This window comes from Cornus florida, unplaced genomic scaffold (assembly GCF_030987335.1).
Source record: "Cornus florida cultivar Cherokee Brave unplaced genomic scaffold, ASM3098733v1 CherokeeBrave_3.0.0_Hap2_Chr06, whole genome shotgun sequence".
In the NCBI taxonomy this organism is placed as follows: domain Eukaryota; kingdom Viridiplantae; phylum Streptophyta; class Magnoliopsida; order Cornales; family Cornaceae; genus Cornus; species Cornus florida.
The window spans coordinates 51,214,879-51,286,967 of NW_026775576.1; the positions used below are offsets into that span (position 1 = coordinate 51,214,879).

At 36.7% G+C, this 72,089-nt stretch overlaps 1 protein-coding gene and 2 pseudogenes across 1 annotated transcript; all 3 read left to right on the forward strand.

The window, feature by feature from the left end:
* The first annotated feature begins 12,054 nt into the window (after positions 1-12,054).
* On the forward strand, positions 12,055-12,153 carry LOC132315197 (small nucleolar RNA R71; annotated as a pseudogene).
* A 27,235-nt stretch (positions 12,154-39,388) lies between these two features.
* On the forward strand, positions 39,389-40,533 carry LOC132314858 (thaumatin-like protein 1; annotated as a pseudogene).
* A 24,397-nt stretch (positions 40,534-64,930) lies between these two features.
* Positions 64,931-65,629, forward strand: LOC132314091 (thaumatin-like protein 1). The gene has a single exon (XM_059813000.1). It carries the CDS (start codon positions 64,931-64,933, stop codon positions 65,627-65,629), a length of 699 nt encoding a protein of 232 aa, XP_059668983.1.
* Positions 65,630-72,089: the final 6,460 nt, after the last annotated feature.

Sequence of the window (72,089 nt, forward strand, 5' to 3'; positions counted from 1 at the left end):
CTAATAAGTGTGGCAACTATGACCAACTATCTTGCTTGGTTTTAGAGGAAAGAAAAAAGAAAAAGAAAAAAAGTAAAGCTAAACCTCTGTTTTTTGGGGGGACTGATGGTATCATTTTACATGACTGTGACGAACAAGTTCTATCAAATCAAAGGCGACATTCTGGGTTTTGGATGCAGTTCGTTCTCGATCTCGGAAGATGGAGCGAGAAATACACGAAGTATTGTAACTTATATATATATATATATATATATATATATATATATATATATATATATATACTACGTTTTATATATATGTACTACAACATATGTATATATATGAATATAAGGGTAGGGTTGGCATTTTCAATTTACAGCATATGCACGTGACTATTTTACGGCCAAAGTTTACTAGAACAGTGTCACCTGACTTTTTTTTGCAAAAAGTGTGATAGTTTAGGGGGTTTCTGTTAAAAAAAATAGTTCAGGGAGGTTTCTTGAGAGAGAGAGTAAAATTCGGGGTTTTTTTTTGCACATTACCCTTTTTTTATTTTATTATTTGATTGAATATTAAATCTCTCATTTTGATAAACATGTCATTAAATGGGTAATAAACAGGTCGGGATAGTATCTAGGGTTCCTAACACGATTATTAAATTAGTCGAGTTTGAGTTTATTATTGAGTAAAATACATTTATATTGACACGATACGATTATAACTCACGAACACGAATTGTCACCCCTACCAAAATATCATCTCTGAGAGAGAGAGAGAGAGAGAGAGGGGGGCACATATTTCATTACATTGCGGAAAGACTATTAAATAATTAAGGGATTTTAATAGTATAATTAATTTAGTTAAATTCTACAGAAATGCATTTATTTGCACAAATGTAAAATTGATTTAGAATGTGAACAAGACATTGAATCTTATACATTGACTTTTGAAAACATCGGTAGCATCTATTAAAATGTTACAAGACATTGGATTTTCTAAATTGATTTTTGTTTTGAAAACATTTATACCATCATCAATCCAACTAGGGTGAAATTGTCCTAAAATTTTGTTTTGAACCAAATTTTTTGGGATTTGAAATTGGGAAAGGAAAAGGAATGATATTGGATTTTAAATGAAATTTGAATTGTGTGTTTGGAATGAGCTGAAATTTATTTACCATTATATTCTTCTTAATTTTAATTTTAATTTTAATCTTACATTTAACTAAAAAGAAATGGCAATTTGGTAAAGTTACAAACCTATAATTAATCTCATTTGCAAATTCCACCATTTTTCATGGAATTTGAAGAAGGTATAATCTAGGGGTGGCAAAGGGCGAGTTGGGTCGGGTTTGGGTTGGGTTGAAAATAGACTGGTCAACATGGGTCCAGACCCATATTCATCTCATTAAGAACGGGTTAAAAATGGGCAGGTTGAAAATGTATAGGGTCAACCCATTATGACCCGTTGACCTATTAATTATTATTTTTTATTTTTAAATATATATATTTTTATTTAAACTTGATGGGAACATTTCTGGTGTCTCTACCGGTGTTGTAGAACTAGCTGGAACAGGAGCAGGCCCACCGGACGCCGGAGTATGTCTGACGCTCATTCTCTCTTAAAACCCCACCAACCTACTCTCTGCATTTACTTCTGATAATTAGATTTTTGAAAACCAATTCCAATGTTAGATGGATGATAATGATTTTGGAGAGAGATGTAATAAATTTCAAAAAAATCTGATGCTCATTCTCTCTTAAAACCCCACCGACCTGCTCTCTGCAATATTTATTTCTCATAATTAGATTTTTTAAAACCAAATTCAATGTGATTAGATGGATGATAATGATTTTGGAGAGAAATTTTTCACACACACACACACAAATTTACAATTTGTGAAGATTTTTATCTGCAAGATGTAGTAAGGAGTTTCAGACAAAGACATTTATCTCCAAAATGAATTGGATCATCACATAGCTTACGGCCAACTAAAAATATGGTTTTGGAGAAAGGAGCATTGGTACGTACCATGGGCGCTATCCCCCCCTTTTTTTTTAATTTTTAATTTTTTTAATTAATTTTTAAAATTTTTTTTCATAAGGTTTTAATTTTCTTTTTTATTTTTATTTTTATTTTTAAAATTATTTTTAATTTTTAATTTTTTAAAATTATTTTTTAATTATTTATTTTTTTTAGAAGAAATTTCTAGAGAGAGAGAGAAAGGGGATTGATGAGAGACAAATTTAAAGAGAGAAGATTGTGAGTGAGAAAATTTTAGAGAGAGAAATGAGTTAAGTACAATATAGAATAAATGTGCATTGTGTGCTTATTATGTGATGAATGAAATATAGGTTGAATATGGTGTTGAATATGGTTAAATTATTCAACCCATCTTGACCCTCAAATTAAGTAGTTAAAAATTACCCAACCCATCTTGACCCTCAATTAAATATGGTTCACCCATAACCATTAAAAAGAGGGCGGATATGGGCGGGTTGATGGTTTCCGACCAATTTTGCCATCCCTACTGAAATCTAAGTTTATGGTTTCAAAACCCATAAATCCAATTCCATTTTAAATTCTTTTGATTCCAAATATTAGGAATTCCATTTTGAAATCCAAATCCTAGCATTCTAAACGTACACAATATAAAAATTAGATTTCATAGTAGATTTAAGAAAAGACTTTTTGAATTTTTTAAGGGTGTGTTTGGCTTTATGGAATTGGAGCATTGGAATTGAAATTAGTGAAATTTGAAAAAACTAATAACTAAGAAAATAGAACCAAAATTTTCTCAAATTTCACCAATTTCAATTCCATTTAGCTGAACACATGGTTTGGCTCGGTCGCACTACCATAAAGTTTGGAGAGTGTGAATTTTAAGGCGAGGGCCAAGAGTTTTACATTTATAGAAGCTACTACTACCTTTCACTAAAAATATATCTAGGGCGAGTAGGGATCGTCCCAAGGGATTATGATGATCGAGCAATGTCGTGGAATTGTTATTAGGGCTAGTAGGTCGAGTGATCAAACAATTGGTTGGTTGGTTTGATTAAAGAGCAACTAAATTAAACTAAGTAATAGCAAATAATGCAATTAAGAGTAAGTAAGAGAGAGAGATCTTAGGTTTAGAGATCACCACCAAGCAATACATTTCTATATCATTGACAAGTGATTAAAGAGGGCAAATGGTGTGTTGCAATATTGGTGTGTGTGTGTTTGGTTGATTCAACAAGCAAGGATGACTAGTTAAGCATGTATTGTCTAAACATCATGTGAAAGGCACAATAAATCAAAACAAGTCATTAATCCTTTCATTAAGCTCACAATCCAAATTCAACACAAGGATAAAGACATATGCTACTTGCATTCAAAAGCTTGGATCATCAAACAACAAACATAGATTGTCCTCATATTTAACACTACACTACACTACAACTACACTACATCTACACTACTAGCACGAAAATAAACTAGGGGAGAGGCACAATCCATCAAGAGATAAGTATGAACCATCAAGAGAATCACAAAAGTATTCCTTTAAGCACTATATTTTGATAATCTCCAAATCTATAACATCAATACACATAAACATGCATCAATAACACAAAATCTAGAGACAAGCACATGAACATCTATTCTAGCATACATAGACATATGGATAGAATGAAATGATCAATTGGAAGCATTAAACCACATAAATCATTGAATAAATAAGATCTATATATATCAAAGTGTCAAAACATCAATTACAACATCAATCCTTCAATAATACACAAGATTAAGATATAAAAAGCATGCTTGGGGCTAATTCTAGCCCCAAGAGGATGTCTAGCCACTCATGGTGATGTTGCTCCAACCCTCAAGGGCTAACTCCATGGTTGAAATCTGTTCCTTGTTGATGAAGAACTCCAATGGTATCTCTAGCCTCCTCCTCCTCTAAGCTTCCTCTCAAGAGATTAAACCCTAGAATAGTCTATATGCTCAAAAAGTGCATCATATTCCTTTTCTAGGTAGGTCAAGTGGTACATAAAATGAGCTGGGGTCGTGCAGAGAATATTCTCTAATGATTGGATAGAGGACAGATTGCACAAGTTGAAATTTTAACTTTTTCGCACTGGAGGAAGTTCGATCGATCGAACCTTAGACTTGGATCGATCGAACTGGCTGAGCTTTTTGGGAAAAGACAAATCCGAGATATTTTGGAGAGATATTTATAGGAAAAAGACAAAAGTGGTTAGTGGGTGGTACAGCTGTGGATAGGATCAATCATTTGAATAAGGACAAAAGTGTTGGATAGATCGAAGGGTGGTGTTGGATCGATCGAACTTTTGGACTTTATGCTTTTGGGTTTAGGCTTAGATCTATCTTGAAGTGTTGAGATTGATCATTGTTCGATCGATCGAACCTTGAACTTAGATCGATCGAACTTTGCTGCTTCCCACCATTGGCTTCATTTGCTTCCCTCTTTCTCCACTTTGTTTCTTTATTTGTTTAATCCCAGAATTGCTTCAATTAAGCTCTTATTTGGCTGAGTTAGCTTATTTTCGGGATAAGTGCTTGAAAAAGGAAATAATATGAAATCAATCTAAAACGGTAAAGTAAGATAGATAAAGGTACTAGAATGCCTAAGCATAAGGGGTTTAAATACGCACTTTTCAGCGTTCATCACACCCCCAAACTTAAATATTGCTAGTCCCTAGCAATGAACTAGAAAGTAAAGGAATAAAATGAATAACTTATACAACTATAACTAGAAAGCAATGAAATGATAGCGCCACTTTCGTAGGGAATACGATTGCACTTAGCATATGCAACAAGCCTTTTAAACCCCTAGGTTACCCCTAATGGACGAGTGAAGTCTCGCGAGGGTTTCCAGAAATGGTACCCACAAACATTAAGCTCATTATTTCAAAAAAGGCACTAATATTGCAAACAAGCATTGGGAGAAAACTACCTTAAGTATGCAATTTTTCAACCCTTTCCAAGCAATCTCCCAAAATCTCAACATCAAGCAAGCAAATATGGTCTTCCACACATCAAGAAAATGATCATGCAAATCAAAACAACTCTAGGATCCTTTTGAGTGGACCGGCATCAAATGTGTTGCTATCTTAGCCAATTAAAGAATTAATCACACCCTCATCCTCAAATTAGCACACAAATCTAGTACCGATCATCAAGACAAAAAGTGAACCTTTTATTAAAGCTTATTGTTCTAGGTGCGCTTATTTTTTTCACTCTTTATTTTTTATTTTTATTATTATTTTTTTATATATATATTGAGGATCAAAGATGGAAGTATGGTGCAATGTGTTGATCTATTAAGTTTTCTAGTGATTCATGAGATCGAGCGTTAGGTCAATGACTCCCAAACTAGACGGCTTTAGGGCATTAGGCATTCAAATACCCCTACGGACTTACAAGCTCAAATCAACTAGGTTACAAATCAAGATAACAACCATCTAATCATTTTCCACTTCACACCTTTTGGGAGAAGTCCTCACTTTTTATTGCTTTTGTTTTTTTTTTTTTTGGAATTCAATTATTAACCAAGAGTTTGGGCCCTCCACCTTTCAACGCGAGAAATTCAGTGTGTGATAAGGCTAGAATCCCGACTACTTAGTGAAAAGGGGTTGTTATCCACCTTCATCAAGAATGAAATCTTTCAATGCACTACTAGCTCAATTGGGATATAACCAATTCAATAATCAACAAAGCATGTACCCCACAAATGAATGTTAGTGTGCGCCTGTGCTAGTGTAGAATCCTAGAGTGAATCTTAAAACAATCACAAAATCAAGATGATGTGGACCACAAGTGCAAGCATGATATCAATTTTTCGAAAAATTTACTCTTAAATGGCATCCCTAAGGCATTCAAGGAGTATTGAACTCTCAAGTTAAGCAATTTTTAAATTTTAAGTGATATAGCCCTCAAAAGATCAAAATCATAGCTAGATATGGACCAATCATAGAAATATCCCTTAAATACACAAGTCATGCTCAAAATTTGAATTTAAAATTAACACTGTAAAGCACCAGTCCCCCAAACTTAAATTGCACAATGTCCTCAATGTGCAAAGAGAACAAATGAAAGAGTATACCAGTGCAACTAAGCAAGAATGATCGGGACTGAAGTATCCGAAGTGGGTGGTATGACCCCCCTAAACTTGGGATGAACTGTGGTACTGAAAATTGGCACTTAGATAAACTCATCAGATAACAAAATGAGATAATCAGTGCACAGTGGTCATTCAAGTGTAAATAGGATAAACAGATAAAGAAATGAGAGAGGTGTAAGGGTGTTCCTGAAAATTGGGTAGCACTCTCTCACTGAAGTCACTGTGATGTACCTCATACAGATATGAGAATATAATCATATGACATCCATAGCAAAAATAGATATATATAAAACAGGTAAAGTGCAGGTACAACAAAAATATCAAAGCCGACAGACCGGCTGTAAAAATAATAATGTACAGTGATAATAATAAAGTATCAAAAGGAGAGAGGGATCATAAGATAGAAAGGACTGGGAGCTCAGGAGGATGAGGTAGGACGGGCAGGTCTGGCTCCGCGGATGTCTCTAGATAGATCTCTAAACATGGTCTCGACATCCGTGCGGAAGGCAGCAAAATCAGCTCTGTGGGCTGTGAGATCGGCTCGGATGGCAACAACAGTATCCTCAAGCGTCTGTAGACGTACTCCAAAGCCGAGGGTCATATCTAGAGTCTCAGACATAGATGAATCAGAAGAAAGCTCCCGAGTTTGCTCATGAATAGGTGACCTGGCCGGAGAGTCCTGCTCTGCGTCGTCTACAGGGCGCTCTAAGTCTATGTCTAAATGCTCGGCAACTGGATCGACTAGTGCGTCGTCCGCTACGGGATGTGCTGTTGCTGCCTTTGCCGGTGCCGGTGCCGGTGCCTCTGCCTGGGCCTATGCCTGTGCCTCATCTAGCTCTAACTCTGCTGTAGTCAGTACCGCGTGGTCCTGCAGCCTGGTAATAATGGAGCGGTAGCTCTTGTTCCAGTCCTTCCTGAGGAAGTGACAAGAACCTCTCTCAAGGTGCTCCCGAGGATGGATGGGGTAGCGCTGATCGATGAGGATCTAGGTGATGAGGTAGCTGAAAGGAAGAGACTTAGCCCATCCGGGCGTCTCCTTGCTGATGTACTCGTCATACAGCTTCCTCATCACGCTCTAGATGAACGCGAGAATGGACACCTAGTGCTTGGTGTAGAAAGTGTAAAGGGCTGTCAGATAATCACCCCTCCTCTGAATCTTGTGCCCCGCCATGTATATATTCCAATAGAGAACGGAATCAGTAAACCATAGGTCGTCGGGAAGGAATGTCCGAGTGGCGAAGGTCTCGCCACTGGCATGGTGACCTGTGAGGAAAACTTCCATGTCGGCATATGAAGGCCTGAATAGCCTCGGATATGTGTCCAAAAGCTCTGGAGGACATCTGTGTGGACAGCGGCAAGAGCGGGCTAAAGACTCCACTGTGATGGTGATCGGATGGCCATCGACAGAAGTGACCATCTCGGCTGTGGTACGCGGCGATGGTTGGAGGTTCTGGTAGAACAACCAAACCAGCCGTGGGTAGACCGGCTCTGTGACCAGGGCAAGAATAGCCGCTAGGCCCCTCTGAATAATATCATGGTAGGCGGATCGGGTAAGCACCGATTGAGAGAAGAAGGCCGTGTCGAACTCTGACTTATGGTCGAGCGTCATGCGTGCATATCGAGGCGTGGGCCTATCACGCCCCAGATGAGCTGGCTGAGCAGGCTGAGCGGGTATATGTGGATGCTTAGCTCCAGTCCGCGGTGGAAATGGTGATGGAGTGAAAGCAGGATAAGCCACAGAGGTGGATGGTATGTGGTCATCCTTAGGCTCATGAGATGGTAACTAAGGTGGGGTAGCTTGTGCTGGCTCCCGCTGTGCATAAGAGGGCTCTGCTGGTTCCTCTGTCCGTGGCCTCATATGTCGGGTGGGCCCGTATTACCTATTGGCAACGGTTTTCCTCTTAACCATGGCCTGTAAAAAGAAAAAGAAAAACTTGCAATGGGAGTTAGTACCAGAATAAGAAATTTTAAAGCATGAAATAGAATCATGTATGTCAAGTAAAATAGACAAAACAAATATGATATGAATCTATGCAAGTGGTAGAATATGAAACATACTAAACAATGTAAGTATGAAATGCATCCAATGTGGAATATCACAGGCATTGGGCATATATATGATAGCATGAACATAAGATATGATGAATGAAGTGTGTGTGTGAGATCTGTGAAGTTTGATTGATCATAAAAAGAAGTTAGATCGATCACAAAAGTTGGATCGATCGAAAGTAAGTGACATCGATCTCACTACTTCGATCGATCGATCTCTCAAGATCGATCGGAGATACTAGTTCGATCGATCGAACTGTGCGACGTTGAAAACTCAAAGGTCACAGATCTGTGACTTTAGAAGCATGGGGCCCACACGAACGTGTTTGTGGGCCCAACAACACATCAAATCAACAAATCCCCATCACTGATCAAGGCCCAAACTCCCAAAATGAGATCAAAATCCGAAAATATGCAAAGTATATACCCGAAGCAACACACATATATATATATGGAAATACAGTGCTTCAAAGCTTAAAAAATGGTGGATTTAATCATCTAAGCATCCTAAATCAAATATATAGAACATGTATGCATTAAATCAAATCAATTTAAAGTAGATCTCGGTTCTTACCTCAACCGAAGAGAAAATTGGAGATGAAGAGGGAGAGATGAAACTGAGATGAGAGAGAGTGATTCGGGAAGCTTGATGACACCGGAGGGCTTGCCGAAGAAGGGGAAGATGATGGTGCACAGTGACGGCGACGAGAGGGGCTAGGGTTTGAGAGAGGGTGAGATCGATCTAAATGATCGATCTTGAGAACCATCGATTCTATTTTTAAAAATATTCTCGACAGAGTTCGATTCATCAAAGTTCGATCGATCACAGTTGAGTTCGATCGATCGAACTCAACTGTGATCGATCGAACTTTGATGAACTTTCTTCAAAGTATTTTTGGACTTTTGAAATTTTTAAAAATTACAAAATGAAAATTAAAAATTGGGATTAAAATTAAAAATTGGAAAATAAAATAAAATATTTTTGGTTTTTTTTTTTTGAAAAATAAAATAAAATAAAATGAAAATAAAATAGAACGAAAATAAAATAAAAATGAAAATATTTTTGGATTTTTGAAAATTTGAAAAGTCAAAATAAAGTCACAATAATGAAATGAAGACTGAGATCGATCGAAACAAGAGTTCGATCGATCAGACAGAGAGCAAAAATGTGCAGGTTTTTGGCTCAAAAAATTGGCTAAGTGTTGGAACACGAGATCGATCGAACTTAGAAGTTGGATCGATCGAAGAACTTCTTGATCGATCAGATAGAGAGGTGAAATATGCAGGTTGATGCAGGCTCAAAATTTTTCTAAGTGTCGAGTCATGAGATCGATCGAACTTGGAAGTTGGATCGATCGAAGACCTCTTGATCGATCTAAGAGTTAGTTCAAACGATGGGACAGAGAGGTGATTTGGATGCAGGTTTCTGCAGGTCGAAAAATTTTCTAAGTGTTGGATGCAGAGAGAAGTTCGATCGATCGAACTTAAGTTTGAGATTGATCAAACTATGCAGAATGCTCAATAATGTCATGAAAGCTTATGCAATCCTCACCAAAGTTCCTTGAAATGCATATGAACCAAAAACAAGTATCTAAACTTCGCAAGAAATGAAATGAAAGATAGAAATGGGAGAGGAATAGGGTTTTGACACCCTACGAATGCTTTTGCTAGTCTTTAACATCTCTAGCAAGACATTGGGCTCTTTTAGCCCGGATCAAAGATCTTATAATGTATCCCCTCCTTGTTGGGGTGATAGATTCTTTGAACTCCTCCCAACAAATAGTTCTTTGAAGAACTTGTTGGATTAAGCTCAAAGGAAATCTTTGGTCCCTTGTCTATTCAATCACAACCTTTGGGCTTCCATGCCCTTTCAAAGCAAGAGTTTGAAACAAGACTTTTAGAATGCAAGGTTGAAAATGATCCTTTAGAAGTTTTGGTTTTACACAAAAGCTCATTTCGTTGACATTGAAAATCATGACATTCATCTACAACATTAACTTCTCCTTCATATTTGTCAAATGAATTGGGTGTGGGATTAAAGATATTCAACTTCACCTTTATGTAACCAAATGGGATCTTCATTATCCCCATTCTACAATTGATGTTGGCATTAGCGGTTGCCAAGAAAGGACGACCAAGGATAACGGGAATTTGGCTCTTAGGATTGGGAACCGGTTCCGTGTCTATGACAACGAAATCAGTGGGAAAGAAGAATTTATCAATCTTTATCAAAACATCCTCAATTATACCCCTAGGCTTCTTAATGGATCGATCGGCAAGTTGCAAAACTACCGACGTCGGTTTTAATTCACCTAGGCCCAATTTGACATAAACCGAATATGGAAGAAGGTTAACACTTCCTCCTAAGTCAAGAAGTGCTCGATTAATGATATGATCACTAATAATGCATGATGTAGTGGGTGAACCGGGGTCCTTAAACTTTGGAAGAGTGTTATGTTGGAAAATTGAGCTTATTTGCTCGGTCAAAACCACTTTTCTTGGTATTTGGCTCTTGGTCTTCCACTTTTGGGTGCACAAGTCTTTCAAGAATTTGACATAAGCCGGAATTTGCTTGATTGCATCCAATAGTAGAAGATTAATTTTCACTTGCCTAAACATTTCCATGATTTCATTTATTTTTGCCTTTTGCTTGTCTTTTGAAATAGATCATTTTAAGGCATCCGGAAATGGAACCTTTTGTTCAAACACTTTTTCAAAATTTTCTTTTGAACTCTCTTCAACACAAGAAGTTTTCAAATCATTTTTCAACAAAACTTTTTCAATATTTTTTTTTCAAAATCTCTTTTTCAAACACATCTTTCAAGACTTTCTCATTTATAAGATCATGTATATGCAATGAAGGAGGAATGGGATGTGAAACAGGACGGGTGACAGCTTGAGGTTGCACCGGTTCACTCTCTTTATTGGACATTCTAACTTGATTGTCCACAATCCTATCACTCCGTAAGGTAGTCACCGCATTAACATGTTCGATGGTGTGGTCTTCCGATGAGGAATGGGTTTCCACAACACATTGTTGCTTAGGTGGGGCATTTATAGGCATCTTTCCCTTCTCTCTTGCATTGAGAGTGCTTGCTATTTGCCCTACTTGGGTTTCTAGCTTCACAATAGATTGAGAGTGAGAATGAAGCAATTGAGTATTAGCCTCTAAAGTGCCCAAAGCATTCAAAACTTTCTCTTCAAATGCGGGACTTCTAGTATTACCTTGGGAATAAGATTGGTTAGGAAAATGAGAATTAGCAAATTGATTCCCTTGTGATTGATAAGGTCTATAACCTTGGGATCCTTGGTTTTGAAGTAGAGGTGGAATGTACTTCCCTTGAAAACTGCCTTGGGAAGGGTTTGAGCCCTTTCCTTGGTTTTTCCAAGAGAAATTCGGATGATTCCTCCAACTTTGATTATAATGAGTATCATAAGGATTGTTCTCTTGGTTCACAAAAGCCGCATTGACTTGTTCATTAGGTTCACTTTGCACTTGTCTGTGAGGACAATGAGAAGTAGAATGAAGAACACTAGAACAAGTCATACATGTTTCATTTGATGCACGATGAGAATGGTTAGGGAAGGAAGATACTTGGTTCGCCAAGTTTTGGTTAATCAAAAATTGATCAAACCTTTGAGATAAAGACTTTATTTCGGCGGCTATTTCATTTGAATGGTCGACTTGATGTAAGCTAACACTCTTTCTACCTTGTGAATTTCTACAATTCTTGGATAATAGTGTTCTATGCAAAGAATTTTCACTCATGCTCTCATAGAGATGCTACACGTCATCCTCATGCCTATCAATGTATGAGCCACCCATGGAAACATCAACCATACCCTTATAGTTGTCCGATAAGCTCTCAAAGAAGTATTGAACTAATTGCCATTTGGGCATGTCATGATGTGGACACTTCCTAAGCAATTCATTGAAGCGTTCCCATGCTTCATGAAACGTTTCTCCATCCCCATGTGAAAATTCTCGAATTGAGGTTCTCATAGCATTGGTCTGAGAAACTGGATAGTACTTCTTTAAGAACTCTTGTTGCATTTCTGCCCAAGAAGTGATTGAAAAAGGCCTAAGATTTTTAAACTAATACTTTGCTTTATCTTTTAAGGTGAATGGAAAAAGTTTGAGTCTTAAAACCTCTTCCGGCATGTCTGTATATTTTACGGTGGAACATATTTCAAGAAACTCATCCAAATGCTTGTAAGGTTCTTCACTTGGAAGTTCATGATAGTTAGGAAGCATTTGAATGGTTTGTGACTTAATTTCATAATGATGTGCTCTAAATGGAGGCAATTGGATGCATGTAGGTGAATTATGACCGGTTTGCCTCTTTACAAGGGTCGTGATACCAAGTCAAGCTTGAAGAGTTGTGTGAGAATTTAGGAGGTGGCCAAGTTTTACAATTATAGAAAGCCACTACTACCTTTCTCTATATAAAATATAGATAGGGTGAGTAGGGATCGTCCCAAGGGATTATACGTGTTGGAATTTCAACTTCGACTCTAGCGTACCAAATGATTGCAAAAGAGAGTTGGGTTGGTTGATTAAGCTAAATTGAATTCAACTAAATAAAATAATATGAAGTAAACAAGAGAGAGAGAGAGGTCTTGGGGTGTAGAGATCACCACCAAGCAATACTTTTTTATACCACTAACAAGTGATCAATTGAGGGTAATGAATGTGTTGCAACAATGTTGTTTGTGTAAAAGACATTCAATTGGTAAGGGTGACTTAACAAGTGCAAATTGTCTCAATCAACATGTGTGAGGCCACAATACATCTATTGGTAGAGGAATATATTGTCTAAACATCATGTGAAGATAACAAAATAACAATTCAAGTCATTGAACCTTTCATTAAGCTCATAGTCCAAGCAATCCATAAGGATGACTTAGTTAAACATGTATTATCTAAACATCATGTGAGAGGTACAAAATATATATTGGGAGAGGAATAAATTGTCTAAACACATGTGAAAGATACAACATATCATAACTAGTCATTAATCCTTCATTAAGCTCAAAATTCACATACAACACAATATTAGAGGAATATGCTATTTGGACTCACAAGCATGGAACATCAAACATCAAGAGTAGATTGTCCTCCCATCTAACATTACACTACCACTACACTAAATCTACACTACTAGCATGAAAATAAAGCTATCTAGACTAAGGGAGAGGCACAAACCATCAAGAATAGGCATAAACCATCAAATGAACCAAAATAGCATTCATTAAGCATATCATTTTAATAATCTCTAGATCTATAGCATCAATACATATAGACATGCATCAAAAAACACTAAATCTAGAGATAAGCACATGAATATCCTACTCTAGCATACATAGACATATGGATAGAATAGAATAGTCAATTGGAAGCATTAAACCATACAAACCATGAAATAATCAAGATTTATATATACATGAATATCAAGATGTATCATACAACACTAATCCCTCAATAATACACAAGATTAGAGTATAGAAAACATGCTTGGGGCTAACTCTAGCCCCAAGAGGATGTCTAGCCACTCATGGTAGTGATGATCCAACCCTCAAGGGCTAACTCCATGGCTGCTCCTTGTTGGTGAAAGTCTCCTCCAATGGTGCTCTAGCTTCCCTCCTTCCTCCTCTCCAAGAATAGCCTCTAAGATGATTTTTTAATGTGTGACAAGCGACTCTCCCTCAAAAAGTGTATCATATTCCTTATATAGGTAGGTCAAATACACCCCATGATGAGCTGTGGTCGTGCAAGGCATATTCTCCAATGATTGGGTGAAGGACGGAATAAATGAGCTGGACTTTAACTTTTTCTCGCTGGAGGAAGTTTGATCGATCGAACTTTAACTTGGATCGATCGAAAATGTGTTCGATCGATCGAACTGCATCTTGGATCGATCGAAGTGGTCTGACTCCTCCGGATAAGGACAAGGCTGAGATATTTATGGGGAAAAGGACAAAAGTGGTTGGTAGGCGTACAGCTGTGGATAAGATCAATCATTTGAATAGGACAAAATAGGGTTCGATCGATCGAAGGTGATGTTCGATCGATTGAACTTGGAATTTCAGCAAAGGCCAAGGTTGGATCTATCGAGAAGTACTGTGATCGATCATAGATGTTCGATCGATCGAACTCTAAGTTGGATCGATCGAACTTTTCAGCTGCACAACTTGATTCCTTTTTGCTCATTTCTTTCTCCACTTTGCTCCCTCCTTTGGTTTATCTCAGGATTGCTTCAATTAAGCTCTTATTTGGCTGAGTTAGCTCAATTTTGGGATTAGTGCCTGAAAATATAAATAACACGTAATAAGTCTAAAACGGTAAAGTAAGATAGATAAAGGTACTAGAATGCTTAAGCTTAACGGGTTTAAATGCGTACTTTTCAGTACTCATCACACCCCCAAACTTAAATATTGCTAGTCCCTAGCAATGAACTAAGAAGTAAAGGAATGAAATAAATAACTATACAAGTATAAACTGGAAAGCAAGTAAAATGATAACACCATTTTCGTAGGGAACACGGTTGCATTTAGCACATGCAACAAGCCTTTTAAACCCCTAGGTTACCCTTAGTGGACGAGTAAAGTCTCGTGAGGGTTTCCAGAAATGGTACCCACAAACATTAAGCTCATTCTTTCAAAAGAGGCACCAATATTGCAAACAAGCATTGGGAGAAAACTAACTCAAGTATGTAATTTTTCAACCGTTTCTAAGCAATCTCCCAAAATTTCAATATCAAGCAAGCAAGTATGGTCCTCCACATATCAAGAAAATGATCATGAAAATCGAAACAAGTCTAGAATCCATGTGAGAGGTCCGGCATCAAGTGTGTTGCTATCTTAGCCAACTAGAGAAGTAATCACATCCTTACCCTCAAACTAGCACACAAATCTAGTACCGATCATCAAGATAAGAGAGTGGACCTTTTATTAAAGTTTTATTGTTCTAGGTGCGCTTATTCTTTTCACTCCTTTTTTTTTATTTTTTTTATTTTTTATTGAGGATCAAAGATGGAAATATTGTGCAATGTGTTGATCTCTTAAGCTTTCTAGAAGATTCATGTAGCGAGCTTAGGTCAATGACTCCCAAACCAGATGGCTTTAGGGCATTAGGTGTTAAGACACCCCAACGGACTTACAAACTCAAATCAACTAGGCTACAAATCAAGACAACAACCATCTAATCATTTCCCACTTCTCACCTTTTGGGAGAAGTCCTCACTTTTATTGCTTTTTCCAACTTCTTCTTCTTCTTCTTCTTTTTTTTTTTTATTATTTTTATTTTTTTTATTTTTGAAATAATCAATTATTAACCTAGAGTTTGGGCCCTCCACCTTTCGGCGCGAGAAGTTCACTGCTTAATGAGGCAAGAATCCCGGCTACTCAATGAAAATGGGTTGTTATCCACCTTTATCAAGAATGAAAGCTTTCAATGCACTACTAGCCCAATTGGGATATAACCAATTCAATAATCAACAAAGCATGTACCCCACAAATGAATGCTAGTGTGCATCAGTGCTAGTGTAGAATCCTAGAATGAATCTCAAAACAATCACAAATTCAGGATGATGTGGACCACAAATGCAAGCAAGATATCAATCTTTTGAAAAATTTACTCCCAAATGGCATCCTCAAGGCATACAAGGAGTATTGGACTCTCAAGTTAAGCAATTTTTAAATTTTAAGCAATATAGTCCTCAAAAGATCAAAATTATAGCTAACATCAATCTCAAATCTCAATCATGCATTTAAAGCTCAAATCTTAAGTAGAATGCAACAAGACACCTTACCCCCAAACTTAAACCGCACATTGTCCTCAATGTGCAATGAGAACAATGGAAAAAAAAAGTGGAAAGAGTATACCGTGGTGGTGTAGACATGAAGCCCGGTCATGATCCAATTCGAAAGACGTCTCCCCCAAACTTGGAAACAACAACCTACTTGAATAACTACGTTAGCAAACTCACATCAAATATCAAATAGGATAAGAATAATTAAATCAAGCATTTTAAGGCAATGTAACACATGATGCAAGAGAGATATAACATCAAGCCCTAACTAAAGCATAAAGTATGCATGACTACACATAAGGGCACAATGATGAATCTTTTTATATTTTTCATTTAATGAAAGCAAGTATATACAAAATGCAAGAAAAACAAAGAATAAAATGCATGAACAAAATATAAAAAGAAAATTAAATAAGGCAAAATGTAATGAAAGAATATGTTCAATGTAAGAAATGAAAAACAATATGTGTAATGCAAGAAATGAAAAGGAACATGTACAATGCAAAAAAAATGGAAAGAATATGTAGAATGCAAGTATATACAAAATTTTCTTACTTTTTGTTTTTCATTTTTTTTTTTTTTTAATATATATGTGAAAACATGCAAAGAAAAATGAAAAATGTAAAAAATATGCAAAATGGGTGCTAAGTTTAACGTCTCTAGCAAGACGGAATGCTTCTTTGAAAAATCGTCTCATTTTTTTATTTTTTATTTTTTAGACAAAACAAATATGTACACAAATAAAAATAAAAAGGCAAGTAAATAAAAATGTAAGAAAATAAGGAATGCAAAGATTTTTTTTTTTTTTTTTGATAAGTTAGAAGAATTAAAAATTAAAGTTAAACAAAATATTTTTGGATTTTTGGAAATAAGATAAAAGGAAATAAAATAAAATAAAAGAAAAATGTTTTTGGGATTTGATTTTTTTTTTTTTTAATTTTAAATATTTGAAATAAAAATAAAAATAAAGCTTGGAAATAAAAGTAAAAATGAAAATAAAATAAAAATCTTTTTGGAATTTTTGAAAATAAAATAAAATTAACAAAAATATTTTTGTGTTTTTAACAAATTTTCAAAAACTTCTTTTTTTTTTTTTTTTTAGTCAAGAGAGAGAGGTAACTAAATGAAATAAAATAAAATAATAAAAAAAATAAAATAAAATAAAAATAGAAATAGGAAAAAGACAAAAAGTGAAAGGGTTAAAGGGGTAAAGTTGTGATCGATCGAAGTTGAAGTTCGATCACAAAAAGTGAAAAGGTCAAAGGGGTAAAGTTGTGATCGATCGAAGATGAAGTTCGATCGATCGAACATAGCTGTGATCGATCCGAGATGAAATTCGATCGATCGAACATGTAAAATTTTGGAGATCCCGAGAGCATGCATTTTCAGAATTGAAACATGTCCAAAATTTTTCTAAGTGTTGAAGCTCATGATTGATCAAACCACATGTTGGATCGATTGAAAGGTAGTTCGATCGATCGAAATGGTTTACGATCGATCGAACTTTTGAAAATTTGAAGATCCCGAGAGCATGCATTTTCAAAATTGATGAAAGCTCAAAATTTTTTCTAAGTGTTGGGACTCAAGTGGAGTTCGATCGATCGAATCCATAGTTGGATTGATCGAAGAACAATTCGATAGATCGAAGGTGATCTTGTGATCGATCGAACTGGCACCAAATGCCTAATTTTGAACTGAAAGTGCAGAAAATCCTATGCTAAGCCCCAATGATAGTAACAAGAATGAAAATTTGAAAAATAGATGGAAGAATGTACACAAGAATGAAAAATAAAAAGAAATGAGGGAGGAATAGAGTTGTGAAACTCTACGAATACTAGTGTTTAATGTCTCTAGCAAGACGTTAGGTCAACGCACTAATCAAATGAATCAAAAGCTGGATATGAAACATCCTTATTGATCATCTTTTCACTTTTCTCATTTAACGTCCCACTTATGACAATGAAATCATCCTCCAAAAGAATGACTTGAAAAGAAATAAAAGAGATGATATTGTTCCTTTCATCCACGGTCTTGAACACACAATCAATCATGGTTAGGCTTGCCTCTTTGTTGTGTTCTTAAAACACATTCAAATGATCATCCATATTGATAATTGGTGAGGCATTGTCTTTCAAAGACTCATTTGGATTAATAAGAAACACCCTCTCTTCATCCCTCTTCTCCTCCTCATAAATTACCATTTCCTCACCTTCTAAGTAAGCTAAGGAGTCCATTAGAGAGTTTATTTCATTTTTAGAGCTTTTAAAGTCAAAACCACAATTTTTATATATTTCCAAAAGACACTCCTCAAGAGGGTCATTAGAGATAATAGAAGGAAGACCCTCTTCAACAAGTTCCTCCTCCTTCTCTCCTACCTCAAGTGTGGTTAACATCTCCTCACTCTCTAGAGTAGCCATCTCCGAGATAAAATTATAATCAAAACAAGGAAAGTCCTCATTAATCATGTTATGTTCTATTGGATTAGCCACTAATTCACTTGCCACTTCCTCCTCTATACAAGATAGAGTGCTAGGCATTAGCTCACTTGTTTCATTCTCTTCACTCTTATCATCCTCATCTATATACATTGAAGTTCTTGCCATTTTTTCATTTGCCTCTTCCTCCTCCTCTTGACGAGAAAGAGTATTTGTAATTTGCTCAACTTGAGCTTCTAAGTTGGCTAAAGTTTGAGAATGAGAATTAATAAGTGAAGTGTGTGAAATATGCACATCAAGTAAAGCTAACAATTTTTCTTCAAATCCGGGTGAGTACTTAGAAGGTGGTGGAATTGAATCATCATAAAATGGTGGTGGAGGGCAATAGTCATAAGAAGGATTAAATGAGTGATCAAGTCCATAATAAGATGATGCATGAAATGAATTAGACTCAATCTCATAAGGATTAAAATGTAATGGAGGAGCATAAGGTGAAGGGATGTAATTCCCCCCCAAACTTGGATTAAACAATTCCTCCATTCACAAATAAAACCCAAATGCAAGAAAAAATTGGCCTCAACAAGGGCCTATGCTTGGATAAAAATTTAGCAATAAAATGAGCCTCAACAAGGGCTATCACACGCATACAAAGAAGTGAAACAATTAAAATACAAGAGTTCCAAGAATTGCTCACAACGATCCTTTAGCACTTCAACTCCAAATTTAGCTTTTAAGCTCCAATGATTGCTTTAAGTTCCAAAGTTCGCATTCCTTGTAGTCAAGTACCTAATTGAACAAATAATAATGAGAATCAAGAGAAAAGAATATACAATGGAAAATAAAATAAAAATAGAAGCAATCTAATGAACACTATTGTCTAGTTTAATTCCAACAAAATCGTTAATCCCCGGCAACGGCGCCAAACACTGACCGGTTTGCCTCTTTACAAGGGTCGCGATACCAAGTCAAGCTTAAAGAGTTGTGTGAGAATTTAGGAGGTGGCCAAGTTTTACATTTATAGAAAGCCACTACTACCTTTCTCTATATAAAATATAGATAGGGTGAGTAGGGATCGTCCCAAGGGATTATACGTGTTGGAATTTCAACTTCGACTCTAGCGTACCAAATGATTGCAAAAGAGAGTTGGGTTGGTTGATTAAGCTAAATTGAATTCAACTAAATAAAATAATATGAAGTAAACAAGAGAGAGAGAGAGGTCTTGGGGTGTAGAGACCACCACCAAGCAATACTTTTCTATACCACTAACAAGTGATCAATTGAGGGTAATGAATGTGTTGTAACAATGTTGTGTGTGTAAAATACATTCAATTGGTAAGGGTGACTCAACAAGTGCAAATTGTCTCAATCAACATGTGTGAGGCCACAATACATCTATTGGTAGAGGAATATATTGTCTAAATATCATGTGAAGATAACAAAATAACAATTCAAGTCATTGAACCTTTCATTAAGCTCATAGTCCAAGCAATCCATAAGGATGACTTAGTTAAACATGTATTATCTAAACATCATGTGAGAGGTACAAAATATCTATTGGGAGAGGAATAAATTGTCTAAACACATGTGAAAGATACAACATATCATAACTAGTCATTAATCCTTCATTAAGCTCAAAATTCACATACAACACAATATTAGAGGAATATGCCATTTGGACTCACAAGCATGGAACATCAAATATCAAGAGTAGATTGTCCTCCCATCTAACATTACACTACCACTACACTAAATCTACACTACTAGCATGAAAATAAAGCTATCTAGACTAAGGGAGAGGCACAGACCATCAAGAATAGGCATAAACCATCAAATGAACCAAAATAGCATTCATTAAGCATATCATCTTGATAATCTCTAGATCTATAGCATCAATACACATAGACATGCATCAAAAAACACTAAATCTAGAGATAAGCACATGAATATCCTACTCTAGCATACATAGACATATGGATAGAATAGAATAGTCAATTGGAAGCATTAAACCATACAAACCATGAAATAATCAAGATTTATATATACATGAATATCAAGATGTATCATACAACACTAATCCCTCAATAATACACAAGATTAGAGTATAGAAAGCATGCTTGGGGCTAACTCTAGCCCCAAGAGAATGTCTAGCCACTCATGGTAGTGATGATCCAACCCTCAAGGGCTAACTCCATGGCTGCTCCTTGTTGGTGAAGGTCTCCTCCAATGGTGCTCTAGCTTCCCTCCTTCCTCCTATCCAAGAATAGCCTCTAAGATGATTTTTTAATGTGTGACAAGAGACTCTTCCTCAAAAAGTGTATCATATTCCTTATATGGGTAGGTCAAATACACCCCATGATGAGCTGTGGTCGTGCAAGGCATATTCTCCAATGATTGGGTGAAGGACGGAATAAATGAGCTGGACTTTAACTTTTTCTCGCTAGAGGAAGTTCGATCGATCGTACCTTAACTTAGATCGATCGAAAATGTGTTCGATCGATCGAACTGCATCTTGGATCGATCGAAGTGATCTGACTCCTCCGGATAAGGACAAGGCTGAGATGTTTTGAAGATATTTATGGGGAAAAGGACAAAAGTGGTTGGTAGGCGTACAGCTGTGGATAAGATCAATCATTTGAATAGGACAAAATAAGGTTCGATCGATCGAACTTGGAATTTCAGCAAAGGCCAAGGTTGGATCTATCGAGAAGTACTGTGATCGATCATAGATGTTCGATCGATCGAACTCTAAGTTGGATCGATCGAACTTTTCAGCTGCACAACTTGATTCCTTTTTGCTCATTTCTTTCTCCACTTTGCTCCCTCCTTTGGTTTATCTCAGGATTGCTTCAACTAAGCTCTTATTTGGCTGAGTTAGCTCAATTTTGGGATTAGTGCCTGAAAATATAAATGACACGTAATAAGTCTAAAACGGCAAAGTAAGATAGATAAAGGTACTAGAATGCTTAAGCTTAACGGGTTTAAATGTGCACTTTTCAGTGCTCATCACATTATACTCATTAGGCACATAATGGTCTCTTAAAATAAGAGGTGGATTAGCTACTTGAGGTGCAACATGAACACCTTGGTTTTCAATTCCTTGATTGTTGATGGGAGGTTGTGGAGCCTACATTAGCCTTGGCATTCCATATGGAACTTGGCCTTGTTGTTGTAGTGGTTGGTGAATGAATGGCCTAGGCATACCTAATGGTACTTGTATGTTCTCGTTGTGCACATTGGGATGAAGGATACCTTGTTGGTCTATGTGACCAAGGTTCTCAACATGATTATCATTATAATCATCCATTGATAGATTGGCTCTATTTGAACTTCCTCTTCCCCTAGGATTTCTAATGATAGATTCAAGATGCAAATCAAGAGGAACAAGAGTTGGTTTCAATGAACGACGCCCATGCATGCACAATACAAAACACAAAGAAACACAAAGAATGACAAACACTATGCCTTCACAACAATGCAATTAGACTTCTTCCACAAACACTTAATTCATACTCCCATGCTTTAACAACAATGATGCAAGATAATTAAAAATAAGCCTCCACGCGGGCCGACGATTTAACTAAGGGATTGAGTAAAGAAAGTCTCACAAAGGTCCTTTAGCACTTTAACTCCAAATTTAAAGCTTAGCTTAGCAAATTTTTAGAATTTTTAGCTTTTTACTTTCTTTGCTTGCTTGAATTGAAAGCTCGATGGTTCCTTTGCTTGCTTCTTCTCTAACAATGCACCTAGTTAAGTAAGAACAACACAATAAGTAACCAAAAAGAAAAATAGAAGTAAAGTAAAGACACGATCAAAAGAGTACTAATCCTAATCAATTCCACAACTCCGACGTTGCCTAATCTAATCAATCAATCCCCGGCAACGGCGCCAAAAACTTGGTTTGGCTCGGTCGCACTACCATAACGTTTGGAGAGTGTGAATTTTAAGGTGAGGGCCAAGAGTTTTACATTTATAGAAACCACTACTACCTTTCATTAAAAATATAGTTAGGGCGAGTAGGGATCGCCCCAAGGGATTATGAGGATCGAGCAATGTCGTGGAATTGTTATTAGGGCTAGTAGGTCGAGTGATCAAACAATTGGTTGGTTGGTTGATTAAAGAGCAACTAAATTAAACTAAGTAATAGCAAAGAATGCAATTAAGAGTAAGTAAGAGAGAGGGATCTTGGGGTTTAGAGATCACCTCCAAGCAATACATTTCTATATCATTGACAAGTGATTAAAGAGGGCAAATGGTGTGTTGCAATATTGGTGTGTGTGTGTTTGGTTGATTCAACAAGCAAGGATGACTAGTTAAACATGTATTGTCTAAATATTATGTGAAAGGCACAATATATCTAAGTAATGAAGCATATATTGTCTAAACAATATGTGAAAAGGCACAATAAATCAAAACAAGTCATTAATCCTTTCATTAAGCTCACAATCCAAATTCAACACAAGGATAGAGACATATGCTACTTGTATTCAAAAGCTTAGATCATCAAACAACAAGCATAGATTGTCCTCCCATTTAACACTACACTACACTACGTCTACACTACTAGCATGAAAATAAACTAGGGGAGAGGCACAATCCATCAAGAGATAAGTATGAACCATCAAGAGAATCACAAAAGCATTCCTTTAAGCACTATGTTTTGACAATCTCCAAATCTATAGCATCAATACACATAGACATGCATCAATAACACAAAATCTAGAGACAAACACATGAACATCTATTCTAGCATACATAGACATATGGATAGAATGAAATGATAAATTTGAAGCATTAAACCAAATAAATCATTGAATAAACAAGATCTATATATATCAAAGTGTCAAAACATCAATTACAACACTAATCCCTCAATAATACATAAGATTAACATATAGAAAACATGTTTGGGGCTAACTGTAGCCCCAGGAGGATGTCTAGCCACTCATGATGATGTTGCTACAACCCTCAAGGGCTAACTCTATGGTTGAAATCTGCTCCTTGTTGATGAAGAACTCCAATGGTGTCTCTAGCCTCCTCCTCCTCTAAGTTTCCTCTCAAGAGATTAAACCCTAGAATAGTCTATATGCTCAAAAAATGCACCATATTCCTTTTTTAGGTAGGTCAAGTGGTACACAAAATGAGCTGGGGTTGTGCAGAGAATATTCTCTAATGATTGGATAGAGGACAGATTGCACAAGCTGGAATTTTAACTTTTTCGCACTGGAGGAAGTTCGATCGATAGAACCTTGGACTTGGATCGATCGAGCTGGCTGACCTTTTTGGGAAAAGACAAATCCGAGATATTTTAGAGAGATATTTATGGGAAAAGGACAAAAGTGGTTAGTGGGTAGTACAGCTGTGGATAGGATCAATTATTTGAATAAGGACAAAAGTGTTGGATCGATCGAAGGGTGGCGTTGGATCGATCGAACTTTTGGACTTTATGCTTTTGGGTCTAGGCTTGGATCCATCTTGAAGTGTTGAGATCGATTATTGTTCGGTCGATCGAACCTTGAACTTGGATCCATCGAACTTTGCTGCTTCCCACATTTTGCTTCACTTGCTTCCCCTTTCTCCACTTTGCTCCTTTATTTGTTTAATCCCAGAATTGCTTCAATTAAGCTCTTATTTGGTTGAGTTAGCTTATTTTCCGGATAAGTGCCTGAAAAAGGAAATAATATGAAATCAATCTAAAATGGTAAAGTAAGATAGATAAAGGTACTAGAATGCCTAAGCTTAAGGGGTTTAAATACGCACTTTTTAGCGCTCGTCAACACACTCTAATGTTGTGTTTGGTGTGCAAGAATGGAATGAAAATGGGAGTGGAATGGAATGAGAATTATCATTCTATTGTTTGGTTGCAAATATGAAATTTAGACTAATGTAAAATTTAGAAAATAGTAAATTTCAAATTGAATTCTCCAAAATACCTCTGTCAGTGACAAATAATTTTAATTGACTAAATAACATTAAAAAATGGTGGCAATGTTTGATGGTGATGGATGTGGAAAGTAGTAGTGCTGTAGGTGGTGGTGTTGGAAGACGGTGGTGGTGGAAGGTAACAGGGTGTTGGTGCAAAGTAGTGCTACTGGCGGTGGTGATAATGGTAGAAGGTGACAGTGGTGTAGGTGATGATGGTGGAAGGCAGTGGCATGGTAGTAGTGGAAGACGACAGTGGTGGTGGTGGAAGACAATAAAGATGTAGGTGATGGTGGAAGGTGGCAACGGTGGAAGGCATGTTTAATTGAAAGTTCTGTAAATTTTGGCTTAAATCTTATTTCTGTTAGGGAAGTTTGATAAATTTTTATTTATTTATTATTATTATTTTTAAAGTGACAAAATCTTTTGTCCTTTTTTCCCGTATTATTTTGGCTTAAAGCTTCTTTAAATTTATTTATTTACAAATTGACAAAATTTTGGCTAGATATATATTTGTATGAATATAATTAATAGTAAAAATATAAATTTTAGGCTTGAAATGGTCTTGTGGTAATGTTACGAAGGCGGTGAAAGTGGTGGAAGTTGATATTGGTAGCTACAATGGAGGTGGCGGAGGTATGTTGGTTGAATGTGGCAACAATGGTGGTGGTGGTTTTTGGACTTGGATTATGAGGAATTTTTGGGAACTTGATTTTTTAAAAAATATTATTTAGGAATAGAATAACCATTCCATAGGTTTAGTAGTGGAATTGATTTTCAGTTTTCAATCCAATATAATGGTCATTCCCACGTTAAATTTAGTATGGCCGGCTCTGTTTGGTTAGATAGAAATAATAAGAAAAAAAAAAAAAAAAAAAGGAAGATGATTTTCTAGTATGTATTTGGTTATGATAAAAATATATCGAAGAAAATTGTAGGAAAATATCATGTTATAGTTTAGATACCTAAATTGTCCTTATTTGATAAAAATGGTAAAATAATTAGTAGTATGTATATATATATATATATATATATATATATATATATATATATGATGGAGTTTTCAATTATAATTTAGACCTTGTAAACTATTACTGAGTATTTATTTAATTCATATTGAAAGCAACTAAAAATGAAAGTATGTTGTTGAACTAAAATTCTTTGAAAATGAGTAAAAAAAATACGATAAAATTATTGTGTAAAATAATGCAATGAAGTTGTTAGGTAAAATGGGAACACAAAATAAAAATATGTTGAATTTTTCTCGTATTTTATCCGGGAAACGTTTTGAGGAAAATAGAAGGTTACGAGAATCTTTTCTTAAGGATCTGCTTGGTTACTTCTCTTCAGGGAGGGGGTTGAGACAAGGTTGCCCTTTATCCCCTCTTTTCTTTACTCTTATAACAGATTATTTTTCAACTCTGATGCAAGAAAAAATTGTTGCTGGTTAATTGAAGGTGTGTAACATGGTGCAAAAGACTGGATTGACAGTTTCTCATACCTTATATGCTGATGATCTATTCATTGTTGTTAAGGCTGATATTTTCACTGCTAAAGCTATTGATGAGGTGTTTAAAAATTTTCATGATGTGTTTGGTTTGGTTGTTAATAAAGATAAGAGTGCTGTGATTTTTTCTAAGGCTGTTAGGAACAAAAAGAGACTTATTCATGTTTTGCAAATGAAAGTAGAGTCTTTTCCTATTAAATATTTAGGGATTCCCTTGGTGAATAGGGGTTTGAAGAGTGCTGATTGTAGGGGTTTATTTGAAAAAGTTCCTGCGAGACTAGATCATTGGAATACAATTAACCTCTTTCTTGCAGGAAGAATTGAACTTCTCAAATCTAGTTTGTATTCATTCTTGTACCATTGGATTTTTGGCTTCAAAATTCCTTGGGGGTGTATTATTACACTTGAGAGAGGAAGTTCAAACATTTTTTGTGGAGTGGGAAACTTGATGTAAAGAAGATGTCACAATTAAAATGGAGTTAAGTCATTTTACCTTATGCAGAAGGAGGTTTCAATTTGCACAGATTAATAGATGTTAGTTATGCAGCTAAAATTGTTATCTGCTGGGATTTTGTGAAGAATAAGGAAGCCTTGTGGGTTCAGTGGATGCATGCTAGATACTGTTAGGAAACGTGCAAGTTTTAAAAACTTTTCGAGGGATTTTGATTCATAGATCTTGATTCATTACATAGAGACAAGTTTTACGCAAAAATAAAAATATGATGTATCATTCAATTAACAGATTGAATACTTACATCAAAGGTTTGAGTAAACCTTTAAAACTCTCCTCTAAAGTGAATGTTCTCACTTATTGTAGATCCCTTAGCAAGATGCCTTCTTCTTGGTAATTGTTTTACCTTTATGAATCACTCATAAGCCTCCATGAATGACCTTGGAAAACTAGGCTTGTGGGAGCCTTCATTAGATGAGAACATAAACCCTAATTTTCTAGAGAGAGAAAATAAATTCCTTTTTCCTTCTCATTAAAAATCACCCCCTAAAATATACATAGACCATGTATATTTATAGGTAACATAAAAATAAAGAAAAGGAAACAACAAATCCTTCTCCATCTCTAATTCATATGTCTCAAATCTAATATGATTCCAATATCAAGTTGGGCTATGAGTGAGAATCCATTGGGCCTATTATTTTATTGGCTACAATGAATTAATAATTGGCCCGGTCCATAGACCCAATTCAATTAATTCATAAATTAATTTCTACTCCACTAAAAGAAATTAATTGAACTCCAATTAAATAATAAATAACCTCTAAGTCAATATTGCACTTTGACCCCTCTATGCATAATTAGTTATCGGATAAATAAAGCCATCAATCCGACTACTTAATTAATATATCTATTTTGGTACCTCTGATTATTTCTGCCTCGATCACAATAAAACATTTGTTTGACAAAAATAATAATTTAAATAAATATATATATAATAAATCATTTTGTCTAAAACCACACGAAGGCTTTCGAATTTACTTTGTGATCAACCATAATCAATACAAAATAAATACAAGTAGCAATGATGCAAATATTGAAAATATAACTCTCTAACTATTAATTACATAACTACCCAAAGTGTCGGTCTAAGGATCCCGAAGAATCCGCCGAACAAATCAAAGTAATTATTAATTAATAAAAGAGTCTATACTTTTCTCATGCTTAAGAGTCAAATGCCATGACGGTGATAGGGAGTAATTACATACGACGGCTCTCACAATATATCTCAACCTAACGCGAATCCAGTTCAAGTCTTAATTAATTATGAGTCCATCCATAATTACCGACTATGAACAATTTATAATTACTATTTATATATCATGCATTGATTGCCATCACATACATATATATAAATATTTCTTGTAATTACATGGACACTATCAATTTCATAGTGAATCGAAACATAATACATTGAATTCACCAATTATATAAATCATAAATATTTTAGATATGTCAGGAACATATGTCACTATAATCCAGATAGGAATTTGCTATGCCAGGGTATATAAATCCCAACAGCTCCCACTTGCCCTCATAGCCAATTCAAATTGCACCTAACTCCAATGTTATCCAGATGATGATCAAAATTATTGATCAATGACACCTTTGATAATGGATCAACAAAGTTGTGTTCCAATGCAATGTTCTAACTACAAGTGCATTTTCTTGCCGGACAATATCATGTAGAACATGATACTTCCTCTCAGTGTATCTTGTTCCTCTATGGAACCTTGGGTCATTGGTTTCGACTACTTCTGCACTATTGTCATAACATAGCTCAATAGGCAGGCTAGTATACTCCACAACCTCTAAATCAGTGAGATCAAACTAATAGGCTTCCTTTGCCGCCTTTAAGGCTGCAATATATTCCACCTACAGGTTTGAGTCAGCAGTTGAAATCTGCTTAACAATCTACCAACTGATTTCCCTTCCACTAAGTGAACATACACTAAGTCATGAACCTCATATTATCTACTTCTGATTGAAAATCAGAACTAGCATACCTGACTAGGACCATATCATCACATTCATAAATGAGTATGATATCATTGATTCTCCTTAGGTACTTAATGATATTTTTCACAACAGACCAGTTGTCAAGTCCAGTATTGGACTGATCTTTACTGACTATCCCTACTATGTAGCGGACGTCCTGTTTGGTATAGACCATGGCATATATGAGACTCTCATATGCCAAAGCATATAGTTACAGTCTCATTTGCTCAATCTCCTCTGCTAGTCATGGAAACCTACTTAATAAAGAGAGCAATCCATATCAATTAAGCAAGAACTCATTCTTTAAGTTATGCATACCAAACCTGGTCAAAACTTTATCAATGTAAGATTATTAAGATAAGCATATTTTCCTTTTAACCCGATCTTGCAAAAGCTTGATCCTAGGAATATAGCTTACATCTTGAAAATCCTTCATTTAAAAGTAATTGAACAACTACCTTTTTATTGATGACAAAACTTTCACGTCATTATAAATGAGTAGGATGTCATCAATATATAGAATTAAGAAAAATAATGACATTCCCTTGTACACTCATGATTTATTCACTAAAAAATCTTCTGGTATCTTTTTGTAGATTAACTTACCTTCTATAGGTATCACCCTACTAGAAAGTTCTACAAGATCCCAGAATTTATTAGAATACATAGATTCCAACTCTGATTTCATAGTAACTCGCCAAAATGATCTGTATCCATATCGGTTCACGCTTCCGTGTAGCTTACCGGGTCCAACTCATGTTTAACAGGGATGTCCATAATGGTCTCACCTAAAAACATGATTCTATCGGATTGGATGATAATCCTCCCACTACATCAATGTACTGATGCAGAAATCGATGATGCTAACGCATTAATAGGGAATTCATATATTATTCTCAATCTTTATTATAATAAGTGTGTTCATATGTGGTACATCCGGTACTCATACCATATTCTCTAACACTATGCTACTAGGTATATGATTCATAATATGATTCTCCTATAGATAAACAGCGAGTGTAAACAATCAACTTTTATCATTGAGATCATAAAATAATCCGTCCTAGTGACCTTTAGAGTAGCTATCAAATCTATCATGCGTATGATCTGTTTCCAACTTACTTGTCCATATCAAGCGCACATGTGCAAGACTACCCCATATGTGCATGTGATTCAAACTCAGATTTAGTTAAAAACACAGCTCAACGGTATCCTTGAGACAGACTAAGATGGAATGCAGTTCATAATGCGCATCGATGTCATTAACGCTAAACTCTTAAATGAAAGATAATATAGCATAACTAATCATAGATCTAACCATGTTAAGTGGAATTCTGTTATTCCTATTTGACACCTAAATGCATTTAGCGTCAATTGCAGAAAACTGGTACACAACACCCTCATTGACCATATAGTCTTTGCAGTATCCCAAGAAATACTCATATCCTCGATCAGATCGAAGTGTCTTGATAAGTTTACCTAATCTGTATTCCACATCAGTCTTAACCTTCTCAGAAAATACCAAGAGTTTAAGACTTGTGTTGCATCAGATAAACTTATCCAAAACGTGAGTAATCTTGCTTGGATGTTCATAAGACCACACGTGTCAGTGTGTACCGACTCCAATTGTCCTTTATGTCTATTTCATCTGGCTGATTAAGCCCTAAGAGTTATCTATCCTTCAAAACAGGGTTCACAAGTTTGGTTTAGGCTCCCCTGCCTCACTAGGTAATTAACCTTCTTTGACCAATCTTTGAATCTTATTTTGATTGATAACAACCCAAAAATAGACATTAAAAATACAATGAGTCAGGAATAACAATTTTTCTCTTAACATTCAATCTAGAAGATGCAACATTAGTTTTTACATCCTGCAAATCTTAAGAGTTTATGATTATAGTATATTAACCATCTTTTAATGCACCAGAAGCAATCGCATATCTATTCAATTTCATAAAACTAGTTTTACAAAATAACAACACAGTTTTTATAAACCAAAAGTGAAATAAGAATGAGATTGCGTTTCACTTCTATGCATAAAGATAGTTCTCTAATACTAATATCCTCATACTCTCTAATTTCAGATGTAATACTCCCACTGACTTAACTACAACCTTGGCATCAGGTCAAAAGATAAATATATATCCGTATCATCAAGGCTTCTGGATTCTTGAAATCCTTACAATAAATTGCAAACATGTTTAGTGGCTCCAGAATCTATCCATCAGGAATTAATAGACGCAACCACATAACATGGCTCAATGATTAAATATATATTTTCCTATGCCATGTCATTGCTTAGACAGTTTGTCCTTTAGTGTCTTAGTTAGCGACAAAAGAAACAGTTTTCTTTGCCCTCAACATACACTGCCTTATTCCCTTTAACCTTTTGGATACCCATGTTTTGTGCTAGCCTAGTCCTATTATCATCCTTCTTCTTTGCTTTGCCCGTCCACTTGGGCCTAGAAGAAGATGGTATAGACTAGGTTAGATTGATAGGAACGCCATACTTTTGATTATCCCTTCATCTGTTACCAATTCTATAAGAATATCAGCGAGTGTGAACTCAAACTAATTCCTTATTTAGTTTACTCTAACAGAGTCGAACGAGTTTGGTAACAAGGCAATAATCATGTCAACTTGAAACTTACCACCCAAGTCAGCCCTATTGATCTCCAGCTAATTTTAAATAACAAACAATCATTTTCCAAAATTTGATTTCATACTGGAGTTCCTTAGGCTATCTTAATGCTATTCAAGTCTGTTATCGTACTTTGGCATACTCTCTATCTAATCTCACCAAAACATCTTATTAAATTTTAACATGATGCTTGAAGAAAATAAAATAATGTAAATGTTAGCTTTGGAGCGTATTCGAGGTAAACTCTAGAATATTGCACCAAGTCATCTCATTTGCCTTATTTCACTTATACAAAGCATTAATGTTCTCTTGGGTATCTTAAAGTAAAAGGATTAGGTTTAGAAGTAGTAAATACATTTGTACCCTTACATTGTGAATAAAATATCTAAGTTCCTTTCTCAGTCAATATTAATAAGATCCAGTTACATTGAATATGTAAGCAAGCAGATAAACTGGATTAGACATAATTAATCTGAATATAAATGCATTCATACAATATGCAAGGTGAATTATTAATAATGTCATACATATTTAAAATTAAAATGAGCTTGTTAACCACATAATACAATAAATCTCAATCGAACAAGAGATCGTTATCATTATTGGTGAACAATCCCTTTTAATTAATGCGGGTCCCTCAACTCTGTAGCATAATAAATCAACCAATCAATATGTCAATAACTTATCCTGTTGGAGGAGTTCATTATTACTATTATTGAGATTCATTTGCTATTAGGCGAGCACTTCCATTAAAATAATAATATGTGGGTTCCTTAACCACTGCATGAAAAATCGAATAACCAATACGCCAATAATTTATTCGGTTGGCGAAGTTCATTATTGCTATTGGCAGGCAAATCCCATCATTTTCATATCTCTTAAGACAATGCCTTGTCTATCTATATGAAATGATTTCCGATTATGTTTAGCCTTTCTAAAATCACCTAGTATAGACCACTCCGTTAGGGAGCTAACACTATTGATTTTAGATTGAGTGTATAACGTTATTAATGCTCTAATGAAAAATAAAACATTAAATATCTTGTCATTATAATCTAGACTCTTTAAATCATACGTAGGGCCTTATTTTTAAAGATCTAATTACAATGAACATTTAATATTATTATTTTTATGAGATAACCATTCTTGTAATATTAAGACTCTTCAAATCATGCGTGGGGCCTTATTTTTGAAAACCTAATTACAATGGTGTTAATAACGAAGGCCATGGGACAATGTATAAAAATCCCCGCTCCCACTCAATTTTTAATCATCCATAATTAGGGTTTTCATTTTATTCATTTACATGATATAATGCATGCAAAACGTCTTAATTTTAATCCAATTAAATTTAGAAAATATTTGGACTTTAAACAATTCACTAATATTTAATTTGAAGCACACTTTAAAAATAATTTACAAAAAATAATTTTGCGTTTCCCAATAAGTGCCCTCAAATTAATTAGTAATCAGATCCAATTAATTTTCATAACTTAATTAATATAAATCAAGCCATTTAAATAAATATCATAGATCCAATGCATGAATAATAATTAATTAACAATTATATATTCCATGCATTTCATACATCGCATAAATAAATAAATGACAGATAAAAACAATTTAAATGACCAATGGATTCAGCTTTTAACATTTAAATACTATTCTTGTTGTACGGGCGTCCACCAACGGCTTGTCAACACCTGTAGAGAGCTGGTACGCGCTAGGAGAAGCAAAACAGCACTTGGAACGCGCCCGGAGGGCCCCACATGCGCTCACAAGCGCCTGGGGCATGCACCAGGTGAAGGCACGCGCCCCCATGCGCTTGCACGCGCCTGGAAGGCACTGCAGCGCATGGCACGCGCATGGACGCTCTTCCACGCGCCTAAACGCGCGCGTGGAAGATGCTTGCTTTACCTGACGCGTGTTCCTCACGCGCCAGGTAGTTGACCTTTTCAACTTGACTGGCGCGTGCTCCTCACGCACCAGTAATTCCTTCAGCTTCAATTTGGCTGATTGCACCACAGTTGCACTACATAGGATTATTTCTCTTATGTTGATTACAATCATTGGCTTCTATATGTGGTTGCACCTACTTATGGTGGATCGCGAAGCACTGAATCATCTAACATTCCTTCCGGCACTGCCCTTGCCGCCGGCGACGCTCCATCGCCGAAAAATTGCCGATAATTTTAAAAAATAATTTTAAAAATTCCAGAAAATTAAATTAAGCCCAAAAAATTCCAGAAAAAATCCGAAAAATTCTGGAAAAATTCTAGAAAATTACTGAAGCATAATTTAACCCTCTTGGACCTTCTTGAATCTTCATAGCAACCTTTGATGAATATTACATGGCTTTAAAAATATTTACAATTTGAAATACAATGGAAAAATTAAATTACATCATTGAACTTTCAAACGGCTAAATCAAAGCCTTAATTACAGTCATCCAAAGATAAAATTACATTCAATTAACCTATAAGCTTCATCCATGGCCCAAACACACATCATCATCCATTCACAATTATACATACATCATCATGTATCAATATATTAAATCATAAATCAATATATATATATAATTTGGATCCATGATGATGATTTTGATAAAAACATGATCTCTAATAATGAATCAAACCATGCTCTGATACCACTGTTAGGAAACGTGCAAGTTTTAAAAACTTTTCGAGGGATTTTGATTCATAGATTTTGATTCATTACATAGAGACAAGTTTTACGCAAAAATAAAAATATGATGTATCATTCAATTAACAGATTGAATACTTACATCAAAGGTCTGAGTAAACCTTTAAAACTCTCCTCTAAAGTGAATGTTCTCACTTATTGTAGATCCCTTAGCAAGATGCCTTCTTCTTGGTAATTGTTTTGCCTTTAGGAATCACTCATAAGCCTCCATGAATGACCTTAGAAAATTAGGCTTGTGGGAGCCTCCATTAGATGAGAACATAAACCCTAATTTTCTAGAGAGAGAAAATAAATTCCTTTTTCCTTCTCATTAAAAATCACCCCCTAAAATATACATAGACCATGTATATTTATAGGTAACATAAAAATAAAGAAAAGGAAACAACAAATCCTTCTCCATCTCTAATTCATATGTCTCAAATCTAATATGATTCCAATATCAAGTTGGGCTATGAGTGAGAATCCATTGGGCCTATTATTTTATTGGCTACAATGAATTAATAATTGGCCCGGTCCATGGACCCAATTCAATTAATTCATAAATTAATTTCTACTCCACTAAAAGAAATTAATTGAACTCCAATTAAATAATAAATAACCTCTAAGTCAATATTGCACTTTGACCCCTCTATGCATAATTAGTTATCAGATAAATAAAGCCATCAATCCGACTACTTAATTAATATATCTATTTTGGTACCTCTGATTATTTCTGCCTCGATCACAATAAAACATTTGTTTGACAAAAATAATAATTTAAATAAATAAATATATAATAAATCATTTTGTCTAAAACCACACGAAGGCCTTCGAATTTACTTTGTGATCAACCATAATCAATACAAAATAAATACAAGTAGCAATGATGCAAATATTGAAAATATAACCCTCTAACTATTAATTACATAACTACCCAAAGTGTCGGTCTAAGGATCCCGAAGAATCCGCCGAACAAATCAAAGTAATTATTAATTAATAAAAGAGTCTATACTTTTCTCATGCTTAAGAGTCAAATGCCATGACGGTGATAGGGAGTAACTGCATACGACTGCTCTCGCAATATATCTCAACCTAACGCGGATCCAGTTCAAGTCTTAATTAATTATGAGTCCATCCATAATTACCGACTATGAACAATTTATAATTACTATTTATATATCATGCATTGATTGTCATCACATACATATATATAAATATTTCTTGTAATTACATGTACACTATCAATTTCATAGTGAATCGAAACATAATACATTGAATTCACCAATTATATAAATCATAAATATTTCAGATATGTCAGGAACATATGTCACTATAATCTAGATAGGAATTTGCTATGCCAGGGCATATAAATCCCAACAACTTACAGCAGGGTAATTTCTGGATGGTTCAACCTAAGGTGCAGGATTCTAACATTTGGAAACAAATTTTAGATACAAGAGAGTTTCTTCAGGAAAATGCAGCTTTCAAAATTGGAAATGGTAATCAGTTTAATATGTTGTTTGATCCATGGTGCATAGGGTTATCTTTAGTCCAGAGATTTGGGGCTACTCTATTTAGGAATTATGATAAGAGGGCCAAGGTTGATACTTTAATTGTGAATGGATAGTGGTCCTTCCCCCCTTTGTTTCCTGTTGCTGCGGCAAATTTCATAAGTAATATTGTGATGACTCCTGGGCAAGATGTTATTGAATGGTCTCATGGCAGTTTTAGCTTGAAAAATGTGTGGCGAGTTTGTCGAGCTAGAGGGCAGATTGTTACTTAGAAGGATTTGTGTTGGAAATTCTGCAGGCCAAGGGTTGCTGTCTTGGCTGTCATTATACTGCATAATAAGAATTTGACCTGGTTTAATTTTAAAAAAAAGGTTTCTCTGGTCCGGCTATCTATCACAACTGTTTTAAGGAGGAAGATTCTAATGATCATCTATTTTGTAAGTGTTCTTATGCTATGGAAGTATGGCAGCATGTTTCAGATAGGTTGCATATACCAGTAGTGAGGTTTCAAGGTTTTAATCAGTTCATGGAGTGGCTGTTATTACAAGTTCAGACAGCATGTCTTAAGTCCAAAATCCTTAAAGGCATATTATGTGTTTTCATTTGGAAGATTTGGATGGAGATCGAGAAATACATCATTGTATGGTGGAACAAAGGAACAAGCTTCAGTTGCTGCAAATAATGTTATTTGGGAAGTTTTGCAATTCTTCTTAGTGGGAATTACTGACTTAATGATGCTTTTTGATGTGGTGTAGTCTGGCTCTGTTTCTGGGCTGATAATGGGACTGTTTCAAATTTACTTCAGCTCAGTTTGTGAGCTTCTGACAAAAGATTGGCCTTCTCAAAAGGCAGTATTTTTTTATAGAAGCCTCTTCTCTTATTTTATTTTTGGTATTCTATTTTATTCCAATTTTAATTGGAAGTTTTTGTTTTTGTGGATTTAACTCCACTTCTTTGCTATGTAATGGAGATATGTCTCCCTTGTAATTGTATTTTTGAATCTTATATATATATATATATATATATATGAAAAAAACAAAGATCTGCTTGGTTACAGTTTTCTATGTTCAAAAAATTAAAAACAGAAAGCTATACAAAAAATTCAGCTTGATTCAATTTTCTAAAGACTCAGTTATAAAAAGGTCTGTTTTCAGAGAACTGTCTTTTATTATTCTCTGAAAATTATTTTTTATTCTTTAAATTTTTAAGAACTATTTTCAGAATTACAAACCAAGCATGCCCTTTTCCAGACTTTTTCCTTTTCTATCTAACCAAACTCCTAAAAAGTTTTAAAATTTTCTATTTCTTTTCTTTTCTTATTGATTCAATCAAACCAAACGAAACATAAGGCTTCGTTTGGTTAAGTGGAATCAACTAGAAAAGAAAGGAAAGAGAAAAATTTTAAACTTTTTTGAAGATTGGATAGAAGGAAAAAGAAAAGAAAGAGAAAATTTGGTTTCCCACATCTGCTTAAAAATTTTCATGAACAAAACAAGCGAAAATATTATTTTCCCATGAAAGGAGTCACTTTTATTTAACTTTCCTATTTTTTCCAACGAACTTGTTTGTATTTGTTTTTGATAACTCTCTCTTTTGTGACTTTGTCAGTTATCAACGAGTATTTTTATGAAACAAATTTTTTTTTTCTTTCAATAAAATAGGATACGTTTATCTTTTTTAATATAATCCACCAACTCTTAACCCTAGATGGACGTAAATAGTGATTAATAATGAAAAAAAATAAAATATTTAATGTGGAGGTTTAAAATAAAAGAAAAAATATTAATATTTAGTTGAGCCTCTCTCTCTAATTATGTCTAATCCAACTTCTAATTGCCTTATTTTATTATATATATATATTTTTATCATCAATTGCAATTAAATTTTAACAGATATAAGGGTAGTTTTGGTAAGTAGAATCACTTCCTATACACTTTCATCCTACCCAAATTAATAAAATCATTTTTTCTCATAATTTTCTTGAAAAACTTTCATTCTAACCAAATATATGGTAGAAACTTAATTTTCTTTTCATTCATTTTTACTTTCTATCATAAATTCCTATCTAACCAAACGGACTCAAGAAATGTACAAAGTAAAAACCCATTTTGGGTCAAAAGATACCAGGCCATTGGCCCATTGAAACTTGAATAGGCTAGGCCCAACCGTCGAAGTTTTTTTTTTTTTTTTTTTTTATTTTATTTTATTGAAAACACCATTCAAATTCTTTTGCGGTCATTTTCAGGGAATTCAAGATGAAATAACTATACCATGGAAAACTGTAGAATGCTTTATAAGAGATTCATTTTCACCATTTCAAAACAATTTGAAAATAGGAAAACTAAAAATTAGGAGGAAAAAAACATTATAAAGGGTTGACACATGCATGCTGATTCTTTATCGTTGAGAATTATTCAAGTTTAAAAAGGTAATTGTAAAAAAAAAAAAATAAAAAAAAAAATAAAAAAAAATAAAAAATATGGAATCATATCCAACTATCATCATTAGGATAAATTTAAGATAAATTTCATACTTATGTCTGAGCGTAAGATCATTTCTGTGCATAGATATAGATTATCTTAAAACATTTGTATGTATATATATATATCTAAAAAGAGAGAGAGAGATTTTATTAAAAGTTAACACAGTCATGGTACATGTTTTCTACCTATTTCTATTCATTCATGAACGTCTTCTCAATGACATGACATGACATGTGTTTGAATTTCATCCACAAATCAAGTTAATTTTGTTAAAACTTTTAGGCCATGTTTGGTGTGAGTGAATGGAATCAAATGAAGTTGGAATGGAATACATTTGTTTCCATTCTTTTGTTTGGTGTGTCACATTAAAAGTGAAATGGCCATTCCTAAGAAATGCCCATTCCATCAAAAAGGTGGAATGCCCATTCCTCTTCTTGAGAGGTGGAATGACCATTCCATTCCCACCAAGAATTAATAAAGTAATAAAGTAATTTAAAGAGATAATTCACGCATACACATACTATATAATATATAATATATATAATATGTATCTACATGCCGTTTATTCCCTCTCTTTGATTTACACACACAAGGATGAGACAAAAATAGTGTAATTGAACTTCTATGAGCTTTTGTGCTCTATTATGCAACATTCTCAGTCATTATCTAACCCTCTGTTTCTTTTTTCTTGCCGGAAAAGATGATCGGAAAATTATCTCTTTCCCTTTTATTTTTTCAGTTGTCGGAGAGCCCTCTTGTTTCTTTTATCTCGTCTATTTTCTCTCTCTATCTCGTCTATTTTTTCTCTCTCTCTCTATTATTTCTTACCCTTTTATTTTTGCAGTCATCGGAGAGCCCTCTGTTTCTTTCTATCTCGTCTATTTTATTTCTCTATTATCTCTTTCCCTTTTATTTTTGCAGATTAATTTTTTTAGTTAATTTTTTTTACTAATAATAAAATATAATTTAAAGAAATAATATAAATTCATTCTATTCTAACTTTCTTACCAAACATAGGAATGAGAATGGGATTCCATTTTTATACATTCCATGTTTGTAACCAAACGATAGAACAAGAATCATTATTCCCATTCCATTCCCACCTCCATTCTCATTCCATTCCAATTCATTCCACCACACCAAACATGCCCATATTTGCCAAATTTAGTAATTTGTAATTTGACCAAATTTTAAAATTCATTAATAATTGATAGTCAAAATATCAAATTACTCCCTCTGTCCCAAATTTGTTTAATTTGGGACAGAGGGAGTAATTTGATATTTTGACTGTCAATTATTACTGGAACTTGGGATAGAGGGAGTAATTTGATATTTTGACTGTCAATTATTATTGAAATTTGAAATTTTGGTCAAATTACAAATTACTTTGTGAGTCACAGTTTTCAAAAAGAATTTGGGACAGAGGAAGTACATAATAATCTTTCCTAATAATAATAATAAAAATCAATGCCAAATTAAAGACCCAAAACGTACACCAAATCTTGTGATTGATGCATAAATTAAAAATCCAAATCTTGTGATTGAGGTTTTTTAAGGCTAATTATTTATTGTTGTTACACATGCTTTTAACTACACAAAACACACGAATATATATATATATATATATATATATATATATATATATATATATATATATATATATATGTAACCCTGCTACTCCAGAAGTACAGAACTACAAATAACACAACTCAATATCACAGCTTTAAAGAAAATGATGAATGCTAGACTTCTTCTCGTTGCACTTGCTCTCGCTACCATTTTTGTTTCTTGTAGGTTTTGTTTTTGTTTCTATTTTTGTTTTGTTATTATTTTATTTTATAAGTTATTACAAACACAATTTCATGATATTAATCTTAAGACAAATGTTTTTATATTAAATATCCTATATGTGGTATTCAAAGAATTTATATTTGTATTGATAAGTTGATGTGCAGAGAAGTAAGTTGTAAGTGCAAGAAATGAATAATCTCATTAAGAAATTGATAGAGTTATAGTTATATTTGGTAATTGAAAAAATTAAACAATAAAATGAACTAACTTACAAGTACTATAATGGTTTCCATATATATATATATATATAAATAAATGGACACTTCTTTTGTCTACATATATATTTTTAAATTTTATGTGAAGCCTATTCATGCATGTAAACTCTATATGCTATCATTTTGTATTGCAGGGGCTCATTCAATTACATTTACATTCACAAATAACTGCCCTTACACTATTTGGCCGGGAACCCTCACGGGTGGTGGTGCTCAATTATGGTCAACTGGATTCGAGTTAGCATCCAAAGCTTCATCGTACCTCGACGCACCGGCCTCATGGTTAGGCAGGTTTTGGGGGCGGGCTTTTTGCTTTGTGGACGCTAGTGGAAAGTTCACCTGTCAGAGTGGCGACTGTGGCTCCAGCCAGATAAGTTGTAATGGTGCCGGCGCAATTCCACCGGCAACTCTAGTAGAATTAACCCTAGTAGGCTACAATGGACAAGATTTTTACGACGTTAGCCTATTGGACGGCTTCAACTTGCCAATTTCCGTCACCCTTGTGGGCAGATCCGGTAACTGCAATGCCACGGCATGCCCGGTCGATTTCAATGCTGATTGTCCAGCGGAACTTGCCTTGAAGAATTCAGATGGTGCCATAATTGGTTGCAAAAGTGCATGCCTAGCATTGAATTAGCCACAATATTGTTGCACTAGGGCTTTTGGCTCTCTAGAGAGTTGTCCACCAACTGACTACTCAAAGTATCTGAAAGGGAAGTGTCCTCAGGCTTATAGTTATGCCTATGACGATAAAACTAGCACTTTCACTTGCACCAGTGGACCAAGTTATGCTATTACATTCTGTCCATGATAAATAGCAGATATAAGGGATATTTGTTTAGATAGAATATTTTTGTATGGCCATAGTGGTTTTTTTTTTTTGGGGGGGTGGGGGGGGCTTCTAGTTATTCCTTAATGTTCATCCTTTATGTTTTTATATTTTTTTTCCAGCAATTTTTTTTTTTTTGAATTATTACAGAACATATGAATTTAAATATGAGGATACCAAAGATGGCTCGGGCCGGGTACAGCCTACATGATGAGCAATGGGCCTGATAATTGACCTAGATCTGAACCAGGCTCTCAACAAGACAGGCCCAAAACTAATGAAGCAGCCAAGGATCCACTAAACGTAGTCAGGCCCGAAGCTCGAGAAGCCTAAGAGGACGCCCAACACCAGGAGTTAGGTAGGAAGCTTCTAGAAGGCATGTAACAGGTTATAAATAGGCTGAAAATAGAGGGAAAGAGTATCGAAAAATTCTTAAAGTGCATAATTACTTTGTTAAAATAGAGAAAGGAATTTCTTGCATCTTCAATAGCGCTGTCTGTGGGAATCGAGGAAGATTGATTTTCGATCAGTCAAAAGTGATTTGATCTTGAGTGATTCATGAGGAGGAAGCTTGATCTCTAAAAAGTGAATCAGGATTGTGAGCGATTCGTTGTTCGTTTTGTCGAATTCCGATTCTGGTTGATTTTGAAGAGATTCACGTTCGATCTACGTAGTTCTAGTCTGTGCCTATTCAATCGATCTATGCGATTCTATTTTGTTTGCCAGAGCTAGATCTGATAGGTTCAAGATGGAAGAGATTCAGATTTGGTCTTGTAAGGTCATAATTCAGCCAATTCGAGTCTAGATCTAGTGTGATTGCATTAGCGAAACTGAGATCTGACCGAAAAGTTGTGATTGATGACTTTGCTCCAATCAGGAATGATGATCAGAGGTGAGAGCTCAAATCCACTGGATAATGGCCAACAGTCAAAGCTCGATGAATTGATGAGTGTAAGCGAAGCACTAAAAAGAGAGAATGCATCAAGTGCTACTCATCATGATGATCTGGAAGGAAACAATTGTATGGATCTTCATCGCGAGGAGATTGTGCCAAACAATTTACCTCCAAATGTCCGTTAGGTGGAGAAGCGAGAAGGATCTATCCACTTGGATCCGTATCGTGAGTGGATCATGCGAGAAGAAGCCGCCACTTTTGATCCAACTCAGGGAAGGTTACGACGTGATGAAGCAATGGAGTTTGGCCATCATGGAGTTCTATCGCCGTGGCATAGAGAATTCACAAATGATAGATCGTTTGATCCACCCTACCGGCCTTTAATGGCGACGTATGATTACAGGAGTTTAGAAGGAAGATCTACAGATCCGAGGATTCCACCATGGTTTTCAAGGGAGAATGAAGCACTCCGTTCCTCCACAAGAACGGTTGTATCACCATTCACCAGCGAAATCCTGAACGTTCCGAATCCGAGGAAGTTTTCCATGCCGGTATTCATTCTGTTCGATGGAACGACCAACCCGATTGATCACATTTACCATATTCAGTTGAATATGGCTTTGAATACAAACAATGACCCTTTGATGTGCAAATGCTTCCCTACAAGCTTGTCAGGGCCAGCCCTCAACTGGTTCAAGAATCTGACTAGCTTCCAAGACTTGTGTGACAAGTTTATCAGCCAATACTATGGAAATAAACGTCCGGCTAAAGATGTGTCAAGCCTGTTTACAATAAAGCAACACGAAGATGAACGACTTCAGGCTTTTCTCACCAGGTTTAACCTTGTCAAAAGTATGGTTATGAAGTGTCATCCATCAATATTTGTTAAAGCGTTCAAGTTAGCAATGAACCGAGGGACACCGTTCCACACAAGTCTGGTGGTGAATACGCCGAAGACCATGGATGAACTGCATGAGAGAGCTGACAGTTTCGTGCGTCTAGAAGAAGAAGAAGCAGCTAATGCAAGGAAGACATCTATTATCTCCACAGAGGAAAAGTCCAAAGTCAAGATTTGGCAAAAACAAGCTCCGCAGCAGCGTCAGACCTCCTGGAAGGCAGAGAAGGGCCCCGAGAGGAGGAGTTGGTTACTCCACTCAAAGTTACTCTGACAAGGCTGTACCAAGAAAATAAAGATAAGTTTCGTTCCCCCTTACCAATCAGACAACCTCTCAAACAGAGAGATCAATCTAAACATTGTGCTTTTTATAGTGATTTTGGTCACTAGACTAATGAATGCAGGAACTTAAAGAGGCAAGTAGAGATGCTGATCGCAAGAGGAGAATTTACAGGATATGTTCAAGGGCCAGCACAGGAGCAGAATCGACCAGTTGAGTAAGTCAAGAGAAATCAAAAGTCGAATCACCATAACGCTCAGCCCGTTCGGATTATAAATGCAATTCATGGCCGACCTGAACAGACAACAGAATTTGAAGAATTGCTCCGAACGTGTCTCTGCCAAGCGCAAATGAAGAGGCGAATAGGCAATGTCAACAATCTGCACCAGCAGAGCGCATCAACGCAAATAAGGTTCGACAAAACAAACCTGCTGCGGGTTCAGATTCCTCATGAGGACACTTTGGTTATTAGTTTGACAGTGGCGGAGTGCTTAGTACGAAGGGTGCTAATTGATCCAGGGAGCAGTGCGAATATCATGCCAAGGGTCACCTTCGATCGGCTAGAAATCAAGTCAGATGCGCTTAAATGCACTAGGAATCCATTGTTGGGATTCGATGAAAAGCGAGTCAAACCGATCGGCACAGTAGAATTGCTTGTCTGAGCTGCCAAGAGGGAACTTGTCGAAAGCTTTGTGGTAGTGGAGATCTATCCATCCTACAATCTGCTGATGGGGAGAGGATGGATTCATAGGGTCCAGGGAGTCCCATCGACCCTGCACCAAGTGATGAGATGCCTGAGTTCGGATGGAAATAAGGTGATTGATATCCATGGGGACCAGGTTACAGCAAATGAATGTTACTTGGTGACTCTGAAAGCTGCAGGGAAGGGAAAAGCTCCCATCCGATCTGATAGCCCACAATAGCAATTACAGAAGCTTCCCCCCAGCACGAAGGGGGAGGAGGAGCCTCCAATGTTGACCGAGAAACCTCTAGTTGAGTTCAAATTGATCATTTGAGGCTAGACCGAATCATAAAAATAGGTTCAGGGCCTGGTGAGGAAGAAAAACGCCAGTTGATTGATTTCCTTTCCCAGAACGCGGATGTGTTCACTTGGAGCCATTCGGACATGCCGGGAATCGACCCCTCTGTCTCTTATCATTCCCTTCATGTAGATCTAAACGTTAAACCTGTACAGTAGAAGCAAAGAAGGTTCGCCCTGGAGCGCAACCAGATCATTGCGGATGAAGTTGATAGATTGTTAGAGGCTGGGTTCATCAGAGAGGTTCAGTACCCGTTATGGTTGTCGAACGTGGTTGTAGTGCAAAAGAAGAACGGAAAGTGGAGGGTTTGCATTGACTTCACCAATCTGAATAAAGCCTGCCCTAAGGATAGCTTTCCTCTTCCAAAGATTGACCAAATGGTGTATGCTACGACGGGGTATGAATGATTAACTTTCCTGGATGCCTATTCAGGTTACAATCAAACCCCAATGGATCCGAACGATGAGGAAAAAACCTTTTTTGTCACTGAACGAGGGACCTACTGTTATAAGGTCATGTTGTTCGAACTGAAGAATGCTAGAGCTACGTACTAAAGATTGGTCAACAAGATTTTCAAGAATCAAATGGGCAAAACTGTTGAAGCTTACATCGATGACATGGTAGTAAAGAGCAAATAGAAGGACCATCATTTGCAACATTTACAGGACGTGTTCGATGTTCTGAGAGGGTATGGAATGAGGCTAAACCCAACCAAGTGCTCGTTCGGCGTGGGATCCGTGCAATTCCTTGGTCACGTGGTCAACAACAGAGGGATTGAAGTCAGCCCAGCCCAAGCGAAAGCTTTATTAAAAAATGAAGAACCAAGCACTATCAAGGAAGTCGAAGCTCTCAATGGACGCATAGCGGCACTAAGTCGATTTATCTCTAAGTTATCAGACCGATGCAAGCCATTCTTTGATACAATAAGAAGTCATGGAAAGCAATCCTGGGGGGACGAGCAGAGGCAAGCACTGACAAAGTTGAAGGAGTATATGCGAAACCCACCAGTCCTGACTGCCCCAAAACCAGGTGAAAAGCTTTTCCTATACCTTGGAGTTTCCAACATTGCAACTAGTGGTGTTCTAATACGATATGAAGACGGTAAGCAGTTCCCAGTTTTCTATGTCAGTAAAACGTTGACCGAACTAGAGAGAAGGTATTCGAAGGTTGAACGAGTAACCTTATCTTTGGTAAATGCAAAGAGGAAACTCAAGCATTACTTCGAGTCCCATCCTATAGTCGTTCTGACCACGTTTCCCATAAGAGTGATCCTGCATAAGCCCGATTTGTCCAGACGAATGACGAAATGGGCAATAGAGCTGAGTTCTTTTAACATAACGTATGAACCCCGAACGGCAATCAAAGGGCAAGCTGTGGCTAATTTCCTATTGGATTGTGATGTGGAAGAGCCAGAGGAAAATCCTGCAGACTCTTCGTGGAAGCTTTTCGTTGACGGTTCTTCGAATCAGATGGGGGTAGGAATTGTGGTCAAGTTACAAACACCAGAATGCACCACGCTGAGCCAGACGATCAGACTTGAGTTCAGAGTGACCAATAATGAAACAGAATATGAAGCACTACTGGTTGGATTGAAGTTGGCCAAGGAGCTAAAGGTCAAAAGCTTTGTCACTTTTAGTGATTCGCAGCTGATCGTTCGGCAAGTAACTGGGGAGTATGGAACCAAAGATGAAACAATGGAGGCATATCGTTCAGCTGTTATGCAAGAGGTTGAGAGTTTTGATCAGATCAAGTTCATCCAATTGCCGAGGGAGCGTAACGAGGACACCGATCGGTTGGCATGCAGTGCGTCGAGTTCTGGGGAAACACAGACAAGGGTGATTCCAGTTGGTGTCCTTGGAGAATCATCGAGCTTGGATCGTTGGCAAGTGAATGTCATACCATATGAGTCAAGCTGGATAGATCCAATTATGACATACATACGGGATGGAGTTTTGCCTGAATAGAAGGATGAAACAAGGAAGATCAGATCGAATGCTGCGAAGTATGCCATAGTGCACAACCAGTTGTACAGGAGGTCTTACTTAGGACCTCACTTGAAATGTGTAACCTCCGCAGAAGCTCAGCAGATACTGTGAACTATCCACGAAGGTGTGTATGGTAACTATTCAGGGGGGAGGTCTTTAGCACACAAAACAATGACACAAGGGTATTTTTGGCCGAACATGTCGCGAGATGCGGAGGAATTCTCAAGAAGGTGCGATAAGTGCCAAAGGTTCGGACCAATGATCCACCAACCACCAGAAAACTTGTACGTAATGGCCAAACCATGGCCTTACGCGCAATGGGGGATAGATGTGGTTGGCCCGCTACCGATTACCAGATCACAAAATAAGTTCGTTTTGCTTGCAACAGACTACTTTACCAAATGGGTGGAGGCAGAACCATATCTTAGCGTGACTCAAACACAAGTGAGGTGCTTCATTTGGAGTAACATCATCTGTCAATTCGGTGTGCCGAGGTCGATTGTTATGGATAATGGGACTAATCTTGATAGTAAGCAAGTGAGGGAGTTGTTGAAAGAATACGGAATCAACCAAAAGTTGGCAGCGGTCAGCCATCCACAGGCAAATGGTCAAGCTGAGATCACGAACAAAACAATCTTTGCTTGTATAAAGAAGAAGCTTGAAGAAGAAAAAGGGAAATGGTTGGATGAGCTCCTGAACTTCCTATGGGCCTACAGAACGACTCCGAGATGACCGACCGGAGAGAGCCCATTCGCCATAGCGTATGGTACTGAGGCAGTAATACCGGTCGAGCACCTAGTTCCTACCATTCGAAGCCTAGCATAGAATCAAGAGCAGAATGATCACATGTTGAAATTCAACCTCGATCTGCTTGAAGAGAAAAGGGATGCAGCGGCAGTAAGGCTGGCATCATACTAGCAGATGCTTATGAACAGTCACAACAGAAAGGTGAGGCATAGAGACTTTTCACCGAATGATTTGGTTCTAAAAAGAAAGGTTGCAATTGTCAAGAAAATGGTGTCACCTTGGGAAGGATCGTATAGAGTTGCAGAAGTCATAGGGAAGGGGGCATATGTCCTGGAGACCATGTCTAGAAGGCTGACAAACAAGCCATGCAATGCCACATCTTTGAAAAGGTATTACCAATAGAAAATTGAGTATTGAGTTCCAGTCTAGTCGGTGTTTATTTCCAATTGCGTGCTTACAAATGTATAAAACTTCAAAAGATCTATAGAAAGTATTATTTTCTTCCAAAAAAGGTGACTGAGAGTTAAACAATTAAGCAAAGTAAGTGGCAACTGGCACTATGAGCCGAACGCCAAACACTTACTAAAAAATAAAAAGCCAAGTGGCAAGTGGCATTCGGCATTCTAGCCGAGAGCCAGACACTTAGAAAGGTAAGTGGCAACTGGCACTACGAGCTGAACGCCAAACACTTGCTAAAAATAAAAAGCCAAGTGGCAAGTAACATTCTAGCCGAGCGTCAGGCACTTAGTGTAATGACCCTATCATTTCCCTTCTTCTTTTTTTTCGGTGGATTTTTTTTTTTGTCTTTTCCCTATTTCGTCCTTTAGTCGTTTTTCATTTTTCCATGCATAATCTCACTTTTTGGTGCTCGGATTTGATTCTGGCTTTGCATACATCCATAATATTTAAATTCCATAATATCTACATTTTCATTTTTATAGAAAAGCATGTTAAATGGTTACTTTCTTGTAAAGGGCATGAATGTAAAACTTTTGGTAATTACTCTAAACTTGAGGGGTTTTTGTTTAATTAAATAAAGTAATTATTTTTTGTCTTGGGGACTATTTTGTAATTTAATTTGGAAGATGTTTTCAAAAAGGACCTTTTTGTAATTTCTGAAAAATGTGACAAGTGTTACATTCCTAAGGTGCCACTTGTTGACATTGTGGAGAAACCACTTGGAAGCCTTGTTTGATGACACATGGATGGTGGAGATTGACCCATTTTTTGGCCTAGGATAGGAGCACTTGTTGGCATGGATGGTTAACAAGTATAGGCTTAATGTTAAGTCTTGGAAGTTTACATAGGATGGTGACAAGTGTAGGCTTCACAATTGGTCTTGCATTAGTGTGTGTGTGAGATGTAGTGCAAGAGCACCTAGTGAGTGGAGAATCCCACCATTTTAGCTTAGGGTTTACACCTTTGTTTCATTTTATCTCTTTCCTCTCAAGAACCCTAACTTAGCCACCATTGGAGAAAAGCTTGGTTAATAGCTTTCTTCTTCATTTTGGCCTCCTTCCACTCACCTTAGACTATTAAGCTTGGAATACTTTATCTTCCTCTAACTCTCTTCTACAAAACCCTAGTTTGGTTTCTCATTTTAAGCTTAGTTGCTTTAGATTATAGAGATTCAATTCTCTATTGAGGTAGGGGTGGTTGTATGTTTATCCTCTTTGGGTTTTATATATATTGGAGCTTGATATATATTGATTACATACCTTTTTTAAATCCTTGTATTTGCATATAAATAGAGATTTTATATGCTTGACTTAGGATTTGTGGATTAAAGCATGTATATGACTATTAAATTGTATAGGTAGGTTATTGTTTAATGATTTGCCTAATACTTGTGATTTCATTGAGGGTTTATTATGAATATCTTGAAATTGCACTTATGTTGTTAAGTAAATGGAGATTTCATTGAGAGTTTAGTATGAAAATCTTGTATATAGCACGTATAATTACTTGTAGGTAGATTACTATATTTCATGATTAGTAATTGTGGCCTACAGTAATATTAAATTCATATGGCATAATGTGTAGTAACATTAGCTTGTCATTTTAGACATGTAACCTTAGGGCATGGTTTGTGTGGTTTTACCCTACTTGTGCTTGGTAGGTAATTTCATGCATTGAGATTGCATAAATGTCATGAACTTGTTGATTTTTGGAAGCTTGTAAGGATATGAAGTGTTTGATGGCTAGGGTTTGGCTCTAGTACGGAGGATAGGAATTCCCCTAAGTCATAGTGCGCACTAGGTAGTACCTTATGGGTTGTAATTACTTAAAATAACTTGTATGGTCTCATGGCCACATATCCTAGTCTTTCCATTATTTGATTTCGTATTACTTTCCAAGTTGTAAATCATGGATTTCTTGTAGCTTGTGATTTGGTAATCTTAGTTATAATGTGGTTAGTGTACTTGTCTTGTATACTTGGATGCTACGTGTTTATCATTTCAAACATTTGTATAGCTTAAGATGATCCCTTAGAGTACCATGGAAACATAGACGTTAGGTGGCATGCACCCTTGAGATGGTCTATGTTCACATTATACTTGAAACTATAAGGTATGCACATGCACCACATCCTACGAGTAACTTGATTACTCACCCTAGTTGTTTAGATTATTTTGCAGGTAAAGAAACTTTGTTTTAGGATGCATCACATCCTTAAGTTGCTTTGAAGTCTTAATGTAGTTTGTTATATTTTTAAAAATATGCAAGTGTTAGCATGTAGTATCGTTTTGGTGTAAAATGCTATTTTTGTTTTGAAATATGTAATGTATACCTAAGTACACTTTTTAATGCTTAAATAACATGTATGTAATGAGGCCAAGGGCCAAACATGTTTAATTTAGCACTTGTAGTCATTTGGTACCATCTTTTGCTTTAAAAAGGTATTTAAACAAACTTTGGAGGTTTAGCATGTGAGACTTTTGTAAATGATGTGTATGAGGCCATGAGCCGTTGTTTTACGTATAAATAATTCATATTAAGGTTATTGGCATGTCCACACATCCATATCTCATTAGAAATCAGTATTAAACATTCAATTTTGGACCAAATCATCATGGGAATCAAAGTATAGGTTGAACCTTCCCACCGTGGGCTTACAATAGGCCTTATAACAGCTTTTCCAGGAGTTTCGATCGACCGAAACTCTATTTCGGTCGACCGATGGCCTCAAATCGGTCTACCGAACCAACCAACCTTTAAAAACCAACCTTCAGAAAGCATTCTGTGAGTTTTGGTCAATCGAAACTCTAAGTCGGTTGACCGAAATAGCCCTTGTGCACCAACACTTCCAGATTTCAATTCAGTACTGATGGTCCAACTTCAAAAGGCCATAACTTCGTCATTTCTAATCCAAATGGGGTGATTCTTGAGCTAAAACTCACGAATTTTGAGTCATATTTCCAATGATACCAATCCCATTCTCAGATTCAGATATAAAAGGGAAGTTATTCAGGTTTTAGTGGAAGGGTGTCAGTTTTCGCTTAAACCGGAAAAGGGCATTTTGTGGGATTTTTGTCCAAAGTTCTTAGAACCTCTTGGAATGTTGTGCAATGATTTGTTTAGGTTGTGTGGATCTTATTTGACTTTATTAGAGTCAAATTTCCCTTTTCAATTGTAAATTGACCATTTTGCCCTTGATTGACGAATTTTGCCCGTTTTGATTCCTATTCCTTTTTTTTGCTCTCCTTAACTTCCATGACTTCATGGAAGGTCACACTAGTGTCTTAGGGATGACTTCTAACTCTAGAGACCTTGGTTTATCTTTTGCTTCCGCATACCGATCCGTTACTGGATTAACTTACGGGACATCACTGACGCACCGGGTTAAAAAACCTGGGTCGTTACAAGTGGTATCAGAGCTCCTAGGTTCGAAAACCTTAGGATGATGGGTTTTGGGTGCATATCATACTTTTGTTGACATGCTTTGATATGTTTACATGTTCCTTGATAACATGTTTTGATTTAATAACATGTTTACTTGCTTATATGGTAGTATGTTTTGGAGTCTACCTTAAATGTTTTAGTATATTGTATACGCTTATATGCCTTAGTATTTTGTATATGCTTATTGGGTGTTAGCATGTTGTATGTACTTGTATATTTAGCATGACTGTATATTGCATACATCTCTTGCTTGTATCATGTGCTACTTGCTTCGTGCATTCACGGCGTGAGCTGCATTAGATCTTAATAACTAGCATTGTTGTTGACCTTGTCCTTTATGTGTGTAGCACCATGGTCTTGACTCATGGAGAGTCTTCTCGTCACATTGGAGTGGATAAGCAAGTTGAGGAGCAGGTTGCAAACACCAGGCTCACACGGGGCCTAGGGAGGCCCGGGGCTCAACCTCGTGGCGTGGATCTTAATCCACCACGAGCGCCGACTTATGAGGAGTAAATTGCACAGGGAGTGGCTATGGGGATGTCAAAGTCCATTCAGGCAATGTTTCGTCAGCATATGGCAGGGATGCATATTCCGGTACCGGCACCAGCACCGGCACCAGTTGCTAATGAGGCATTGGACAACTTCATGAAGTTACAGCGGGTTAAGATCGACCAGTTTACAGGGGGTATGGATCCGCTTGTTTCAGAGGCATGGCTTGACCTCATGGTACGCAAGCTCAATAATATGCCAGTACCTATGGACCGATTGAGGATCTCTTTGACTGCCTCTATGTTCATGGGGGATGCTAATATCTGGTGGAGGTCCATAAACAATGTCCACGATGTGGAGGTGATGACATGGGAAGAGTTCAGGACATTGTTCTTCGACCGTTTCTTTCCGAGGGCTATGAGGCAGGATATGAGAGTGCAGTTCACAGGTCTTTATTAGGGCAGGATGAGTGTCATTGAGTATGAGACACGCTTCACTTCTCTTTCCCGCTATGCACCGGAGATGGTAGCTACCGAGGAGCTCAGGGCGAGGAAGTTTCAGGATGGGTTACATCTTGATATTAGGCCACAGATTTCAGTATTGGAATTGATGACCTACAGGGAGGTAGTACAGAAAGCTATGTTGGTTGAGGCAGAGTACCGAGATCAGCTCAGGGTCAAAGGTTCATATAAGCAGTCTCGTGGAGAGGCTTCATCAGTATCTATTGAGGGTCAGTGGAAGAAGGCTAAGGCCGGGGACAGTTCATGTACTCAGGGACATTCACAGTAGGCTTGGTTTATACCTGCAGTTCCAATATCTTCGGGGTCAGCCCGGGGAGTGATTTGTCACCACTGTCAGCAGCCAGGGCATATCAAGCCTCATTGCCCACAACTTCAGCCATAGGTCAGTCAGTCGCAGGCTAGTAAGCCTACAGCTTCGATGAAGGGAGTTAGCGGAGCTTGTCATTATTGCAAGCAACCGAGTCACTTCAGGAGAGAGTGTCCAAAATTGCAAGGCAGGACACAAAGTGGCATAGGTTCACAGGTCGCACCAGCACAGTCAGCAGTTGTGCAGTCAGGTTTCAGGGTGCCTCAGGCACCACAGTCAGCAGCGCCGCCAGTTAGTTCTTATCCGGTCAGAGGCTCTACGCCTACTGCTTCTAGACATTAGTCGGGCCACCAGGGCAGTTAATAGTAGTCAGGGGCTCAGGGACGAGCTTACGCACTGCCACAGGCCGATACCTCTGCTGGGACTTCTACAGTTCGAGGTATCTTTCCCATTTTCAGTTCTTGGGCTAGAGTTTTTGTTGACACAGGTGCATCACATTCATTCATATCTGCTTCATTTGCACATTCATTAGGTCTGGAAGTCACGCAGCGGGATGGTTTCCTTTGTGTTGACACACCAGTTGAGGTTCAGTGTTTTTGGACCGTGTTTGTTAGGGTTGTGCTATTGAGATAGCTGGACGGACTTTAGGGTTTGATTTTGTTGTTTTCGACATGACGGGCTTTGACGTCATTCTTGGGATAGATTGGTTATCTTTCTTTCGTACTACGATCGATTGCTTCCACGGGAGGGTGACTGTTTGCACTCCCAAAGGAGATTGTTTTCACTTCGTGGGAGATCGGAGTGATTCCCACTCGATGATGATTTTCAGTATTAGTGATTGGAGTTGCCACAGGTTCGACTTGGCTAGCCTGTTAGCTGACGAGGATAGCAGTTCAGGCCGCGTTTACCCAGCAGTTGTTGAGGAGTTTGTTGATGTTTTTTCCGGAGGAGTTGACGGAGCTTCTTCCTCTTCGAGAAGTTGTCTTTGCCATTGATGTGATTCCTGGTACTGCACCTATCTCTATGACACCATACCGCATGGCACCGGCAGAGCTTGACGAGCTGAAAGCTTAATTGGATGATTTAAAAGCTAAAGGCTTTATTCGTATAAGTGCTTCACCCTGGGGAGCACCGGTTCTTTTTGTGAAGAAGAAGGATGGGTCTTTAAGACTTTGCATCGATTATCGCAAGTTGAACCACGTCACAATCAAGAACAAGTATCCTTTGCCTAGGATTGATGACTTGTTTGATCAGTTGAAGGGAGCCACTTGTTTTTCAAAGATTGATTTACGATCAGGTTACTATCAGTTGAGGGTTAAGGATGAGGATATATCTAAGACCACTTTTTGTACACGGTATGGCCATTACGAGTTTCTGGTGATGCCATTTGGTTTGACCAATGCTCCAGCAACTTTCATGGATTTGATGAACCGTGTATTCAGTGACTATCTTGACAGATTTGTAGTGATGTTCGTTGACGACATCCTAATATACTTAGCTTCGGTGGAGGAGCATGAGTATCATTAAAGGAGAGTGTTGTAGATCCTTAGGGATAACCAGTTGTATGCCAAGTTCGAGAAATGCGAATTTTGGCTACCGGAGGTGAAGTTCCTTGACATGTTGTGTCAGGGGGCAGAGTTGCAGTGGATTCGTCGAAGATTGAATCAATGATGGAGTGGGAACGTCCGAAGACAGTGTTTGAGATTCGGAGTTTCCTTGGCTTAACTAGCTACTACCAGAAATTTGTTCAGGATTTCTCTCCTCTAGGGCACCTATGACTCAACTTACCCGCAAGGGGGTCAAGTTCATATGGAACGAGGCTTGTGAGTTTGCTTTCCAGGAGTTGAAGGTCAGGTTGCCATCGACTCCAGTTTTGATCATTCCTGAACGTGGTTTAGGTTATGTGATCTTTTGTGATGCTTCGCGAGAAGGTTTGGGTTGTGTCTTGATGCAGACAAAACGGGTGGTTGCTTATGGGTCTCGACAGTTGAAGACTCACGAGTTAAACTATCCGACACATGATTTGGAGTTGGCAACAGTTATCTTTGCCCTGAAGGGTTGGAGACACTATTTGTACGGGGAGAAGTTTGAGGTTTTCTCCGACCATAAGAGTCTCAAGTATCTCTTTTCTCAGAAGGATTTGAACTTGAGATAACGCAGATGGGTTGAGTTCATGGAAGACCATGACTTTAAGTTACAGTACCATCCAGGTAAGGCCAACGTAGTGGCCGATGCATTGAGTAGGAAGTTGCGGGGAACTTTTGCTAGCATTTCCATTCACAGATGGAAGATGCTAGAAGAGCTTGCAGATCTTGGTTTACAGTGTTAGGAGGATGTTTCACCGGCTATTTTGTTTAGCCTTGTGGCTCAACCAGCACTTGTTAGTAGAGTTATTGAGGCACAGTTAGAGGATGGGGAGATGAAGGCCATCTATGATCGAATTTTAGGCGGTGAGGATGTAGAGGGTTAGACCTTACATTTAGACGGTGGTCTTAGGTACAAGGGGATGGTGTTTGTTCCTTTGTCTTGCCGTGAAGACGTTCTTCGGGATTTTCACCTCTCGACTCGTAGCTCATCCTAGTGGTACGAAAATGTATCACAATCTGCGACGACAGTTTTGGTGGCAGGGCATGAAGCGAGACGTTTCATAGTTTGTGACTCGATGCCTTACTTATCAGCAAGTGAAGGCAGAGCATCAGAGACCAGCAGGATTATTGCAACCATCACTAGTAGCTGAGTGGAAATGGGAGCATATCACTATGGATTTTGTAATGGGACTTCCGAGGTCTCACGCAGGGAATGATGCCGTTTGGGTTATAGTTGACAGGTTAACTAAGACAGCTTATTTCTTGCCCATGGCAGTGACAGACAGTACAGAGAGACTGAGTGGACTGTATATGAGGTAGATTGTCAGGCTTCACGGGGTTCCTGTATCCATTGTTTCGGATAGGGATCCGTGGTTCACGTCTCATTTTTGGCAGAGTTTTCAGTAGGCTCTTGATACGGGGCTTCATTTTAGCACGGCATTCCACCCTCAGACCGATGGTCAATTGGAGCGCACCATTCAGGTATTAGAGGATATGTTACGGGATTGTATCTTGGATTTCGGTGGTAGTTGGGAAGACTACTTGCCGTTGGTTGAATTTGCCTACAACAATAGTTACCAAGCTAGTATAGGCATGGCACATTTTGAAGCGTTATATGGCAGGCCTTGCAGATCTCCAGTTTGTTAGACCGAGGTTGGTGATACCGTTGCCTTAGGTCTCGACATTGTCATTGAGACTACAGAAAAGATCAAGTTGATTCGGCAGCGGTTGGTTACCGCATAGAGCAGACAACAGAGTTACGCTGACAGGAGGAAACGATCCTTGTCTTTCAAGGTAGGAGACCATGTCTTTCTTAAGATTTCTCCTCGCAAGGGACTTCTGAGATTTTGCCAGACTGGCAAGTTGTTTCCTAGATTTATTAGACCATTTGAGATATTGGAGCGCGTCGGTAAAGTTGCTTATCGTTTGGCTTTACAGCCAGACCTGGATAGGGTTCACAACGTCTTTCATGTTTCTATGCTGAGGAAGTACGAGTCGGATCCATCACATGTTTTACGATGAACAGATGTCGTTGTTGATGAGGATACGACCAACGAGGAAGGTCTAGTTTAGATTCTTGATTCATGAGAGCAGGTCTTGCGGACCAAGACCATTCCATTGGTTAAGGTCTTGTGAAGATACCACGGCGTCGAAGAAGCTACCTGGGAGCTTGAGCAGGAGGTTCGCTCCCAGTACCCCCATTTGTTATCTCTTTTAGGTACGATTTGATTTCGAGGACGAAATCCCTTTTAAAGAGGGTAGGTTGTAATGACCCGGTCATTTCCCTTCTTTTCTTTTTTCAGTGAATTTCTTTTTTTGTCTTTTCCCTATTTCGTCCTTTAGTCGTTTTTCATTTTTCCTTGCATAACCTCACTTTTTGGTGCTCGGATTTGATTCCGGCTTTGCATACATCCATGATATTTAAATTTCATGATATCTACATTTTCACTTTTATAGAAAAGCATGTTAAATGGTTACTTTTCTTGTAAAGGGCATGAATGTAAAACTTTTGGTAATTACTCTAAACTTGAGGGATTTTTGTGTAGTTAAATAAAGTAATTATTTTTCGTCTTGAGGACTATTTTGTAATTTAATTTGGAAGTTATTTTCAAAAAGGACCTTTTTGCAATTTTTGAAAAAATATGACAAGTGTCACATTCCTAAGGTGCCACTTGTTGACACTGTGGAGGAACCACTTGGAAGCCAAAAGTTTTTGTGGAAATGGGAGCATATCACTATGGATTTTGTAATGGGACTTCCGAGGTCTCAGGCAGGGAATGATGCCGTTTGGGTTATAGTTGACAGGTTAACTAAGACAGCTCATTTCTTGTCCATGGCAGTGACAGACAGTACAGAGAGACTGAGTGGACTGTATATGAGGTAGATTGTCAGGCTTCACGGGGTTCCTGTATCCATTGTTTCAGATAGGGATCCGCGGTTCACGTCTCATTTTTGGCAGAGTTTTCAGTAGGCTCTTAATACGGGGCTTCATTTTAGCACGACATTCCACCCTCAGACCGATGGTCAATCGGAGCGCACCATTCAGGTATTAGAGGATATGTTACGGGATTGTATCTTGGATTTCGGTGGTAGTTGGGAAGACTACTTGCCGTTGGTTGAGTTTGCCTACAACAATAGTTACCAAGCTAGTATAGGCATGGCACATTTTGAAGCGTTATATGGTAGGCCTTGCAGATCTCCAGTTTGTTAGACCGAGGTTGGTGATACCGTTGCCTTAGGTCTCGACATTGTCATTGAGACTACAGAAAAGATCAAGTTGATTCGGCAGCGGTTGGTTACCGCATAGAGCAGGCAACAGAGTTACGCTGACAGGAGGAAACGATCCTTGTCTTTCAAGGTAGGAGACCATGTCTTTCTTAAGATTTCTCCTCGCAAGGGACTTCTGAGATTTTGCCAGACTGGCAAGTTGTTTCCTAGATTTATTAGACCATTTGAGATATTGGAGCGCGTCGGTAAAGTTGCTTATCATTTGGCTTTACAGCCAGACCTGGATAGGGTTCACAACATCTTTCATGTTTCTATGCTGAGGAAGTACGAGTCGGATCCATCACATGTTTTACGATGAACAGATGTCGTTGTTGATGAGGATACGACCAACGAGGAAGGTCTAGTTTAGATTCTTGATTCATGAGAGCAGGTCTTGCGGACCAAGACCATTCCATTGGTTAAGGTCTTGTGAAGATACCACGGCGTCGAAGAAGCTACCTGGGAGCTTGAGCAGGAGGTTCGCTCCCAGTACCCCCATTTGTTATCTCTTTTAGGTACGATTTGATTTCGGGGACGAAATCCCTTTTAAAGAGGGTAGGTTGTAATGACCCGGTCATTTCCTTTCTTTTCTTTTTTCAGTGAATTTCTTTTTTTGTCTTTTCCCTATTTCGTCCTTTAGTCGTTTTTCATTTTTCCTTGCATAACCTCACTTTTTGGTGCTCGGATTTGATTCCGACTTTGCATACATCCATGATATTTAAATTTCATGATATCTACATTTTCACTTTTATAGAAAAGCATGTTAAATGGTTACTTTTCTTGTAAAGGGCATGAATGTAAAACTTTTGGTAATTACTCTAAACTTGAGGGGTTTTTGTGTAGTTAAATAAAGTAATTATTTTTCGTCTTGAGGACTATTTTGTAATTTAATTTGGAAGTTATTTTCAAAAAGGACCTTTTTGCAATTTTTGAAAAAATATGACAAGTGTCACATTCCTAAGGTGCCACTTGTTGACACTGTGGAGGAACCACTTGGAAGCCTTGTTTGATGACACATGGAGGGTGGAAATTGACCCATTTGTTGGCCTAGGATAGGAGCACTTGTTTGCATGGATGGTTGACAAGTGTAGGCTCAATGTCCAGAGAAATTGTAATAAGAAAACATTTCTGAAGCAACTAAGAGAGGGGTAGGGAATTACCTCCATAGCAGCTAGAGGAAAGCGACTGAAGACTTCTTTTGAGATAGAGCTTTGGCAACTTCAATGTCTTTGGGTGACCACATGTTCTTATAGTAGGCCATGGCGGTTGGGCCTTCTCTGAACATGGTCTCGCTCGGCTTAACAACCGATCCATCCGCTCGGTCGAATCGGGGGGTCCATGGAATCTCTCCAGAGTGAGAGGCGGTGGCTGTGCCGGACCCAGAGGGAGTAGTTGGTTTGACTTAGGGAGGTATAGGCGCGTTTAGCCCAGACGTTCGAATCCTCCTTGTTAGAGGAACATCATCAGGACTGCCTTCACTATCGAATCCTCCTTGTTAGACGTTCGAATCCTCCTTTTTCCTCGCTCCTTATCCTGAACGGATACAACGGGGGCAGAGGGATTTCGAACTTGAGGAGCAGCGATCAGGTTAACAGGTGGGGCAGTGATGATCGGGTCAACAGCCACTACGTTTGGAGTAGTGCTGGAGGTAGTAGCAGAGGAGGATGCCGAAGCTGGAGAAGAAGCGGCTGCAGAAGCAGCAACGGCCCTAGGAGGGTCCTTCTTCCTGCTGAAGGAAGGGATCCGGAGTTGGCTCATTGTGGTGCCGAGGAAGGAAATGTCAATGAGATTCTCAGACGTAAGAAGCTCTGAACAAGAAGGGACGTTGTTCAGTACGTGTTCCTTTAAATATGTGACCCTATCCCTCCAAACGCCATAACGGAGTTCGTTATTCTGTGAGATACCCAGAGAATTGCAAAGAAAAGAACAAAAGCGTAAATTTCACAAGGGCAGTCAGTCGTATGATTCTTAAATTTTTTGTAGGAGGAAACAGAGCATTCACCAAAAGCGTTCGGGATGGGATAGTCATTGGCAGCTGGAGCAAACCAAGTCCCCCCGAACCCCAACTATGCCCTTCTTCCACCCTTTCTCAGATTTAAGTTTGTCCGTACAGATGGATCTTTTATTTATAGGGTAAAAATGGTAATATGACTCTTCCAACCTGATCTTGCTAACCTTGTAATAAAGGAGAAGATCAATTATATCAAGATCTAGGCCTCTGTCACGATTCAGAAGCAGCGGAACGGATATTACCCTAAGAAAATTAGGGTTAACTTGGAAAGAGGAAAGATTCAACCTATTGAACACATAATAGAAGAAAGGATGTAGAGGGAATCTAATAATGTTTAGGTGGTGAAGGGAAAACAAGGTTTCACCAGGAAGAAGGCCGAAACCAATTTTAATGTTACATTTTTGGGGCATTCCCTAAGATGAATATTATTAGGGAGTCGGAATTTCATCCGAAGAACATCCAGATCGATGGGCATGATGAGAATGCATATGATCCCTGGGGATATATGTAGAGATTTTAAGAAGAAAAAAGGCAGCAAGACTAACCTTAAAGGATTAATGGCTTCAAAGAACATTGCGAGATCGCTGAAAACGGAGAATCTCTTGTAGGAATTCGCAGGGGAAAGTTTGACTTGCTTGGAAAAGATGAACAATGACTTGATTGACAGCGAGATGTGATAGAGATGGTAAAGAAGGCTGATGGTACATCATGAGGGCTTATAAAGGGAAAGTGGAGCCGAAAGCCGAGACGCCAGGAAACTGAAGAGTTTTCGAATTTCAAAATATCGAACCCTGAACTGACCATTTGCTCCCCCACACAATCGTCTTGAGCCGCTAGATCATGATTAGTTTCCATTAATAATCACACCCTAATTAATCCGGGAGTGATTATGGGGGCAGTTGAGGATACCAAAGACGGCTCGAGCCGGGTACAGCCCACATGATGAGCAATGGGCCTGATAATTGAACTAGATCCGAACCAGGCTCTCAACAAGACATGCCCAAAACTAAAGAAGCAGCCAAGGATCCATTAAACATAGTCAGGCTCGAAGCTCGAGAAGCCCAGGAGGAGGCCGAACACCAGGAGTTAGGTGGGAAACTTCTAGAAGGCGTGTAACAGCTTATAAATAGGCTGAAAATAGAGGGAAAGATGATCGAAAAATTCTTGAAGTGCATAGTTACTCTGTCAAAATAGAGAGAGGAATTTCTTGCATCTTCAAAATACTTACTTATAGTTCTATTTTTCAGCATGTTTTTTGCTGCATTTTTAGTGAGAAAAAATATTTTATTATGATCTCTAAAACAAATTCCTGATTCGGCCTTCTCCATCTTGTTTACCAGTAACTAAAGCAATTTAGATTTTTCCCTTGTAATGTTAATGTCTTACTGTAATTTGTACTTGGGGTCACACTCGACCAATAAATAATGTTTACAAAAAAATATAAAAATGGATTGAACAAAGAAAAGGGCAGTCCACTCGTTTGCTTTATTAATATAAATAAGTTGGAGCGTAAGAGGGCTTTGTTGGAGCGCCACCATCTAAAAATCAAACTATTATGTTAAAATTTTCAATATGGGGCAAATATAGTAATTTTGAGAAATTCAAGGCCTCTTATCAACCTCTTAGTGAGTGAATATATTTAAGAATGTGGATAAATCATTTCATCGAACATTTTTTTTTTTGGACCTAATAATAGAATGCCCTACGACATCTACAAGCACAAAAGAGCAAAACAACCACACAAAGGAAACAAACAAGCAAAGGCACAAAAAAGCTAAAGCCCCGCAAAAACAACATATACAACAAATCAGTGTGACGTGTCAATGCTAGGTTGAACATCACCAATCAAAAGAGCCAGCTGCATAGCAAAAGACTGCGATGGAGATAATTCTGAATTAACTGAATCGCCAGTCTGCGCACCAAGAGGAATATTACCCGCGGCTTCAAATGAAAACTGATCCGTGACCAAACAGTTCGTAAAGGGAGCCGTTGAGACCTTAGTCTTCTTCCCATCAATCAAAGAGGATTCCGGAACCAACACAGGATTAATAGTGCGACGCTTACGACTGTTCCATACGGAAAGAGAGCCCTGGCTTTGAGAGGATTCCGACGAAGCAAAAGAACGACCTTTATGAGACACCGTCGGGCCTTTACCTTTCCTACTACCTGTAGAAAGTTGATCCCATTGGGACAAAGGTAACACCCGCCCTTGGCCTTGAGAAACCGAGGGCACACATTGAACGAGCTCCTCCACATGGACAGAAGCAACAAAACTCTGAGAGGGGGAGCCATAAACTTCATTATTTGCCGACCCATACACACCCGTCCCTTCCTGAACACATTCATCAGAATGACCCGACCCCACAATCGCATTAACACCCAAAAGAGACCCCGCAAGTGGAGACTTGGAACATGCACCTATAGCAACACCAACACCTCCCATAGCCGTCACACCCACATTTGAAAATGCCCCTTTCATCGAATATTTGGTGTGCATGTAGTTTGAAGCTTCCAAAAATGCAAACTTAAGAGTGAATACTTCAAGCAATAATCTCATTAATTCCACAACACAACCCAAGCATACATCCTATCCTCCTTAATTAAAAGAAATCTTGTTGCATTAAAAAAACAGTTGATATGCAAATGGGAATTTAACTAGTGAAGATGCAAGTAAAACTTTAACTAGCAAAATAAGTGAGAGTTACGGGCTAGAGAAATGCAAACTCAAAGTACACCACAGTTTACGTGGTTTGGGAACTCCCTTAGTTGCCTACATTCATGATTCAAGAAAACCTCTCGAGGATTCCACTATTGAGCTTTCCTTAGCAAAATAAGAGAGAGTTACGGGCTAGAGAAATGCAAACTCAAAGTATACCACAGTTTACATGGTTTGGGACCTCCCTTAGTCGCCACATCCATGCTTCAAGAAAACCTCTCCAGGATTCCACTATTGGGCTTTCCTTGCACGTGGAAAGCAAACCACTACATGCTCCTTTTTCGGGTTCAAGAGCAAAACCCCCTCTTTTGTGGGCTAGGAGGGAACTCACTCTTTTTTTGGGCTCAAGAGCAAAACCTTCCCTTTTGGACGAGAAGAATACTGTCTCAAGTGTTGGGTTCAAAGATTACCCACTCACCTTTATTGAAGTAAAAATGCTATACAATGGGGAAAAATCCATATAACTCTCTCTCTTCTTCGAGAGGTTGAGTGTTTCAAATCAAAATGTAATGTGTGTATTTGTTTTACTATTCAACAAGTAATAATAATAGTAAATAGCAATAATAATATGAAAAAATCTCACAAAGGGGGAGGCCTAAGGATGGAATGAACTTACGTATGTGGATTAAAAACGCATTAAGGATTCGCAAAGACTTCAGGCTTGATAAATGAAAAATTATTAGATGGCCGACAACCATATATAAGTCACTTGATATTGCAATCTAATCAAAACTTGTATTTACACTTCTTTATAATATTTTATTAAACTCTTGTGATCTACTTTTCTTATGAGAGTTTTAATTAGACTAGTACACATTGTCCAAGGTCTAAGAGAGGCTCGACTGAGCAAAAAACCACTCCAAGAGAGACCATCATTTGAATCAAATCAAAACTTCCAACAAGCTAAAAGAAAATAGCAGCGTAAAATCCAGAATTAATGAATGTAGGAGCTAGGAAGTCCCCATTTGGCTGCAAGTCCCCAAGTTAAATAATTTTCATCTTATGAGTCTGATTCTTACTTTATTTATTTATTTATTTTTCTTCTTCTTCTTATTATTGAAAAATGATGACAATTTTGACTTAGTTCGAGTGAGTTAGCTGACTAAGTTAAAAAAGAGTGATTATGTCTTTTAAATTACCTTAAATTTGTAGGCAATTTAAATTGTCTGCATTGGAAGAACAATCATGTCAAATGTAACTAGCATAAGGAATTTCATACAAAAATTCAACTTCCAACAAGATTCATTCTGCATCATTTTATTACAGTGCACAATTACAAGAGCCACAAAATCAAATAAAAGGGTTCATAATTCAACGTTAATTAGCCTTGAAAACAATATACAATGAAATGATAAATGCATTTCTCTCAAACTAAATTACTCAAATATTCTTTATAATTAGATTTTTGTGATTTGAATAGAGGGCAACGATGTCCTTTCACATTAAAAACTTTCATATTTTTGGGTCTTTAACTTTAGTACATCAACTACAATAATTTCGTCAGAAAAAGTTACTTTGGGGTATTTTGTGTTCTCGAAGTAAGTAAATTTTTTTTTAAAAAAAAAAAATCAGATTTGAAAAAGAAATTATGTAACTTTTTAATTGCCAATTTTAGTCCAACTTACTTTGCAGTAACATAATTATATTAAGGAAAAGAAAGAAATTGAACTAAGAAAACATGACAAATTATTAATTATTTTCCTTAAAATAATTAACTGTTATAATGGTTGCTAAAGATCAAGTGCACTGAAGGAGTTCTTAAGCTGCTTAATTTTTCCATCTTCTATTACAACGCCATGGTGAATCTTCTCTTTCATGCGGTTGTACTCAATTTTATTTTATTAATTATGCATAACTTAAATATGATCTTACTGACTTTCCATTTTTATGCTTTTGCATAATTTTTCTTTGTGGCTTTACATACCTTGCTTGACGGAGAGAGAGAAAATAAATAAATAAATTGTCTGAAAAATAATTTGTTAAGGGGGTGATTTCGTCCGAAAAATTCCCTCAAACAATCACTTAACGAACATCAGCTAAAAACACTCCATCGGGATAGTTGAGGAGTTTTTTTCCAAAAATATTTAGAAGTGGATTTTTATCAACCGGCTAATAGTTGAGGGGGGTTTTTTGCAATTCTCCCTAAATTTTATAAACCTACTTAATATAGAGTTAATTTGTTAGTGGAATGATAAAAAGGGAGGAGAAATGACCCTTGGGATAATTGAGAGGATTTTTTTACCAAAAATATTTATAAGTGGGTTTTTATCAACCGTTTAATAGTTAAGGGGGATTTTTTACAATTGGCCATAAATTTTATAAACTTACTTAATATAAAGTTGATTCGTTAATATAATAATAAAAAGGGAGGAGATCGAAACGACCCTTGGGATAGTTGAGATGAGTTTTTTTTACCAAAAATATTTAGAAGTAGGTTTTTATCAACCGGCTAATAGTTGAGGGGTATTTTTTGCAATTCACCCTAAATTTTATAAACCTATTTAATATAGAGTTAATTCGTTAATGGAATGATAAAAAGAGAGGAGAAATGAAATTTATTGATGTGGCTATGTAAAATACACGATAATTTTATACAATAACGACGTGATAGTATATTTTATACAAATAAATATTTTAACAAACCACTGCAGATGCTCTTGTCATGCTTCATACTTCATTTGGATTAATTTCACACTTATCATCCGTGAGCATAAGATCATTTCTGTGCATAGATACAGATTACCTTAAAACAGTTGTGAGTGTATATATATAGATAGAGAGAGATTATGCTAAAAGTTAACACAGTCAAGGTACATGTTTTCTACCTATTTCCATTAATTCATGAACGTCTACTCAATGACATGACGTGTTTGAATTTCATCCACAAATCAAGTTAATTTTGTTAAAACTTTTAATATTTGCCAAATTCAGTAATTTGTAATTTGACCAAAATTTCAAATTCCAGTAATAATTGCACTTTCTCTAGATCACAGTAAAAATATCAATTTACTCCGTACATAATATTCTTTCCTAATAATAATACAAAAAATCAATGCCAAATTAAAGATCCAAAACGTACTCCAAATCTTGTGATTGTTGCATAAATTAAAAATCCAAAAAGGAAACCTATCTCGTGATTGAGGTTTTTTAAGGCTAATTATTTGTTGTTGTTACATATGCTTTTGAACACACACACACACACATATATATATATATAACCCTGCTACTTCAGAAGTACAAAACTACAGATAACACAACTCAATATCATAGCTTTAAAGAAAATGATGAATGCTAGACTTCTTCTCGTTGCACTCGCTCTCGCTACCATTTTTGTTTCCTGTAAGTTTTGTTTCTGTTTCTGTTTTTGTTTTGTTATTATTTTATTTATAAGTTATTACGAACACAAGTTCATGATATTAATCTCAAGACAAAATTTTTTATATTAAATATCCTATATGTGGTATTCAAAGAACCTATATTTGTAATGATAAGGTGATGTGCAGAGAAGTAAAAAGTTGTAAGAGCAAGAAATGAATAATAATCTCATTAGGAAATTGATAGAGTTACAGTTATATTTGGTAATTGAAAAAAATTAAACAATAAAATGAACTAACTTACAAATACTATAATGGTTTCCACATATATATATATATATATAAATGGACACTTCTTTTGTCTACATATATATATATATTTTTAAATTTTATGTGAAGCCTATTCACGCATGCAAACTCTATATGGTATCATTTTGTATTGCAGTGGCTCACTCAGTTACATTTACATTCACAAATAAGTGCCGTTACACTATTTGGCCGGGAACCCTCACTGGTCGTGATGCTCAATTATCGTCAACTGGATTCGAGTTAGCATCCAAAGCTTCATTGTCCCTCGACGCACCGGCCTCATGGTCAGGCAGGTTTTGGGCGCGGGCTTTTTGCTCTGTGAACGCTAGTGGAAAGTTCACCTGTCAGAGTGGCGACTGTAGCTCCGGCCAGATAAGTTGTAATGGTGCCGGTGGAATTCCACCGGCAACCCTAGTAGAATTAACCCTAGCAGGTTACAAGGGAAAAGATTTTTACGACATTAGCCTGGTGGACGGCTTTAACTTGCCGGTTTCCGTCACCCCTGTAGGCGGATCCGATAACTGCAACGCCACGGCATGCCCGGTCGATGTCAATGCCGATTGTCCAGCAGAACTTGCCTTGAAAAATTCAGATGGTGCCACAGTTGGTTGCAAGAGTGCATGCCTAGCATTTAATCAGTCACGGTATTGTTGCACTGGGGCTTTTGGCTCACCAGATACTTGTCCACCAACTGACTACTCAAAGTATATGAAAGGGAAGTGTCCTCAGGCTTATAGTTATGCCTACGATGATAAAACTAGCACTTTCACTTGCTCTGGTGGACCAAACTATGTTATTACATTCTGTCCATGATAAATAGCAGATAGAAGGGATATTTGTTTATATAGAATATTTTTGTATGGCCAGAGAGTGTGTGTGTGTGTGTTTTTTTTTTTTTTGGGCTTGTAGTTATTCCTTAATGTTCATCGTTTATGTTTTTATATTTTTTTCAGCAATTTTTTTTTGAATTATTGCAGAAAATATGGATTTAAATAATTACTTATAGTTCTATTTTTCAGCTTGCATTTCGCTGCATTTATAGTGGGAAAAAATATTTTATTATGATCTCTAAAACAAATTCCTGACTCCACCGGCCCTCCATCTTGTTTACTAGTAACTAAAGCAATTTAGATTTATCTCTTGTAATGTTAATGTCTTAATTTGTGCTTGGGGTCACACTTGACAAATAAATAATGTTTACAAAAAAATTTAAAAATGGATTGAACAAAGAAGAGGGCAGTCCACTCGCTTGCTTTATTAATAAAAATAAGTTAGAGCATAAGAGGACTTTGTTGGAGCGCCACTATCATCTCCCATTCATAAATCTAACTATTTTGTTAAAATTTTCAATATAAGGCAAATTTAGTAATTTTGAGAAATTCAGGGCCTCTTATCAACCTCTTAGTGAGTGAATATATTCAAGTAATAGAAATGCACATGTGAATGCAACATTTAAAAGACATAAAGTGATGACAATGTCCATAAATCATTTCATCGAACATTTGGTGTGCATGTAGTTTAATCTACCGGAAATGCAAACTTAAGAGTGAATACTTCAAGCAATAATCTCTTTAATTCCACAACACAACCCAAGCATACATCCTATCCTCTTTAATTAAAAGAAATCTTGTTGCATTAAAAAACAGTTGATATGCAAATGGGAATTTAACTAGTGAAGAGGTAAGTAAAACTTTAACTAGCAAAATAAGAGAGAGTAACGGGTTAGTGAAATGCAAACTCAAAGTACACCACAGTATACATGGTTTGTGACCTCCCTTAGTCACCTACATCCATACTTCAAGAAAACCTCTGGAGGATTCCACTATTGGGCTTTCCTTGGCAAAATAAGAGAGAGTTATGTGTTAGAGAAATGCAAACTCAAAGTACACCACATTTACATGGTTTGGGGCCTCCCTTAGTCACTTACATCCATACTTCAAGAAAATCTCTGGAGGATTCCATTATTGGGCTTTTCTTAGCAAAATAAGAGAGAGTTAGGGGTTAGAGAAATGCAAACTTAAAGTACACCACAGTTTACATGGTTTGGGACCTCTCTTAGTCGCCTACATCCATGCTTCAAGAAAACCTATCGAGGATTCCACTATTGAGCTTTCCTTGCACGTGGAAAACAAACCACTACAAGCTCCTTTTTCGGGTTCAAGAGCAAAACCCCCTCTTTTGCGGGCTAAGAGGGAACTCGCTCTTTTTTTGGCTCAAGAGCAAAACATTCCCTTTTCGGACGAGAAGAACACCGTCTCCGGTGTCGGGCACAAAGATTACCCACTCACCTTTATTGAAGTAAAAAGGCTTACAATGTGGAAAAATCCATATGAGCTCTCTCTCTTCTTCGGAGAGGTTGAGTGTTTCAGAACAAAATATAATGTGTATATTTGTTTTACCATTCAACAAATAATAATAATAGTAATAGTAATAATAATATGAAAAAATCTCACAAAAGGGTAAGTCCAAGGATACGTTTGGATGACGATACATTATATGTTATGGTTTAGTATGATATGAAAACAACCGTTTTGGTATTGGTATGTTTTTAGTAGAAATAGGATCCATGTTTGGTAACGATTGTTTTGTTTTTGATAATTGTGTATCAGAAACATGATAACGCGTTTGGTATTGTCATGCGTTTTAAGGAATCCGAAAACAAAACACGTTTTGGGACTAGGTGTTTTGTTATCAAAAATTCTGAATTAATAACAGAATACCTGTTTAGTAAAGACTATTTTGTTTTTGTTTTGAAAAATTATATATATGAATACAATTATAAGTTTATATGTAAATAGTCTATTTTTCTTTATGATTTGAGATAATTTGTTAAAAAAAATATATATATATTCTGCATTAGAGTTGGAAAAAAAAATTATGAATAAATTTACATGTATAGTGGCAACCAAACTACAAATCTTAAATTTTGTAATAATGTATAAATCTGCATAAACATGATTAATGGCAACCAAATTACAAATCTAACTTTGTAATAATCTTTCAATGAGAGTAGATCTTTGCACTCCATTTATCTTTTTCTTTTGGCTTGCATTCCATTTAACTTTGTTTTGTTTCATATATATATATATATATATATATATATATATATATATATATATTATATAAATTCATGATGAATGTGAGAGAGAGAGAGATCCTTGTAGTTGAAACTAATAAGAAACAAAGCCAAAACGTCGATCTTCTTGAATTGGTCAGAGTTGAGATTTGGTGGACATTGAAGCTTGTGAATAGTTTGACTTCCCTTAAATTAATTTGAAATTTTGTAGTGGATGTCCTTCAAATTGGTAATATTTTTTTTATTTAGTCATGAGACCATTTACCCTTTTGTTGAGTATTTATTTTGATAACGAACTTGTGAATATTTCATACAATATCCAACCATAAGCAGAATTGATAAATATAAATAAAGATTAAAAGCAAGCAATCAAGGAAGATCCCTCTTACAAGACTGAACAACATTCACATATATACTTCCATATATAGTTTTGCTTTGTACGTCACAATCTTAAGAATTTGAGTGTTGCACCATTCACATATATACGTCCACATATAAGGAGCTAGACATTTCTTAAAAATAATATGTGTATATACACACACTTCATTACACTTACATAAAATGTACACACAACTAGAGATCACTAATATTCATTCCATAAAATGTACACCCACTTCTTTATACTTGCATAGGACTCCATTTGATTAACTTAGAGATCATTAGCTTTCTGGAGTTGCAGCAACTGGAGAATGCTTCCTATCAATCCCACTGGTGCCACTGCCTACAACTTACTGCCATGTCCTTCATTCTAGTAGCAAAAAATGAATTTGAATGTAAAACAAGACATTACCTATAGTAGCAAAATATAAAACAGAGTTAAATTCAATTTATTTTATTTTATTTTTAAAAAATCCGGCATGATTTCCCCTTTAAAATAGACATTTTCAAAATTTCAAAACACAATAAACACAAGGGACACTGCCCACAAAATTAATTCAATAAGGGACACCGCCCACAAAATTCATTTAACAAGGGACACCGCCCACAAAATTATTTCAACAAGGGACACCACCCACAAAATTCATTTAACAAGGGATACCGCCCACAAAATTCAATTAACAAGGGACACCGTTCATAAATTTAATTCAAGCAAGTTATATCTAACCTTCTTTCAGGCTAAGCTGCAAATTTAGAGTGTAAATGACCTCATGCAAAACAAAACACATGAACAACATTAGAGAAAAATAAAATAACACAAGGTAGGAATGAAATAATGAGAAGTAGTAAACAAGATATATCTAACCTTTTTTCAGACTAAGCTGCAAATTTGGAGTGTAAATGACCTCATGCAAAACAAAACACATGAACAACATTAGATAAAAATAAAATAACACACGATAGGAATGAAATAATTAGAAGTAGTAAACAAGATATATCTAACCTTTTTTCAGGCTTAGTTGTAAATCTAAAGTGTAAATGACCTCATGCAAAACCAAACACATGAACAACATTAGAGAAAAACAAAATAACACACAGTAGGAATGAAATAATTAGAAGTAGTAAATAAGATATATCTAACCTTTTTTCAGGTTTAGTTGTAAATTTAAAGTGTAAATGACCTCATGCAAAACAAAACACATGAACAACATTAGATAAAAACAAAATAACACATAACACACGGTAGGAATGAAATAATTAGAAGTAGTAAACAAGATATATCTAACCTTTTTTCAGACTAAGTTGCAAATTTAGAGTGTAAATGACCTCAGTAGCAAATTTTACAAATGCCCTAAAGCTCACTCCCAAAATGACAGAGAAGATAACACAACATCAACTAATACGCAGTTCAAAATATACCATTTAAGTATATATTACATACCAAATGAAACACAGAAAATTAACTAAATACGTATTACATGTCATATATTACAAAAGATGGAAGTTTATTTAACTTCATCTTTCAGTAACAACGATAATGAATAACAAGAGGACAATCATAATAAATATGATTGTGATAGCAAGACATCCACAATCTAGGAAGAGTATGTACTTCTATCTACATTGTTCATTTTGAATCATTGCAATGACTCTGTCCAAGTCAGATTGAACCTGTTCTTCAACTTGTGCACCTTGGTGCAACTCATCCACCCACATAAATGCATTCATATGTGACTACAAGAAATATAAATTATACAATTAGGAAACAGTAACAGAAATAGCACCTAAAAGTTTAAAACCATACCTCCCGAGCTGGACACCTATAGAATTGTCGACTATCATTTTTTGGAGTTCGAGCCCTATACAGATGCATAAGACCTCTATCACATGCACATTGTGGTCGCTCAACTTCAAGCCTATACATAAGTGCGCCTACAAGTACTAAAGTATTTAATATTTGATGTCCTAATATAATTAGTTATTACAGTTATCCATAAATAAGGAGCATCTGAGTTTAATTTACGTAATATAATTAGTTATTACAGTTATCCATATTAAAATTCTACACACTATTAGACAGTTTTATAATTAGTGATTACAGTGCTCCCAAATTAGGTTGGCAATACCATCACGATAAATATCCATCTGTCGTATCTTGTATTAGTAGCACTGACCACCTGAACATCGTCATCTACATCAGGTTCATTTTGTGAAGATTGAGGGGTTTCAGAATAAAAAAATTCATCAGATTCACCTTGGGATCTTATGAAATTATGCAATGTACAACAGGCAATGACAATAAGAACTTGAGTGTCAAAGTGATAAGGGGGCATTTGCTTCAATATAGCGAATCTCATCTTTACCAACCCAAAACATCGCTTTATGATATTCCTCAATGACGAGTGCCTAAAATTGTACACCTCTTCTCTATCACGTGGTCCTCTAGTATGTCTACGATATTCCTACATGTGGTAACGTTGACTCCGGTAAGGGGCCAAAAACCCCGGTTGATTGGCGTACCCAGAGTCCACTAAATAAAACTTACCTGTCATGTTAAGTATTAAAATTAACGTATTTGTAATGTTAAATGCATAAATATGGTAATGAAAATTGAAATCCTCATTCTGAATGCACTCATTTATAATCTTCAAATCATTAGCAGACCCTTCCCACCCTGCTAGAATGTATGTAAATTTCATATCAAATGAACACACAGCCATGACATTTTGGGTCGTATTACCCTTTCTACCACGAAAGGGTATTTGTTGGTCAACTGGCACTACAGCATGGATATGAGTACCATCTATGGCTCCTACACAATTCTTAAAGTATTGGTAAAACTTTGAATTGTTTTTTATCTCTTTAGGAATTTCATTCAAATCCGGGGGAACAATAATCTTAGTCCCTAACTCACAAATTAACTTTAAGACAGTATGAAAGTGATATGAAATTGTGGATGTAGAGTGTTGGAATCTTTCAGCAACGACACGATTCCTTTCATTGTGAGACACGGTAAGTAGGAAAATTGCAACTTGTTCTTCTACCATTAGAAATGTTGAATCTTTCAATCCTAACAATTTCAACTCATGACACGATGCCCTAAAGGTGTTGGGGTACATCCGAAAATTTTCGTAACACCTATCTTCATGTCCATTTAAGACCTCAAATATGTAATCTTCCCCTTGTTACATGGAATCCCTATAACATTGCTTATCAAAATGTTTATGATAATACTCATATACGGCTGCAATCAATACAAGAATTTCCTCCTCATCATCATCATCATAAATGGTTAATATTGTCCTTATATCCATAGCTACTATCCTATTTAAGAATAAACAGAAGCAGTTATTGTAATAAAAATTAAGCAAAATGGAAAAGACATACCAAATCATACAATTATCCAGTAATAATGTAAAAGCAATAGATATAGAACATAAATAGTTATCCAGCATTAATTTAAAAGCAGTAGATAGAAGAATTAAATACAGTCTTCTAACAATAATGTAAAAGCAGTAGATAAGAAAAATTCATTACAGTCATCTAACAGTAATGTAAAAGCAGTTATAAAACAATCATCCAAAAGCACATAAAAGTAAAATACCGAAGAAATCACAGAGGCTGATTCATCACCCACCCAACTTTCCTCTCATCAGGAATGCGAAGAAATATGTCCTTCCACACCTTGTCCTCACCAAACATCCTTATGATCTTAGCATAATGGGTATCATCAATCCCCACTAATGTGTTGACGATCTTAACGCACTCTTCAAGCTGGGGATCCATTTCTTTTTCTTTTTTCTGGGAGATGTCACTTCA

Excerpts from the sequence above, each read along its gene's own strand:
- LOC132314091 (XM_059813000.1), top strand. The coding sequence starts at position 64,931 with ATGGTATCATTTTGTATTGCAGTGGCTCACTCAGTTACATTTACATTC.